At 41.4% G+C, this 60,948-nt stretch overlaps 1 protein-coding gene across 1 annotated transcript; it reads right to left on the bottom strand.

Annotated features, from left to right (window-relative positions):
• Nucleotides 1–4,670: 4,670 nt before the first annotated feature.
• Nucleotides 4,671–43,084, bottom strand: ZBTB10 (zinc finger and BTB domain containing 10). Its single transcript, XM_063130883.1, has 5 exons — nt 42,093–43,084; nt 29,377–30,268; nt 18,566–18,703; nt 10,037–10,209; nt 4,671–7,266 (listed from the first exon to the last, which is right to left on the bottom strand). The coding sequence occupies exons 1-5, from the start codon at nt 43,080–43,082 to the stop codon at nt 6,961–6,963; spliced, it is 2,499 nt and encodes an 832-aa protein (XP_062986953.1). The 5' UTR covers nt 43,083–43,084; the 3' UTR covers nt 4,671–6,960.
• Between the last annotated feature and the right edge of the window lie 17,864 nt (nt 43,085–60,948).

The following is a 60,948-nucleotide window of genomic DNA, read 5'->3' as shown; positions in this document are numbered from 1 at the left end:
GGGCCCCTAAGGAATCTGGTTCTTATGGTTGGGACCTTATTGTACAGATCTCTACCATGACATAAGTGACCTGAAACATCTCATGTTAAGAAACAGGTTTTAGATTGTTAGACAACATTTTCTTCTGCATGGCATCTAGCATGCTTCTAGTAGTAACTGCAGAGAGCTCATTTAAAGAGTGCAGAAGCAGCATGAAAAGTGTAGAAAATCACATGTTCCCCAAAACAAGATTCAGACCACACTCAATTATTCAAAAGCAATTAAGGCTGCAATCCTATACACACTTACCTGGGAGTGAGTCCCATTGAAAGCGGGTTTTACTTCTGAGTAGATAGGTGCAGTGCAGACCAATATATATCCAGTCACTCATTGGTTTTACACAATTAAAACTATATACTCAGAAACTAAGAGGAAAGTCACTCTCTTATATTGTGAACAGCTGCAGTTCTTGAGCTTAAAAAAACAGCAAGAGTTAATACATTTTTCAGTAAACTGATTTTAAATACATTCAAAAGCAGCTTTTGGTTCCTGCTGTCTGAAATAATCCCTGAGTGCTAAGAGGTTGGCAATATAGTAATAGTTATGAGTGTACCTGATCACTTCTGAATGAGCTTGTTTATTCCCACGGAACCACAAGGAGTCTTTATCTGGAGAAATTTTAAAATGAGATCAATGCCTTGACAGTAATAAATGCTAATTGGAGCCATTGGTAATAGGTGCTTCGTATACAGCAAGAAAAGAAGTCTGTGGATCAAAATGGGAAGTTGCTTCAATCACAACTAACAGGTTTAGAAGAGAGAGATGCCAAAGTTCAACTGGAAAATTCCAAGCTGAGAACAGAAAAAACTGTTTTGGTAGAACATATTTCCCAATTACATAAACAGGTATCCATATACTTCTCAAGCAGTTGGTTTTTGTTGTTGTTTCGCCTGTTGCATGATAAATCTTTTTTTTCCCCTTCATGATGCATCTTATTCTTAATGAAGCACATATTTAATGTATTGTTTTCACTAACACAAAATGTGGTGATATCTGCTTAGGACCAATGCTACTGTATGTGCGTGATCGCATTGTGTGCGAGTGAAAGAAATGGCAGCTGCACTGGTTGGGGTCTGATCAGGATTGGGACCATGATGCAAAGGGAAAGATTTAATGCTTCCCCTTACCACATTCATGATAAAAATCTGTAAATTGCTATTTGGGAGGGAAGCTGAAATTAGCATCATTAGGAGTGCAGCACAGTGACTGGGTGGAGTGAGAAGTGTTTAACCCTTCTGCCACACTGCTCTAGTGGCTACTTAATAGATAGGGGAAATGAGAGCAAGTATTTCACACATCGAGTTTTTGCCCTAAAATGGCTTTAAAAGGAGATTGGACAAATCTATGAAGGGTAGGTCTACAATAGGTACATGGAACCTTCATGTTCATAGGCAGTATGCCACTGAATACCACCGGGAGAGGCTTTCAGGTGGCCTTCCCAGAGGCATCTGGCTGGCTTCTGAGTGGAAAAGGATGCTGAAATACATGGAGATGCAATAGTATTCTTATGTTCTATTGTAATATAATTGCCAAGCTGCAGTGAAATCCATTACAATGACCCCCAGAAATAGAATCTGTTTTGTTTTAATTAATTTGGTGGAAACAGACTTATGAAAGTCTTTGGATCGTGGTTTGTGTCACCAACAAGAACCCAAAGACTCCCACCCAGCAGTAGTGCTAAATATGCCAGCTGTGCCCCTTCCTAGAGTTAGAAGACCTAAAGATGGTAGTGCATGCGCTGGTAACTTTGAGGCTCGACTTCTGCAATGCGCTCTACATAGGGCTACCTTTGTACCTAGTCCAGAAACTTCAACTAGCTCAAAATATGGCAGCCAGGTTGGTCACCAGTATACCTAGGGGTGAGCATATTACACCAGCTCTAAAATCACTTCACTGGCTGCCAATTAGTTTACATGTGAAGTATAAAGTGTTGGTTATTATCTTTAAAGCTCTACATGGTTTGGGTCCAGGTTACTTGTGGGATCACCTTCTCCTGTACAATCCGCCCCGCACACTTAGGTCCTCTGGGAAGAATTTACTAGTCAGCCAAAACTAGGCTGACAACTGTCACTCCCAGACTGTGGAATGGCCTGCCGGGAGAGATTCATCAACTTAATAGTCTTTTTGAATTCAAGGCAGCTATAAAGACTGATCTCTTCCAGCAGGCCTACCCAGTCGAATTTTAAGATATTTCACTGTTATTTAAATACTGAATTAGTTTTATATGTTTTATTCAGTTTTATGTATTTTATGGTATTTGTATCTAATGTAGTTCCCTGCCTCAATCCATAAGGAGAGGCGGGTAAGGAATTAATTTATTAATAATAATAATGAGGGCAAAGTACTAAGCAGGGCGCTGACCCCCCACCCCCACCCCATTGTAAACACTTTCAGAAGTATCATAGCAGCCTAGAAGGCTAGAAATTTACTCTTTAAAAAAAAGTATCTCAGGATGCTGAAGATACACACAATACTGAGTAGTGGCTAATCATTCAACTAATCATGGCTGTAGAGGATACCACTCATGAGAGTATACATTTCCTAATCTTGTAGATCAGAAGCACTGCATCTGTTATTGATACAAACCTTTCAACAAATGAGTCAAATGCCCAACCATTTTACATATGTTTATATTCAGACAGTCAAATATGAAGACTCTAATTTTCTTTGTAGTATAATTTTATTGCAGTATTCAGAATTAACATGTGTTTTCCCATTACCCAGATCGCTGAAAAGGAAAAAGAAATCAACTTTGTGCACAGCCATGTTAACAGCTTGTCCTGTGACCTCAACAATTTGAAGTCTCAAGTCGATATGGCATCGCTTCTGCAGAAAGAAAAATGGAAAGAGTTCTCTAGTATATTAACAGAAAACCGTGCATCAACAAGCTAACTTTGGAAAGCATTTTTTTATATATATATGCTGGCCTTCTATAAGAATGTATGTAATGCTTCTAAAGGTTTCCTCAAATTGAGAAGTTACATTTAGTAAATGATACAATTCTTCTTGGATAAATTATTTAAAGAATATTTGGAGATGAATAAAACTAGGTTTTTTGTTTAGTCACAGCCCAAAATGAAAAGAGACCTTGGTGTCTCCTCAGCTTATTAGAGATTGGCTTCAAGTGATGTTTAAACCTTTTGGGTTATTCATGGACCAGCATTCACCAAGTGGAAAGGAAGCATCACATATTCATCACTCCTACATTGTGGCTTGCATAGCATCCCTGATGACAGTAAGAACTTTCATCATCGTTGTGAAATCAATAACCCTCTCCCATCCTCCAAATTTTGGTTCCACACTGAATAACCTCAGCAAATGGACAACTACTGCTAAATTAACAGCACTCTGAATTCCATCGAGAGAATAAATAAAAGTCAGAAATTCATTTCACAATCTGCTCCCAGAAAAGCATGCAAGACAGGGAAGAGAAGAGGACTTGCAACTCTTGAGGCACACTAATTCTTTATAAAATCACACATTGCTAGTGTCATTTCAGACTCCACTGAACCCAGGGAAATTAATATGCAGAATCACAGTTGTTTCACTTATTTTCTAGAAAAATTAAAGAGGATGAGATTTAACCAGGCATTTGGTATGTGCAATCTTACAGCAGCACTAAAGGAAGGGAAGCATGGAAGGTATGCTTTATCCAAGCTGCTGCTACAGCTCATTCTACACTGCTCTTTCTTCAGCACAAGCAGTAACTGGATAGCGGTATCTACTATTTAGTGTCATGAGTATTCTTCACCTTGTCTAATGGACTAAAGAAATACAAGACCTATTAATGAAGTGTGAAAGCATGGGCATACTAAGGCTTGCAAGGTAGACTTATCTTCCAAAAGTGAGATAATGTATATGATTGAAATCTGTTCAGATAAACAAGACAGTTCACTCTATAAATAATCAAAGCAGATATATTTGGAAGATTGTATCATATCCTATCAGGCGCAAAAGCAATGTACAACTAATTTCTAGAAAGCAAACTTAAATTTGACTTGCTTTAAGAAAAATAAAGCGCTATAGTGTGTGGAAAAGAATTGCTGCCTTGGAATGGAATCCTGGATTGCATGAGCAGAAATCCGCTCATGGTGGACTTTTTCCTTTTCCTTTCCCCTTCCCTTTGCAGCCCCTGAAAGTCTGTTCTGGAGGATTCTTCCAGAGTAGATTTTGAGGTGCACGATGGACCCTCAAAATGCAGCAAGAAGGAGAAATTGTGCCTCTCCCTTTACTGAACAATTTAATTGGATTCCACACTTCATTTATAAAATAAGTAATGGAGCTATTTTTGAAACTAGAATGATCAGAATGTCTTCTAGTAGACTTCTTTTCAAATGTTTTACTTGGCCAAGAGAAAGACAGTTTTACAGAACACTAACATAGAGGTCTCAGCTATTCAAGATTCTGGTGTCTACTCAAATAAATCAATCGTAACATTGCTTACAGGTGGCATGTTTTTGAAACAAGCAACAACCACCAGAAGACAACACTTGATAAAGACTACTTCTTTAAAAAATCAAATCAGCCCAGATACCAAATGCGTTCTTCTTCTTCAAAGACCAACAGGAGGTTTGAACGTATCTACTAGAATTTTCGCCAAAATAATGGAACCCAAACAAAAAGCACAACAATTCTGTAGTGTACCAAGTGTATATTTCAATTTACTGTATGCAATCTAACAACAAATTTGGTCATAATTTACCAGATATACATAAATGATTTAAGTAGCAAAAGGAGATTCGGTTTCAAGAGAATAAGTAAAATACATTAAGAATGTAAAGCCAGGTCCAGTTTAAGCATTAAGCGAGTAGTATGCTCTAATAAAGCAGATTTAGGTGGATTTCATATATATATATATATATATATATATATATATATATATATATATATCAGATCTACCAATTGTAAACTATTTTAAGGGGAATAAATGGGATGGAAGAATCTTTATACTATAACTTACATATTCACAGAGCAGAACATTTACTTAACGTTTAAAATACTTCCCATTCATATTATCTTTGCCCACTATTTTCTACTTTGGACCCCACCAGAATTACACATCAGTCTAGAACGAGAATAAGATGTATTCAGATTTTTTAAAAGCAAAAGCCAAGAACTACCCATCTGTCAGGTTTACAGTGATGTGGAATCTACCAATGAAAGATTTGGATAGAAAAGGTTATACAATTTAATACCCATATAATTCGATCTCTGTTTCATCCTGCAGAAACAGTGTCTAACATTAATCCATTGTTTACTGAAGTAAGGGATAATAAAGCTGTCTCTTTAAATATATTTATATATATATCAACTTTGATCAGATGGAGCACCATTAAGATTCTATCTGTCAAAGTAATTAAGTTTACCACACAACTACCATAATTTAGTTCTCAGATATAAAATAGGAAAATATACTCATTTTAAAGTTAACAAACTCAAATATGGTGACCCCTCAACTTATAATACAGTACTATCACACTGGCCTAGCTATGTGTTATGGTAAATGCTGTGCATATTTTATTCATTGTGACATAGTAATATATTGAATGCAGTGTCTAAAATTCAGGTAGCTCACTTGCATTCAGGCTAGATGAAGCTGAGAATTCTAAGCATAAAAAGGTGCAATACCCTCCCTTCCCTCAGAAAAAAGGCCTGAAATCATTGGTACAATATAACAAGTTTAGAAAAGATTTATGGCTACAAAAATTCAAGTTTCAACATCTCATCCAAAAACAGAAGCAAAGAGCATTGGGGATAAATAGCTCTAGCAGTTATACGAACAAATATTTTTTAAAAAACGTTCCAGCAAATTAAGCTGCCAGGTTAAATGTAGTTTGTTTGGTATATAAAAGAACCCCCAAAATAGGAGAGAAGCAAAGGTTCATTTTGTGTTCACTTTAATGAAGAGCAACGGGGCACAAAAAAAAAAGGAGGGGGAAAAAAGGACAGCCTTGTGTCTAATTTTCCACATAACAAAACTAGACAAAAGCAGACAAACTGGGTTAAACTAAACGCCCCCCCAAAAAAGCCAATTACATTTATTTCTATTACACTCCTCCTCAGATTCTAGAACTCTAAGCTTTGTAATGGACTGAGGTATACAGTAGTGAATAAAAATGATAGCCAATAGGAATAGTGCTAACAAAACATAAATTAAAACATTGGCAGCCATGCCAGAAAGTGTCTAATATAAAGTTCTTTAAGTGACAAGGAGAAAATTACTTGCATTCCAATCACAATCCTCCTTGCAGTTTTAAGTCATTATTGTGTATTTGGTGAAAGTAGTAGCTATTTGCAAACTCAAGATATCAAAACCCAAGAAGTCAGTAAATTAAATATAAATGATTAAGTTCTCCAGGACTTGTCAGCTAAAGCTTATCCTGACAAAACTAAGTGATTTAGATCCAGGACATCACGATGCTGATATTTAAACCATTGAGGGGAAGGCAAGGGAGTTGTGGCAAAGTCCCCTTTCAGGAAACATGAGCCACTAGCCCAAATTAGCCACATTTGTTCACAAACTATGATTGGAATCAAGGGAGCCATCTCCAAAGATTGCAATTTGCTTCATTCATGTTAAAGAACACATGAATGTCTAACCCAAGCATAGTTATTACTATGCTTGATTAGGACCCAGATAGCTATATCCTATAAATAATAAAAAATACATTTTCTTTTGATAATTGACTGTAGATGTGAGGACTCTATAATTCAACCAAATGGCTGTATGCTGTACAGTCCTGTGCAAATATCTTTAAAAAATTAATAATCCTTTTTTGCTATAAGGCTTTGACCCTACAATTTTCACAGCAACATAACTTCCATCCAGCCTGTACCATATTTTCCAAGCTTTCAGTCCAAAAATTCAAGATGGTCAAGTCCATATGACATCTAAATAAAGCATCTAAAAGATCAAGCCCATCAGTCTTCTAAAGGCACACAGACTTCCCCAGATTCATCCCATCGAGTCTGATCATTCTGTTCTTCCACATCATCAGGCAGCTCTTCATCAGCCTCCCCCACTTCATTTTCTTCAAACTCTTCATCTCTAGGAAAATCTGTGTCCTGTACCTGGTCTACTCCCTCTTGCCCTCCTGGTTGAGATTTATCTGCACAGTCAACACAAACACCATAACGTCGAGATCCATGTCTTATTCCAACGCTTGCTGCTAGCATGAAAATCTTCTTACACACCATACATTTATACTTCTTATCCTTTTTGTGAACCTGCACAAGAGGAGATAGTGTCAACAACTCAGTGTGTTTCACATAAATCACTTAATACATTTCCTATAATCCAAAACACAGTTACACACAAAGTAAATGTTATGTATTAAAATATTCAAAAGCTTCAAACTGCAGTGTCCAGTCCGGAATGCTGGATTTTACCAAATATAGTATTCCTGTCTTGGGAACTAAATGGTTTTTATCCCTTATTTGGACCAGTCCTTTGATGTATGTTAAACTATATGGTATTCTTGGACCATGATATAGAGCAAGGGTGTTAAACCTCGGCCCATGGGCCAAATCCAGCCATCTGGGGTCCTAATCTGGCCTTCTGGAGTTCTTCAGTTTTCCATTCCCACTTCCCCTTTTGCCTTTGGTGTGGCCACTGTGAGCTTCTCTGAAACTAACTTTGGCTTTAAGGTAATGTCAAACCCAGCAAGCAACCTTTTGGAAATCCAAGAGTCATTGATAGAACACAGTGGGTTGGGTCTAAATTAATTAAGCTGAATTCAGTTCCTACTGAAATCAAAGGGATCTAAGTTCAACTATCTTTGCCTGGATTTTATTACAAACGAGAGCCACTTAGTAGTGTTACTGACAGGGTATGATCATCTTAACTGCCAAAGCAATTGCTCAGCCATCCTGTGCTGAGTGACTCAAGCCTGAGGCTTCCTCCCAAACCTGGAGCTGAAGAAAGGAATTAACCTCTGCCACAAAGTTGGGAAGAAACCTACCATTCTTTACTTATCAGGTGCAAGTGGGAAGCCAAAAAAACCTCTAGCTCTCCTTTCTGGCTCTGAGCTGTAGGGGGAAGCCAGGATGCATTGGCCTGTCTCTGTGTACATTGGGAGCAGAGACAGAGCAAGTTAGCACACCTTCACTACCTCTGACCACATGTCCAGAAAGCACAGAGCCAAAGCAATCTGCCCTTCACCAGCTCCAAGCTGAATGGGGATAGAAATATGCTTATATTCATACTGGGTAGAATCACCCATCCACCTCTCAAGTTCCAAGCTAGAGTGAAACAGGACTGTCCCAGCCTTGTGCTATGTTTCTGAGCTATGACATGAGGTCAGATGACTCAGTCCCTTGAGTGAGGCACATTTCCTGGCAACCACAAAAATTTGGTTGCTTACTAAGGCACCAAGATTTGCTGGCTCCTGATTACAGATATTAGCTTAAGTTACCTTGTCCTAATAGTATATTAGTAGAATAGAAGGGAGAAGTATGGCACATCATTAGTAAAAGGTTCTTAGACTCCAGATGTACTAAACTACAACTCCCATAAATCCTCAGCCGAAACAGCAATATTGGGCCCGGGTTGGGGAATGCTGTTTGGGACAGACGAGATCTTAAGCATGTGAAGTACGACAATGGAATCAGTTGCCTGGTGAGGTTGTGGCCTCTCCCACACTAGAGGCCTTCAAGAGGCAGCTTGGACAACCATCTGTCAGGCATGCTTTAGGGTGGATTCCTGCATTGAACAGTGGGTTGGACGCAATGGCCTTGTAGGCCCCTTCCAACTCTGCTATTCTATGATTCTATGATTCTAAGTGCTTATTAAACTCTCATAATACAGGAATATGTTTTCAGCATTGACGATCATATCAATACATGGAAGATAATGGTTACTAGTCATGATGGCTATATATTGCCTCCAGTATCAGAAGCAGACTGTCTCTGTATACCAGTTGATAGGGGAACATGAGTAGCAGGATGCTACTCCATTCATGTCCTACTTGTGGACTTCTCAAAGGCATCTAGTTGGCCATTGTGTGGACAGAATACTGTATTAGATATGGCTTTGGTCTGATCCAGCACAGCTCTTCTTATATATATTGTGAATTAGAATCCCCCAGGCATTTTAGATGTGTTTATAAACAACCAGCATACTGTTTGCATGAACAATGAGATATAACAGGGACATGTTGCAGCTCTATAATATTCTTAATTTGAAATTCCTATCCTCAAAATCTTAAGCCTGTGCATGCTAACAAATTAGGATGTTATTTGCCTACTTTTTTCTAGGCGACTGGTATTTGGGCCCATTTTTAAATCTCTCTGAAATCTTGAGATCTAGAAACATTTTCTAGAAGCCAGGAATTTAAAATACATACTGCTGTCACAGAAAACTGTCTCTCCCCATGGTATTTTGCAAATACCTGATTTGAATTTGTAGTAAGCTAAATGGATTAAGGTGTCACCCAGATTTGCAGCTTCTATTTATCTAGACATCACTTTCCATGAAAAGCAGTGTCCAATTTTAGAAACCTTTTCTTCTAAGAAATGTAGTTCTTAAGTCAAGGATGCAATTAATTCGAAGTGCTACTATTAAGACGGCACAATAATTTGGTGTGGAGCCCTTCACACATATACTACAGTTTATTGAGGCTGCAATCCTACACACACTTATCTGGTAGTAAACCCCACTGAATTAAATGGACTACTGAATAGACATGTATAGGACTGCATTGTGAATAAACCTGTTTGAATATTCAGCAGGATTCCTTCTAGTATTAAATACAGTTGTCAAACTGCTTATCCAATGTGTGATGAGGCCCCAACAATTAAGTCACATTCAAGCTTGAAGCAGGAAACTGTCTTTCAAGTGTCATTAAAAATGAAAGTTGTAACTATGCACAAATTTACCATCAATTTGCAACTTAATCATATTCGAGAATGAAAGTTGGCATACAAGGATAGTTTATTATCCATCACATACCAAGTTCTCTTCTACTGAACTTCTACAGTAATTAAAAATGTTACATACCAAGGAATGTCTCTTTACATGCTCTCTACGAGTAAACAGCTTTCCACAAATGTCACAGCTAAAAGATCTCACTCCAGTATGAATGAGCAAATGTCTCTTTAGTGTTCTTCTGTATTTGGCTACGTAGTTACAGTGTGGACACTTCAGTTTGTTCATGATTAAAGAAGAGTCACCTAAAAACCCAAAGACAAGCAGTTTAATGAGTTAACACACAGCATATTTTACAAATATTGTTGCTATTTATATAAATATAACACTTTCACTACTCAGTACAGAGCTAATATATTTAAATAGCCATTAAAAGGGCACACTGCCTTTATTTTCACCCAGCCTATATATTTCCTTTTATCTTCCTGCACTTTCATTCCTGATAAAGAGGTAAGCACTAGCTGAGTAGTGAAGACCAGGGTAGGCAGAAAGTATTCAATTTACTGGTGGCTCAGCAAAGGTTTCTGGTACCCAATGGTTTACCAATAGCAACAAATAAAAGGCCCCTGCCCCTCCCTCTTTAAATTAGAGTGCTCTAACAAAGAAAACATGAGGGAAATCTAGGCATACATCCGTGCGCTAAAGGATTGTGAGCTATGTTCTGGTAATGAAAACAAGTTATTGGCCTGAACATGTGCTCTGAAATACCTTGATCCTTAATTCTAAGTGTACAGAAGCACCCATAAAGCAATTTGTATCTGACTCTGGATCTCAAGGTTCTAACCAACAAAACAAAGTAGATCCACCAAGCCTAAAGTCTACCCACCCCGGCGCAGACCATGGAAGAGTGGCCCTAGTTTTAAAAACCCTTATTTGAAGGATAGACAGGTTGCTTACCTGTAACTGTAGTTCTTCGAGTGGTCATCTGTGCAGTCACACATATGGGCTCTGCGCCTGCGCAGGGCCAGCTTCGGAAACTTCTATAGCTGAATACGTTTTAGGCGGGAACCCCTCCCCCACCGTCCACTGAGCATGCTCAGGGGTTCCCACCTAATCCCTTCAGTTCCTGAAACCGCCTAAACAGTCTCACTGAGGAGAACCACCAGGTGATCAAGAATTAATGACACCATAGTGGGGATGGTGGGAGGGTTGTGTGACTGCACAGATGACCACTCGAAGAACTACAGTTACAGGTAATCAACCTGTCTTTCTTCTTCGTGGTCTCTGTGCATCACACATATGGGCGATTTACAAGCTGACTTACCGGAGGTGGGTGGTGTCAGGTCATAGATGAATGTCATAGAATAGCTGATAAGACGGCACGCCCAAAAGCGCAGTCTCTACGCGATCTGACGTCCAGACGGTAGTGACTGGCAAAAGTCAGTGGAGTCGACCAGGTAGCCGCTTTACAGAGGTCTGGTAGAGCGATCCCCTTTTCAAAGGCTGTAGAGGTGGCCACTCCTCTCGTGGAATGGGAACGCACCTTACCCTCCAACGGGAGGCCAGCGAGTTCATAGGCTAGCTTAATAGTCTGAACCACCCAAGCAGATATTCTCTGCGGAGATGCCTGGAGTCCCTTTTGCTTGCCCCCATAACAAACAAAGAGTCTTTGGGATCTCCGGAGGGTGGCAGTTCTGGACTGGTAGAAGGCAAGAGCCCGTCTTACGTCCAGGGTATGTAGAGCAGACTCAATAAGGGACGTCGGCGAAGGGAAGAAACTTGGGAGCGTAATGTCCTGCCCAAGATGAAAGGAAGATACAACTTTCGGCAGAAAAGCTGGGTCTGGCCTAAGGACCACCTTGTCAGCGTGAAACACCGTGTATGGTGAGTCTATGCGGAGTGCTGCTAGTTCAGAGGCACGCCTAGCAGATGTGACTGCAACAAGGAATGCCACTTTGAAAGTTAGTAATCGCAAGTCTGTCCTTGCTAAAGGTTCAAAGGGCTTGGCAGACAGTGCCTTGAGCACCACCGAGAGGCTCCATTGAGGGACAAAGGAGCGAATTGGTGGAATGGTGTTTTTCATGCCTTTCATGAACCGCTTTGTCAAAGGGTGCGTGAAGACCGAGCAGCCCTGAATCCAGTGGTGTGAGGCAGAGATAGCTGCTAAATAAACTCTAAGTGACGAGAACTTGAGTCCTTTTTTAAATAAAGAAAAAAGAAAGGAAAGCACTGTTGCTATCGGTGCTGAAAACGGGTTCTCGTTTCTACTGAGGGCAAAGGCAGAAAATGCTGTCCATTTTTTTGCGTATGATTTCCTAGTAGCTGGTTTCCTGGCTGCTAGGATAATGCTCCATACATCAGTAGGCAGTGGTTGGTTGTCTAGCGATGCCTTATCCTCCAAGCTGTTAGGTTTAGGGACTTGACATCCGGATGGAAGATGAGTCCCTTCTCCTTGGAGATGAGGTTGTGACATTGAGGCAGTCTGATATACTCCGCTGAGGACAGTTTGAGTAGCGGAGTGAACCATGGCTGCCTTGGCCACCAAGGTGCTACTAAGATGGCGTTGGCGTTGTCGCTGCGCAGCTTTACGATGACTCTTGAGAGGAGTGGTATGGGGGGAAACAGGTATAGAAGCTGTTCTGTCCACGTCCTCTCGAAGGCGTCTCCCAGAGATGCTGCCCCGTGGCCTGCCCACGTGCAGTATCGGTTGCAGACGGCGTTCTCTGGTGACGCGAATAAGTCTATTACAGGCTGTCCCCATGCCTGAAAAATCATGTCCAACACAGAATCTTTCATCCGCCACTCGTGCGTGTCCACAAAGGTGCGGCTGAGGTCGTCTGCCAGGATATTGTCCTGGCCTGCGATATGAATGGCAGACAAAGTCATGTCGTGGGCAATTGCCCAATGCCAAATGTCCAGAGTGAGGGAGATCAGGTCCATAGACCTCGTCCCACCTTGCTTGTTTATATGCCAGACAGCAGCCATATTGTCTGTATGGATCTGGATTACATGACCCAATAAGGTCTGCTGAAAGGCATACAGAGCTTTTTGGATAGCCATCAACTCCAAGACGTTGATGTGTCTTGTCCTGTCCAGGGAGCTCCAACGCTCTTGAATGGTTAGATCCCCGCAGTGGGCTCCCCAGCCCAATAGGGTGGCGTCTGTTATGAGGTGCTGAGATGGCAGAGGGGGTTTGAAATCTAAGCCCTGTGCGATATTGGGCAAATTTGTCCACCAAAGGAGTGTATCCTTTATCTTGGTAGGGAGCGACAATTTCACTCTGTGAGCGTCCAATGTGTTGTCGTACTCCCACAGAAGCCACAATTGTAGAGGTCTCATGTGCAGACGCGCCCAAGGGACGACGTTGACAGTCGCTGCCATGAAACCCAATAACCTTTGCACCTGGAAGGCAGAGGTGATTTTAGAGTGGAAGAGTTTAGTTGCAAGTTTTATTAATGTATTAGCTCTATCCTCTGGAAGGAAAGCCCTGGAGCGGGTTGAGTCCAGAATTGCTCCAAGAAATTTAATTTTTTGACTTGGTTGAAAATTTGATTTTTCTTTGTTGATGCAAAGGCCTAATTCGTTAAGGAGGTTGATGGTAAGGTGGGTACTACGGGCGGCTTCTTGCTCCGTATTAGCCACTATCAGCCAATCGTCCAAGTAGGGGTAAATTTCTACCCCTCGAGTCCTCAGAAAGGCGCAAACTGGTGCCATACACTTTGTGAAGACTCGGGGAGCAGTAGACAGACCAAAAGGAAGCACTTTAAATTGGAAAATGTCTTCCCCTACTATGAACCTGAGGTACTGGTGATGATCAGGATAAATTGATACATGAAAGTATGCATCCTTAAGGTCAATAGACATGAACCAGTCCCCTTGGGAGAGGAAAGGTAGGATGCTCGCTAAAGAGTTCATCCGGAATTTTTTAGGGTTGATGAACTTGTTTAGCTCTCTAAGGTCCAAAATAGGTCTCAGCCCCCCATCCCGTTTCGGAACCGTAAAGTAACGGGAATAGAACCCGCCTAGTGTGCAAGTTGATAATCGCTCTATGGCGCCCTTCTCTAGGAGAGAGGTAGTTTCCTGCAACAGAGCGTCTGTAGGTGGTGAGAACCTTGCGGTTCCAAGGGGAGGGGGGGTGGAGAATTCTATTTTGTAGCCCCGAGAAACGATGTTAAGGACCCATGTATCAGATGTAATAGTGGTCCAATTGTTGAAAAAAGGGGCAAGAATGTCACCAAACTTAGGTGTTAAGCGGTTTGGTGTATAGCAGTCAAAGACGTCGTCTTTGATTCGGATCAGGCTTGTTCTTGTTCTGCTTGAAGCGTCCTGGGTATTGCTGTCTCCTGTACTGACCTTGAGGTTGGTACGTAGTGGGACGGTCTTGTAATTGAAATTGCTGTTGCCTTGGTTGGAACTGCTGCTGCGTTCTCGGCCAGCGTCTCTGGCGGAATGGTCTCTGCTGCTGTTGTTGACCAATCCCCATCCTTTTAGCAGTGTTCTTTGCTTTCTGGATGCTCTCCATGGATTCATCCGTAGAAGAGTGGAAGAGTCCTTCCCCATCAAATGGGAGGTCCTCAATGCATGTACGTGCTTCTTGAGATAGTCCTGCGGACCTAAGCCACGCATGCCGTCTCAATGCAATGGAGGCTACCATCGCTTTTGAGGCACAGTCTGTGGCGTGCCTCGCAGTATTAAGTTGTTGGCGTGACAGCCTCATAGCCTCCGTGTAGAAGACATTTGCCAGTTCTCTTTGATCGTCTGGCAAATAACCAGAGAGAGTTGCCATTTTTTCCCATAGAAAGGACTGATATTTTGCCATGGTGGCTTGGTAGTTATGTACACGGAGTGACAGTGATGTAGAAGAATAAATTCTCCTCCCTATACCATCCAGTCTACGTCCTTCTTTGTCGACTGGGGTATTGTGTTTCCTTTGAGTACGCCCTTGGGATGCCTCAACGATAATTGAATTGGGTTTGGGGTGGGTAAAGAGGAAAGGAGCTGACTTTTCTTGAATTTTGTAAATGTTGTCTAACTTCCTCGACGTTGGTGGCACGAGGAGGGCATTTTCCACGACTGTTGCGCTGTGCGTAGAAGCACAGGTAGATATGGAATTGCTGCTGGGGTAGATGACTCACAGTATAAGTCATCATACACCGGGTCGTTTAGCTTTTCTATAGGCTGGGACATTTCGATCCCAAGGGATCTTGCCATCTTTTGCACTTGGTCTGTGAAATGTGCCAAGTCTTCAGAGGGAGAGACTACATCTGTTGCTATCACTAAGTCATCCGGTGAAGGGATGGATGGCGGCGGTGATCGTTCTTGAGAAGAGTCCGATTGATAATCGTCATCGGACAGCTCAGGGGGCAGCACATCTCGGTATCAATGTATGTCGGTATCGAAGTCTCGGTATCGATGTGTGTCAGTATCGATGGTTGGCTCTTGTCGGTACCGATGTCCATCGGTATCCCAAGACAGTTGTTGGCTTTGGCAGTATCGAGGGGAGGCAGAAACCTCTTCCGCCAGCGTCGGGTCTTGTGAGGAACCTCTGATCTCTCCTTCAGAGATCGATGCTCTTGCACTTGTCTCCTCGGTCGGTATCGTTATAATATTGAATGGAGGAGGGACTGAGGAAGCCAGTATTTGCTCCGTACGGGTTGGCGTTAACGCCGGCGGTGAAGACGGAGTTGTGCGTCTCGGTATCGAGAAGGCCCTCGGTACCGATAGTGTCGGTATCGGGCTTGCCGGTATTGGAGGCGTTGTTTGTAATGACAGCCTCGATATCGGGCTCTTCGGTGCCGTGGGACGCTTCGGTATCGAAGGCGTCGGTACCGGGATCTTCGGTATCAAAGGGTTTGACTTTGCCGATTTTTTCTTCCCCTCCTTCGATTTAAGTTTGCTCTTTTTCTTTTGGGGTTCTTCAGACCCAACATGCTCTCTCCCTCTCTTAGATATTTTCCTGGCCGCTTTTGAGGAAGCGGATAGAGAGGAGGAAGGGGGTGAACCGGTAAGGCATCACTCCGCGAAGGAGGAGGTTGGGGCATCGACTACATGGTATTGGGAGATTTTGAGCGTCGAGACGTACTCGGTTTCTCCACTGCCTCCAACGCCTTTTCCCACAGTAACGCCCGAAGGCGATCTGATCGGTTCTTCCTGGTTTGCCTGGAGAATTTTAGGCAAAAACAACAGGATTCGACGACATGCGTCTCCCCCAAGCACAGCAAACACTGGGAATGACCGTCCGTTTGAGAGATTTTCTGCCCGCAGGAGGAGCACTTTTTGAATAGGCCTTGTAGTGCCATAGGCACCAAGGCTGAGGAAAACAAACAACGAATATATCATATATAATATATATATAAAAAAGATAGAAAACTGGAGAAGTAAGAGAAGAGTGAAGAATAGAATATTTTCAGCTGAGGTAACAATACCAATAGAGAAGTCTCCAAAAACGCTGTTGACCCTACAGGCGGGTTGAAGAGAACTGAGGGGATTAGGCGGGAACCCCTGAGTATGCTCAGTGGACGGTGGGGGAGGGGTTCCCGCCTAAAACGTATTCAGCTATAGAAGTTTCTGAAGCTGGCCCTGCGCAGGCGCAGAGCCCATATGTGTGATGCACAGAGACCACGAAGAAGAATCTGTTCATTACTAAATTTAAACCCCACAAAATAGGGATCACATATAGCAAAGTAAATATGACCACAGTGCAAACATCAACTGAGATATTGGGGAAGGGGGATTAAACTAACACTTCTGAAATGGATATTCTATACTATTTACGCCCGCCACAAGAGAAGATCTTTATGCAAGAATCTGCAAGTGCTATAATATAAGGCTGGAGATTCTTTTTCGGCCTGAGGGCTGCATTTCCTAGAGTGCAGGACCAGGACCACCTCTGTACACATAAACTTTATGCACTTACAACTCACTAATTAAGGCTTTAAAAGAGCTTAGCTGCTGCACAGGGGGAGGGGGAGCAAGAAGGGGGCTGCACACTAATTGGGGAAACCCACATGCTGATGTTTTCCACCCCCGCCATAAGGAAAGCAACCTCCAACCTGTTTCACATGTCATGGTGACAATTCCTAGGTTAAACTGCAGAATTGCTAGGGATGAGCAAAGCAACAAGTGCAATGCTTCCTGCACACTCATCATTTTTGCTCTCAATATGGGGGATTCCCTCTTCCTAGCATTGCCACCACCTATGGGGGAACTGCTCCTTCACAGGGCAATCCCACCTATGGGGCTTCTTATTTGTGTAAAATACTTGTATTTCAGGACCTAAGGAACTCTCTGCCACTATAATACAAGAGTTCCACAAGCTGACCCTTTTTTGCAGCCACTAATTCTCTTAGAATACTTTAGAACCTCCTAGTAGGGGATATTCCTGGGTTGTTAATTAAAAGCAGAAATAACAAAGATGCAGCTCACACTTGAACAACCCAGGAACTGCTGTTGTGACATGCAAACTGGGTCAGTGATTTAAATAAGGCCTACCAGTTGCTTATTGTCCATAACTCTACAGTATACCATTCAACCAAATATTTCCCAGAGATGCTTGATACAGCAAGAAGAAATGTTGTAGATATCCTCCTATATATTTTCCAAGGCTTCAAGAATCTGTATTTATATTGATAAACAGTTAACTGTAACAGGACAAGTAAATACTTGCGATTTAGATGGCCAACCTCTATATCTGATTTACAATGTGCTCTCTTCGTAAAAGCTCAGGGAAGGTAATACACTAATATACAGTGGTGGCCAAAATTGGACACTTTTTGAAATTTTCATGTTTTGCAACTTTGCTCATTATAGAAAATGTTCTGTTTCACGAAATTCAAATGTTTATATATCTACTGAAAGACCTGATTCACGTAATACAACAATCCTGCTTCTTTTCCTGGGTGTCCAATCAACTCTTTTCTTTGGTGCCATTGCTCTATTTATGATGTACGTATGTACACTTTTAATTTGAGAAATATTTCAAATATTCACACAATCTCCAATTGCGTTTCAGTTACACAACAAACAGAAAATCTGACTTTCCCCAACTTGAAACATGATGTATCACAGCTACTGTCATGTGATTGGTCCCCAGAACAAGGACTGTGATTGGCCAGTAGGGTTTGCAATTCCAATCCACTTCTTCACTCAATCACACCCCTTTGTTTTTAGACTAAAGTAAGCATAACTTCTTTTGTACTGCAGATATTTGCATTGTTTTTTGTATTGAATTCAACATTAAATTCTCTTTCAATTGATAAACAAACATTTGAATTTCGCGAAACAACATTTTCTATAAGCATGCAAAGTTGCAAAACATGAAAATTTCAAAACGTGTCCACAATTTTGGCCACCACTGTAGATATCACAAATAAAATCAGTAGAAGAATAGCCATCTATGACTATTTTCAAAATACAGCTAAACTGGAACTATGGCTACAATATACATTAACCACTTTGAGGATATCTTATATGGTAATTAAAACAAACCCAAACTTAAACACCCAAAGCCAACTACAGTTGATCTACAATAAAAATAATTTTAAAAGGAATTTAACCTCTCCATTGTTCTATAATGGCAAGAGAGAGATAATTCTTGCTGAAAGCACAAGTCAGAAGTCCCAAGTATGAACAAAGCATTCATAAATACTTAATTTTACTTGCCATTTTCCCAGTTTTCTTTCGGCCAGGATTCAGGTAACAAGCCGTATTTGAAATCATTTGAAGTACCTGGCAATAATCCAAACTTGAAATCACTTGAGATACCAGGAAACATTCCAAACTTGAAATCACTTGAGGTACCTGTTACAAGATTTTATGGGGAAAGTATGTGTAAAATATTATTGAAGTCAAACAAGTGACACCATCTTTGCACATATGAGATACACAATTAGAAACTAGTATGTAGTTAAAGCGAAGGAATATAGTTATTAGATATTGAGTAATCACCCAGAGCACTTCAACTATTGGTATTATAAAATGTAATAAAGAGAACTTTGCAAAAATTAACATTTCTAGGACATGTCGGACAATTCCCCAGTGGAGATTTGAAGACCTGGAACAAAACAGAAATATTAGGGGGGTGAGGGAGTTCCTAAGGACCATTTTTGTTTTTTCCAAAAAATTAAACACCCTTAGATTATGAAATGTTTTCTTTAAGAATTTAAGGTGAAGTATTTATGTATTGTTACCCAGCCTTTACTCTCCCCCTCAAATGATTTCTAAAAACTATGTAATAACACTTTTATAGGCCTGGTTCAGACAACACACTAAACCATCCATGCTGCTTAACCACAAAATGGTTAATGGAATGCATTAAGATCAATGCATTCCGTTAACCCTTTTGTGGTTAAGCAGCATGGTTTAGTGTGTTGTCTGAAGCAGGCCAAAGAAAGATGAGAGATGTAAAATGTCTGGAAATAATGAAACCATGTGGAAATGTGTGTTTTTTAATCCTTGCTGTAAGATTACCAGCACAGTTATTTCTTTCATTCGTCATTAAAAATATTGATCTAAAATATATTTACTGATGATAGACATTATGCTCAGTTTCACAACATGTGAGTGGAATATTGTGCATTCATGACAATAAATGTGCATTCTTGAAAGTTTGGGTTTTGTTCTATAGCTCTGTGTATCTGATGCGGTAGTAGTTAATAAAATGTAGTTCTAATCAATTGAGATAATTACAAATTAACTAATTTACTTTTTAAAGTTTTAAAACATAATGCTAATTTTATGGCCACTAAGTTACACATAAAATAACTTTAGGAACAGAAAGGCGGCTTTATGTTCCTAAAGCAGCTATCCCCAATTTGATGTCTTTCAGATGTTTTGGACTACAGTGCCCACCATTCCTGACCATTGGCCACGTTGCCTGAGGTTAATGGGACTTAAAGCCTCAAATTTCTGTAGGACACCAGGTTGGGGAATGCTGTCGTATACCAGTAACATGCCTTTAGATCTGTAAAGAGTGCTATTTTTTTAAAAAAAATGTTGCTTATTTTTCACCCAATTTTTTCAACCCCACCCCTGGAAAAAAAATAACTTTATTTTTCTCGTGATCTCAAAATTTCCAGAAATGTTACATCCCTATTCCCAGGTCTTTGGAAGTATTGCTGAATCATTAAGATCCTCATTCTGTCTTTGGTACAATCTAATGAAAAGTGGACCGAGTTGTACATAAGCCCCATTTGACACTGAGGTCGCTCAAGCACATTCTACAGCACTGTCATGGAACAGCGCTGCTTTCCCCACCTAACTGAGGATAAAAGGGGGAGAGCAAAGCTCTGGTGCTATAAACCTTTATTTTTATTCTTAAATCAATTCTTCAATGTATTCAACACGTTTTGGACATTGTCCTTCATCAGGAGCTACATATGAAATAAGTAAAACTGCCAATTAGACAATTTCCTCTGTTTGGTGGTGCTTCTTTCCCTCGCTTTTGCACCCTTTCCCCACCTAAACCATTCAGCAATCTAAGTTTGTCCCCTGATATTAATTCCTGTAATTTATTTTCCTTTCATTCTTAAAGCATCAGGTAAATGTAATCAGGTACATGCACGCTGAGGGGTTACCATATGGTGCTGGGATTGATCACAGAGAGACTGTCAATTGTGGTTACACTAGGGTGCAGTCTAATAGCTCCCTTCAATGATGAACAAAGTGGGAGAAGAAATGTAAGACACCTTCTGTTTAAAGTAACAGTCTGTAGCCATGTTCAAATGTCACGCTAAGACATGATGGTTAAGAGTTTTGAGCTAACCATGATGGCTCAGCATGTCATATGTAGGGTGTTTTTCCTAACCATGGTGGCTACATAACCAACCATGGTTTACTCATCCTCACTAACCAAGCACTGCAAAAGGGTTAACAGCTTAGCATGTCATCTGTCAGGGCCCCGTACAGATGAGCTCCACTGCCATAGAGCTCATTTGCAAAAGCAGCTGAAAGCGGTGCTGCCACTCATGCTACTGCGCAAGATCTCCATGATGCAGCTCGAGAATTGCATGGAGCACAAAGACGTAGGGATGGTGGGATTGTTGAACTCACAATTTCCCACCTTGCCCCGTTTCTTTCAAGTTTCAGTTTTTCGTTTTTTTCAAGTTTCTGAATTTGCACAAATGCTTATTTTTTTCTTTTTCAGGGGTGAGAGCTAGTGGGGGCTGCCCCAGGGATGGTGGGGGTTGCATGCAGCTCACTGGATGGCCATAACTCAGTGGTAGAGCACATGCTTTCCATGGAAAAGATCCATGGATCGATCTCCAGTTCTCCAGATAAGAGCAGGAAAAACTCCTAGAGAGCTGCTGACAGTCAGTAGTGACAATACTGGGCTAGATCCAACTCATATAAGACAGCTTCCTATGTGCTGCCGACCCCTAAGTTAAAGAAACCATGAATTAACATTATGTGCAAACCAGGTGACTGTCTATAACTAGATTCAGATCATTTAGCAAGTCTGGAAGACAGTCTAAAATCAATATGAAATGGGTCTACACAACTCAGTGCCTTCTAAGAATGTCTTGAGTTTGGTAGCTATTACCAATAATCATCCTGCTCAAAAAGATGGCTTTAAGACTTGCCTAGTTATTCATATCACCCAAATGCAATTGTTTTCAGAAGTTTTCATGCTACTACTTCCTTTAACACAGAATTGTAATTTAACTGAATTGTAATCAAGTAAATCTGCATATGGCAAACAATTCTTTTCTAAAGCAAAAAGCATACCCTCTTTTTAGATGATACACATGTGGTGTAGCAGCCATCATCTTATAGGTGGCATTTGTTCCATCTTATATAAGGGCCAAACTAGATGTGATGCTAATTGTATGAATGTAATTAATGTTCCGTTTTTTAAAATGCAAATGGAAACTCTAAATAAACCTGAGCAGCATCAGGACTGCAGAGGATGAAAAGTTTATCCCATCCCCCGCTATTGTTGTCCCAGAAGTCTCCCTCCTACCCCCAATGGAGGTTTCTCTCTCAAACTCGTTAGCAACTTCAGAGAGGTAATTTTCGTTGTTATAGGTTAAAGCTCTCTATCCTCACGCCCTGCAGCCCTAATATTGCTAGCCTATGGCTATGTAATTTTTTAGAAAATGTGCATGTTAATGTGCATTCATTCAACATCCTATCTAATTTGCCCTGAGAAGGAGCAGGGTGGTGGAGGCAGCTCTAATCATCTGTAGCTTTTAGAAGTACTTATATTTAAAAATTGTTTTTTTTTAAAAAAAAATGTATCTGCTGCCTGATTAATCAAGAGCATCTTTTTCATCAATTAAAAGTTTCTGAAAATGATTAATCTAACCAATTAATTGACTGAACAATGCAATAATAGATTACATCCAAACAGCACAAGTCAAACGTCCAGGATAAATGCAAAAATTCTTTAATAATTAGAAGAACTCCTATATAGCAGAAAAAAATTCTTCATGATTACTGCTGCCAAACATAGGTCTTCAAAACTGGCCCTCAAGTGTTTGGTCAGAGTTAAACTATTTTCTGGAACTTCCACTCTTGTTATCAATTATGTTAAGTAAGTACCTTGTAGGCTGCCTAGATTTGCAACTGTGAGAGAGGGCATTTTGGCAGAATCACATGAACATCACACAGGAGTTCACTATTCCAAAGATTGACCATGTGAGCTTCAAGACCATTAATGGTAAAATCTCCTGAAAAGTCTTGGTTCAATAAGTCTTCAAGGTACAATGATTTTAAATTAAACCACAACCCTTGGGGCCTGTGATCTAAGCCCTGGCCATATCTATAACAAGACATCATTTCTGCATCCTCCTCTCCTCAGTAACCCTCTGTTGGTGATGTACAACAAATCCAGTGTAAGCTCAGCAATATGCATTGGGTCCACTACCACAGTGGTTTGTTTGGGCAATCATTAAATCTCAAGCTTCAACTGCAGCATAGATATCAAAATCCTCTAGAATCAGTAGCCTCAGGGGTCTTAACATCAAGAAGAAATTACCTTAGGAAAACATAGCTAGAAAGCCTGTTAGACAGCAAGTTGAACAGTTCAATAATATAATTCTCAGAACTAATAAATTCATTTGAAACCAATGACCATCTGTACAACTTTGCCAACAAGATGTTATCACAGCAATCACCATCCCAATCTCCAGGCTGGCACTGAATACCCAACTCAAGCTAGCCAATATAGATCACTGGCCTTAGGCAGCAAATCCATACTAGGTAAGCAGCATTATCCATTACTAGCCAGTGACACGATATAAGCTACTGGCAGATAAAGCAAAAGGGAACCTCTGGCCCAATAACCAGTTTTCCATGACTGAAAGTCTTCCAACCCTTCCCTTTCCTTCAACATCAATGCCATACAAGCTTGTAGTCTATATATTGTTCAACTCCCCACCCCACAGCTTCCAAGACTCTCTAAAAGCAAGATTCAACCAGTTCAGAAACCCTCATCTTAACAGGGAATTCATCTAGTCCAACCACCACAACCAATTTAGGAAGCCGTATATTTGGTGTTGAACTAATCTCTAAGCGATTGAATGCAAAGCTGACAGATTTTTCAAGTTAACTACATTGAAAGTGACTTTAAATGCCCATCATCCTCATGTTTCTCAGAGTCCTAAAAACCTTATCATTATAAAATAATCTTATGAGTATGTATGGACTTTTGAAAATGAAGTACAGATTTAAATGCACAGAACACTAAAGGCAAGGCTGCATGTGCAGAATTTCACAATTTTTGACAAAGAAAAATCAAGTTCTGCAACTAGCATAAATCATACTTGATTTTAAAGGAAGCAAAAGCTAAGTGTAGCCATATACTCAGAACTATGATAAGTAAGGTCCCATGGCAAGTGGCCCTAATAAAAGGAATCCAAGATGGGTGGGAGTTTTTAAAGGCACAATTACAAACAATTCCAACAAGGAAAAAAAAGTTAGAAGACAACAGAAGAAACCAGTGTGGCGCCACAAAAAGCTTAGAGATGAACTGAAAACCAAAAAAGGAAACATACAGGAAGTAGAAGGAAGGCCAGGCTACAAAAGAGGAGTACAGACAGGTAGCACAGAAGTGCAGGAATGGCATCAGAAGGGTAAAGCGGAGAATGAGCGGATGCTAGCAAGGAATGCTAAAAGCAACAAAAAAAGCTTTCTTCAGGTATGTGCGTAGTAAAACAGAGGAAAGAAATGGTGGTTCAACTGCTTAATGGGGGTGGCAAATTGATAACAGATGGCAAAGAAAAGGCCGAAGTGCTGAATTCCTACTTTGGCTCAGTTTTCTCCCAAAAACAGGTCTATGACTCCCCTGGAAAAAGTGAAGTACAAGCTGAAGGGGAAGGATTGCAGTCTGAGATTGATAAACAAATGGTCAAGGAACACCTAATTTCTTTGAATGAGTTCAAATTTCCAGGGCCCAATGCACTGCATCCTACAGTAATAAAGGAGCTGGCAGAAGAACTCTCAGAACCACTGTATATTATCTTTGCAAAATCATGGAAGACGGGTGAGGTGCCAGACGACTGGAGGAGGGCTAACATTGTCCCTATCTTCAAAAAGGGCAAAAAGGAGGAACTTGGGAGCTACAGATGTTAGTCTGACATCTATCCCTGAGAAAATGTTGGAGCAGAGTATACAGAAGTCAATCTATAAGCACCTTGAAAACAATGCAGTGATTACTAGAAACCAGCATGGATTTGTCAAAAATAAATCCTGCCAGACTAATCTGATCTCATTCTTTGATCAGGTAACCTCCCTTGTGGACTGTGGGAATGCTGTGGACATAATATATCTTGACTTCAGCAGAGCTTTTGACAAAGTACTCCATGACATTCTGATCAGCAAACTAGCTACAAGTGGGCTAGAAGGAACAACTATTAAGTGGATCCACAGCTGGCTACAGAATCGGACTCAAAGAGTGCTTATCAATGGTACCTTCTCAAACTAGGGGGAGATAATGAGCGGGGCACCACAGGGCTCAGTCCTGGGCTCAGTGCTCTTCAACATTTTTATTAATGACTTGGATAAGATGGTGCAGGGAATGCTAATCAAATTTGCAGATGACACAAAATTGGATGGGACAGCTAACACCCTATTTATTTTATTGTATTACATTTATATACTGCCCCACAGCTGAAGCTCTCTGGGTGGTTCACAAAAGTTATAACAGTAAACATTAAAAAGTATACAAAATTTAAAAAACAGAAGACAGAAACTTCAAAGTGATCTTGATAGGCTGGAGTGCTGGGCTGAAAACAACAGAATGAAATTTAATAGAGATAAATGCCAAGTTCTACACCTAGGAAAAAGAAACCAAACGCACAGTTACAAGATCGGGGATACTTGGCTCAGCAATACTACATGCGAGAAGGATTTTGGAAATGGTGTAGATCCCAAGCTGAATATGAGCCAACAGTGTGATGTGGCTGCAAATAAAGCAAATGCTATTTTGGGCTGCATTAATGGAAGTATAACTTCCAAATCGCATGAAGTGCTGGTTCCCCTCTATTCAGCACTGGTTAGGCCTCATCTTGAGTATTGTGTCCATTTCTGGGCACCACACTTCAAGAAGGATGCAGACAAACTGCAGGGAGGAAGGCAACGAGGATTATCAGGGGTCTGGAAACAAGCCCTATGAGGAGAGACTGAAAGAACTGGGCATGTTTAGCCTGGAGAAAACTGAGGGAAGACATGATAGCACTCTTCAAATACTTGAAAGGTTGTCACACAGAGGAGGGCCATGTTCTCTTCTTGACCATCCCAGAGTGCAGGACACAAAATAATGAGCTCAAGTTACAGGAAGCCAGATTCAGTCTGGACATCAGGAAAAACCTCTTTACTGTTAGAGCAGTATGACAATAGAAGCAATTGCCTAGGGAAGTTGCGGGCTCTCTCACACTAGAGACATACAAGAAGCAGCTGGACAGCCTTCCTTAAGGTGGATTCCTGCACTGAGCAGGGGGTTGGACTCGATAGCCTTATAGGCCCCTTCCAACTCTACTATTCTATGACTAAACAATTTAGAAAACATTTAGTCAAAATAGATTATTCAGCTTCTACAAGGGGCAATGAGGTAGCCAAGGCACTGAAGTCCTGTCTCCTACAAATCCTAATTGCTTTTGGCTTTCAAGATTTCGTAAGAGCAGCCATGCAGATCAAAGGCCTATGTAGTCCAGAATTCTGTTGATATATTGGCCAATGACCTACCTGTGGGAACCCCATAAGTAGGATATGAGTGCAATACCACCCTCCTGTTCATTTTCCCCAGCAACTGGTAAACAGAGGGATATTTCCCCACGTGTCCCCAAGGACTTTCATGTACCTCCTTCCCCCACCCTGTGATCCATTTGGATACTGGCTCGAGGGGATGGAAGGAGGATCTCCTTAGTGTAGGCATGTAAAATTTCTGGAAATTTTGAAACCATGGGGTGGGGGAACAGGTTTATGGGGAGGACTATGGGGGGGAGTTGATGAAATTTGGGGTGAAAAAATGTGGAATACTTATTTTGTTATTGCTCTTTACAGATCTAAAGTCACTTTAGGAACATAAATGTATCATATAGAACTGGATTTGCTCACAGAAGTATCATGAAAATGTTGTATTTCAAAGAAAACTTTGTACATTTATTGTCTAAATAACATACAATTTTAAATTTAATATACCATCATGATGATTTTATGAGCAAACTGATTTATACAGAATATATTTTAAGTTCCTACTTTATGTCTGATTAGAAAAAACTTCAGCAAGGAATTCCTGAAACATCTGAATCATCCCAGAAGTGAAAAGAAGGAAGAACTGGAGGCAGAGGAAGACTGGTGTACAGAACTGGCTCCTGTTCATGAGGGGCTGGGATGGAGTTTAGGGAAATCTGGTCTGAAGAAAAACCTAATGAGAATATATTTAAACTCTTGCCTATTACAAATGGTAACCAAGCATACTTAAGTACATTTAAGCAATCTCAATCTATTTTGACATGCTATTCCCTCTTGTAAGCATTTCCCCTTAATATCTATCTTAACTTTTGTTCATTTTTAAAGATTGTCCCTGGTGGTGTCAATCCCATGCCTACAGCACAGAAACCAGGCTACTGAGTTTCTATTAGGCTACTAAGTTTCTTTTAGGAATAGAGGGTTTAGTTTGGTGAATGCAGTTAAATTTTCTATAGCTGAGGCAGCATTTCCCAATGGTGAGGTCTATTAGGGAACTTTATTAAAATTGTGGCAGCAAACCAGCATTTGCACAACGTAAGTACTGCTTGCTAAGTCAATGACAAATTACTGCTTTTTCCCATTACCCTACGAAGAGCTAATTACATTGCACAAGCATTGTTTTATGCTAGTGCAATGCTGTTAGTGCTGGGGCACAGTTGGATACAACCCACTAGCTCACTAAACCTAGTATTGAATGGAAGAAATAACTATGTGGGGAATCTTAAAGAGAAGATCAAAACAATTTTTCCCCCACAACCTCAAAATTCCCAGAACTTTTTCATCTCTAGTTTTACATAAAAGTCTTCCTACTATGTAGTATTTAGAAATTATTTTGATGGAGTAAAGACCTGTATCAGTAAATGAAAACCTTGTCTTTAACATTTCAGTCATTCCCAAAGAAAATATTTCATAATTTATTTATTGCATTTATATCACAGTTTTCTTCCAAAGAGCCCAAGGCAGTGTACATGATCATCCTCATCTCCACTATATTCTTACAACAACCCTGTGAGGTAGGTTAGGCTGAGAGTCTTTTTTCCCCCAATTTTTCCAGGAAGGCGGGGTGTCCTTGGAAAACGGGAAAAACATGTTTTTCCTGATTTATTTCCAGGCCTCCACATCTCTGCAGTGTCAGAAAGCCACACCATCATTGCTCTCCCAACAACAGAGTTACAATGGCAGTGGGGTCACAAATGGGGCATATTGGGGGCAGGCGTGGAACCACAAGATCTTATGCCCCTGCTCTTGGCATGCTCGTGGAGATGTTATAGCTCATTCCTTCTCACTGATGGCAATGGGTGTATGTGTTAATGGTTCTGCCACAGATCTCTCCCACACCCAGGTAGGTAGCACCAGTCTGCTCAAAACAAACGTCCTTTTGTTTACAATAGTGTTGATGATTTCAACTGTCCACTTTTATTATATTTCTATTTCATTCTTCCCCCTCCCCATTTTCCCAATTGACAAACCTAAGATATGCTTCGATACCTTCAGATGCAGATGGATGTTCTCTGTCTATTACTGGACATGTAATTGTTTTATTTACAAGTAGTTATACTTTTAAGTTCCACAAATATCCAAACAGTACAACTGTAAATGCCAAGTTATACATATGCATTTTCTGATACTAAAATAGTTAAATTTAGATCAGATAATAAAATATTCACTTTCTCCACATTTCATAATATTCAGGATCGGGGAGATAGAAAATAAACTAGTTTCTCATGGCTTCAACATTTTCGATCTTTAAAGATATTTGAACATGGGCAACACCTGCTGAAATTTTCTAGTCAAACAAACTAAGGGTAAGCCAGTGAGACTCACTGCTGAACAACGGGAAGCTAGCATTTAGTAAAGCAACCAGAAATGAGATAAAACACTTGTTTCCATAGTGCAACATGTCAGCAGAGCTCACAGAAGGGGTCTCCACTGCCCTGTCCAGATCCAGAAACTAACATATCAACTCATTTCTAGGGTTGTTCTGGGAAGTAATTGCTTCCTGTTGGACCACCGGTCATCCTGCAGGTGCAGCACAATCAAGTGGAGGCACAGGATTAGATACTGCCCCAGATCTAATGGAAGCACTTGGAAGAAAAGTCAAAGGAGGGCTTAGGAATAAAAGGGTCTTTGGTGGAAAGTGAATGCTATTAATAATTTTACCAAGAACCAACACAATGCACCTTTTTGAATATGCTACTATTTGAACACTTAAAACAACTGAAAGGTGTGAGCATTTAGAACTGTTGGTTCTGCAATCCTGGATCTTCACTATTGTGGTCATTTAAGCACAAACACTCTTTAAGAAGCCCGTCCAGCCTTTTCATCATAAATATATGATTTTAGTCCAGTCTCTCTCCCTTGTTTACACCTTCTGTGATATGCAAATAAAAGCAAGAATGCCCCCACCATCTCCCTTTATGGTAAGGATTATTTAATTTTAAGTCACATTTTAAAGCCAACTCTCCATCCCATCTTTTTTTCAATCATAAAAAGCTCAATGGACTGAAAGCTGCAAAGCAAACGAAGCATCATGTTCATATGATAAATTTAAGACAGGCAAGGAAGTCTGATACAGAAAAATAAATGTGATTTTGTAATTAACTATGATTTGGATTGTGGGGGGAGGGAAGACACTGTTGGAGGATGTTTTATAATGGCAAAGGAGTGACATCTGGTTTCCACTTTTTACCCTTGTGAGAGGTTGGTTGTGTAAAGAATTTTATGTCAAGTCATTGACTATAATAAACATTGACTCTTAAGATGCTTATGGTACCAATATTTACCTGCTTCTTCTTTGATAAACTGCAAGTCTTCCTCTGGGTATTGGACCGACGTTTGGGTAGCTGAGCATTCTTCTAATGTTTCTTCATTATTGGGTGGTATATTGTAAACAAACCTTTTTGCAGTTTGGTTTTTCCTTCTTCCTTTTCCAGGTTCTTGAACTGATTGTCCCTGTGAGCTCATGTCATTCCATACAAAGACCTTTCCCTCACCTTGAGATTCATTTTCAGCCATTTCAGGTGAGCTGTCCTGGACCCAATCATTCATTTGGTAGTTTTCAGATTGGCTCTCATCCATGCAATAGCCATCATTTTCAGTTTTTATACTGCTTGCCAAGTTAGTAAGATTTCGTGTGGCCCAAAAACTAGCAACTTTCTGATCCCTTGAAGTTAATCCATCTCTACTAATAGATCTTCTATTGTAATCCACAACTACAGCTTCTGGGGCTTCTGATTTTATGCTTATATTTAAGGCATCTTTGATAAAATTGCGACAGGATTGAACAACTTCTGTCATTTGAAGGTAGCTGGCCACTGACATCACTTCAATTGCATTCTGACTTGTAAGCACAAGGTTACCAGAATATAGGAAGTCCAAGATGACAGAGAAGCCCTGAACAGCAACAACATCTAAATAGGTAACAGTGGTTTGGTTACGGCTTTCTTTGTTTGTAAAGCAATACAGAGTCTTGAAGAAACGGCTGCCTGCAACCAGGATGTTTTTGTGAGCTCTGAAGACCCTTCCACTCACCACAATATTGACATCACAAAGAATGCCCTTTTTTCTCTGCTCATTTAATTCTTGTAATAGTTGATAGCAGTAAGAGTTCTCATTTGGCCTAATGTTGTAATCACAATCTCTCTCATTAGCCAATTCCGATGTTATTTCCGATTCCTGTAATTAAAAGGGAGGGGGAGAAGTTAGCTTATAGGTACTGATTTGTTTAGTTTTAAGCACCAAGTGAATATTTGTATTTCTTAATCCCAATTCAAAAAAGGTATTTCTAATAGTTTAGCCCACAGCCAGACTACCTTTCATTTCAATAAAACATGCATTAATAAAATCGTGGGCATGCACCAAACACATACCAAGGGCATTCAACGATGTTGCAACTAATTTTTTCTTGACATTACAGTAAAGTTTGCTACCAACGGGATTATAGCAGCCTTTTCCCTGCCAAGTAGGCATGCTATCATAAAGATACAACCTTACATGGTTTCTAGGCAATGATAAATAGCCACAGTCCCCTTACAACTCCACTACTACAACAAAAAGCTACCACTCCTCTACAGAAATGCAACTCAGCTATGCAAACAACATTTCAAGGAGTGGCCAACCAACCCCTGATCTGCTCCAAGTCACTTTCCCAGCACAATTCCATAGCTCTTCCTTGATTCCTCTTCTCATATCCTCACACCAAAAAATCACAAGAAGAAAACAGGTATGGCTTCAAGCTAGCAGCTACTGTGGTGTAGTGTCTTTAATATTCTGTTGGGTGTAGAAAGAGAGGTGTTCTTTCCAGCTTAAAGACTATGTTTGCAGGTTTACTCCTCCCTGCTTTTTAGAACTATGGGTAGCATAGCCATCCTATGCTACTTCCAAAATTAAGCTATTCTTATGTTCTCTTTCTTTGCACCCTCTTCAAACGGTTTTCACTTGGAGGTTGCTGCTGCATCGAGCCCTCTCCTTCACTACTTCTTCCCTTGGAACTGCTGATTTTCAAGCCCCCCCCCCTTCTCAATCACCTTCAATTATTGCAGTTAGGAAAAGGCTCTGAGGGAATATTCTAGATCAGAGGCAGGACTCCTGCATCAATAGCTGGCTTCTCCATAGAGACATGAAGGTCCGGAAAAAACCCGGAAAATTCGGGGGGGGGGGATGTGTGTGTTTTTTCATTTTTTCCAAAGCCTTTTCTGTTCCCCCCCCCCCCCCGAAAAATTGGGAAAAAATTAAAAATGAAGAAAAAACAGATTACAGGATGTTTTATTTTAGCATGATGAACACAATGTTTCAGACAAGGTGTTCAGATATTTACTTCTCCAAATGATTTCTAAAAATTGTACAGTATCAGATTATTACAATTTCTGTGCAGCAAGGACAAGCAAGTCCTAGGTTGCAAACTGAGACTACAACTCTCAAATGCAATAGCAAGATGCATTTCTGCCTCTAGGGGGCACTGCTATTGAAGCAGAGACTGAAACTAATAGTGATAGCTATAGATCAGAAAATTTAATGATTAAATTTCATGCATATTCATTGAATCTTGTTTCCCCCCCTCTTTTTCTCAGTTCTTTTTAAGGGAATGGGTGCTTTATGTCTTGACACTGGAGGACTAGCAGAGACATAAATAATTGTCTTTGTTACTAATGTTGGTGGTTTCTTCTGTTGTTGTTTTAAATTGTTTTTTGCCTGCTCCTCATAAACTGGCAGAACCAAAGAAGTTCCTTACAGTTCAGGTGTTCCTAACAGTTCAGGAGCTTTTAACTCCATTTGTTAACCCCCCCAAAAAATTTTTTTTTAAAAAATAAAAAAGTAAATTAAATTTGTAATAATTGTTTGAATACACTGTACTTCTAATATACCAAATGTAATAATTTTATGCCAAACCAACTTGGACATAATTACATTTTATGTTCCTAAAGTAACAAAGTGACTTTCAATCTAAAAAAGTGCTAATATTGCATTATTTCAATTTTTCCAAAAAAATTGTTTTTTCCTGAAAAAAATGAGGAAAAGCCATTTTTCCCCCCATAGCTTAAAAATTTCCGGAAATTTTACATCTCTACTTCTCCATCAGTTTTCAGCCTCCTACTCTCCCCACCCATAATCAGCATAATGAAACAGAATTTATTCCCTCTTTTTTCTGTGCCAAAGTTTTTCAGAGCCTTTCCCAAACAAAAGTATGGATCATCACCTAGGTGTTATCAGATATGCAAATAAAAGGGAAAGTAAGCTGGTTTTAAGATGTCTTTTACTTGGCCATTTCACTTGCTTATTAAGTCAATATACCTTCTCTCCTCCTCACAAACTGAAAGCCACCATTTCTCCTCCTTATTCAAGCTACACACCCAGAAAAGTGCACTCTTCAATAAAACTAGACAAACTATCGTTCCACTGTCTTTGCCTGCACAGAACCAACAATCTCAGCTACCCTTCACTGTATCGGCTATACACTTCTCAATTCACAGTCCCACAAAGGGACTGAGACTAAACTCATTCAGTTGGATCCAATGCTGGGCATCTGCTAGCAGTGATCAATAGCAGAATGGATTTCCTATCCCCTCTATATTACCCCACGCACCTCCCCCAAATGTGCTCTTGAAGGTTGGGGATTTTTCAAAACAGATCTGGGGAACCCATGGAGAATGTACGGGGAGTAAAGGATGGGGAAGTTCCATTGTGCCAACAAAAATCACTTGTGCAACTGTTGGATCCAACCCATTAACTTTGTATCCTATGTAGCAGGACAACAGGAAACAAGAAGAAACAATGAGACACACATGTTCACCTGAAGGCCACTGTTAAGCTGCCACAGGCTACTTTAAAATGCTACATCAGTTTCACGTTTGTCATGCACACTTTTAGCCTTATCTCTCCTGTGCAACAGTTCTGCACACCACATTAGGTGTTAGTGACTGCTTTAGCAGCACAAATCCATGCTGCTACATAGATGTAAAGCAAGACGCTGGGATGTTGCAGTGCTTCAACAACTACTGTATCAATGTAATAACTTGATATAGCTGGTAATAGGATCCTGCTCAATTTTATTTTATTTTACAATGTAAGCAGCTTATTTGCTAAATGGAGAACACCCAATTAACGCTTCATACTGATTTTGGCTTTGGCCCAAAGTACCCCTTACATGAACAGAAAATGGTTCTTTGAGGAGGTGCACTGATTTCCTGCAGATGCAGTACCCCATATCACACTCCATTAAGGAGGGTCCCCCAACCCTCAGGAGTGACTTTTCAGAGGACATAAAGGCTGCAGCAGGTGGACAGGAAAGTTCTGTTGTGCACACAGACCACATGTGGATTCAGGCCTCTTGGATTTAGGGCTATTATAAAGGTTAGGTTATTCATTTATTATTCAAGTAAAATGTTTTATAGAATGACCATCTTTCTTTACAATTATCTCAATGGCCTTATTTGCACAAAACAACAAACCATAAATCCAGAGAATCCTGTCTTATTGTTCACTACCAGCAGGAGTGCTAAACAAAACAGGAAATCACTAGCAAGAAAATCCTTATTATGTCCAAACCTGATTCCTGGCTTTTGGCTCCCAAAAAATCCAGGAATCATAAACCAATAACAAACCCCAGTTTGCAATTTCAGCTTGTTCAGGAAGTGACAAATTAGGAATCCCAGCTGTGCTGTAACATTAAAGCTTTTTATTACTGGTGAGGTCTTCTGCTTAGCCACTCCTGCTGAAGGGAGAGGCCAAGCAGGAGCCATCAAGCAGTATGCACTAACACACTGCTCATGAATGAAAATCCAGGATTCTTTGGAATTCCAGCTTATTACTTTGGGGGAATGCAGCCATCAGGCTTTACAGAACAGGCTACAAAAACACAATGATGGCCCGTTGTCACTGTCCAAGGAGGGTCTAGGACTAAAAGGGTCTTTGGTGGTAATTTAAGAAGTGCCAATTTATAACAAGTGATTCTAAAATTATACCATGATAAAAATTCTTATTTATATATTCAGGCACCTAAGATGAACTTAATCACAGATTCATCCTACCTTACAAATTGGTAGAGCACCAACTAGAAGCGCTATGGTTCAGGAACCTTTAAAAGCTAACTGCTGTACATGAAACACAGGTTCCCTTGTACAAAGGCAAATGAGAGACAATCAGAAGAAAATCATAAAGTTACCATTTCTTTCCAGACTAAATTCAATAGATCTTTATGCTTTGGGAGGAAAACAAACTATGGGTCTAACTATTACTCAGAAGAGCACTGCCTAGTTTCCAAACTAAGATCAGAAATGGTTTTAAAATCCAACTATATTTAAAAGTAATTACTGTTATGTCAGTGCAGATCTAAAGCTGCACCATACTTAAAACTAACCAGGGAAGGAGTATGCAAGCCTGAGGGCAAGGAATACAATAGAACTCACGGTATTCCATCTTGCCAACTCATGGTCTTGTGATTGGTCAAGCTCAGTTATAAGGCTGCCCAATACCAGAATTCTCTACAAGAATCCTAGCAAGTACTGGGCACTAGGTAGACCAGAAACTGATCTATCATCTTCGGCTTAATCCTATAGTACTGGGAAGGTTTTAATTTGTTCATTGCTTAAACAATTTTTTAAAACTTTTGTTGAAAGGCAATATGCAAGCCTATAAATCTATCTTGGTAGAGGATTAGTTATTGCATAGAAAAATATTAAGTATGACCTTCACTTCTACCCCTTCCAAGCCAGTGGAGTTCAGGCCTTTTTGCAAACCTGAACATATTGGTTGTGGTCAGTTATCCTGTGATTTTTCATCTCTCCCTTATCAATTTAAAAACAAAACAAATTTTACTTACTAAGCTAACAGTGGTCTGATTTACCATACTGAAATGCATGGAGAAAGTGAAATGACCAAACACCTAAGCTAACTGGGATCCATTCTATCTCCAGCATATTCTCAAAATTAGAGAATATCTTCAAAACTTTTACTGTATCCCAAACTCCAATTTTTATAGTCATACCTCTTTAAAAGCACTGGAATAGATTTCTTGTTTTTTTGGTGTGTGTTTTTAAAAAAATGCCTATTCATACAAAACAATTACAAAGTATTGCAGGGGTTCACTGGGTCCAAGGAGACAATTTTACCCTAGGGCAGGTAGGCAATGTGGTGCGCACAGGCACCTCTGGACATCTTTCTTAGTGTCCACCAAGATGCCCTACCCCTCCCACTTAAAAAAACCCAAAAAAACAAATTTTCTTTCCGACAGCTGGGATCACTTCAAAGCAAAGACAGGGCCTCAAGCCAACGCCATCTTCATTTCCCATTAATGCCTCTGGCCGACACGTGGGCCTCATACACATTCTTACAAAATGAAGATGGCAGACTGCTGCAGTGTTTTCCTTTGTAGTGTACCCAGCTACTTTTCCCTTCTGTCTGGTAAGCTGGGGATTATTATTATAATTTATTTATATAGCACCATCAATGTGGGTGCTATATGGGGCTAAAGAGAGAGGTGGGGGCTAGGAAGGGCAGCGCTAAGCCAGCTGGGGGAATTAGGGAAGCCAGCAGGAAGTCAGTGGAGAGCAAGTGAGGTGGGGGGATGTTGGGGAAGGTTGTATGCTTGCATGTGTGTGAGAGAGACAGAAAGCTTTGGGAGGGACACTGAAAAAACAGTGAGCGTAGGTTTTGCGGGCTGGCAGTGATGAGAATTTTTCAAAACCAGTTATAACTAAGTATACAAAGAATTTCTTTTTGCTAAAATCACTGGAATTTCTTCTTTATGAAGTTACTATTACTATTTGTTGTTGCAATGTACTGTTGACCATTATAGTATAAATAACAGCCAACAAATAATAAACTCAATTTTATATGGGGCACAGCTATTTAGCATTTCATCTAAACAGCATGGCTACATCCCACACCTCTCCAGAGGGACTTGGGATGTTCAGACAACAAAATCCAGACAAAATCCCAAAGAAACTATTAATTAAATGTAAATGCACAATTATATTGGAACCGTGATAGTTATCAGTATGCTAAGCTTCTGTTGTTGTTTTACAACCACTAACACCAGGGATAAATGGCAGGAATGTGTCACACACTTGGACAATTACACAAGTATTTTGGAGCTTCACTCATTTTTGTTTCTGATGTTTGTAGTGATTTACAATATAGCACAGAAGGAGGGGGAGTCTGCTATTTAAAGTAAAACTGGCTTAACCTGTTTGGCACATGTAAAGCAGTTCTTCCAACTGTGCAGTCCAATCTATTGCATGTTTACTCATTAGTAAATCCCATTGCATTCATGGAGGTTACTCCCAAGTGCACAAAGTATTGGAGTCTTAGGCCTTAGCTAGACCTACCTTTTAATCCACGACAGAGGAGGGAAGATCCCGCGATGGAGAGGCATCGCACCCGCCATTTTTTTTAAAGCAACAGGAGCGCACGAGCACTAAAAGTTAAGTTTTTTTTAAAAAAAATACTTTAATTTCCCCGCTCCCCCCACCCTGCCCCCGATGGGCACAGCTCCTGGCTCCATGCGATTCCTCCCGTGGAGCTGGGTCAACCCGCAGCAAGGGGCCACACGTTCTATGGTCTCGGGCTGAGCCTGGAAAAACCAGGCCCAAAGTGGATGGCTCTATCCCGGGACAAGGGAGGGATCATCCCTCCCTAATCCCAGGATCCCCTCTCCCTGATTCTGGGATCCCCTGTGAGTCATGTGGACGCACAAGGACGATCCCGGGGTTCACCACGGGATAAAGCCCTGTCTAGCTAAGGCCTTAGTCTAAGATGTCACAAGACTGAGTAAGCAAGACTACTGTTCTGTTAGCTGCATCAACTTATGACTGGGGGAAATGTAGTTCAAAAATACATTTTTAGATGTCAGCAAGTACTTGCTCTTATGGAATTCATCTCACCACCACTATTATCACCACAGAGCGAAATAGTGTTCTGAATCTCATGCATTGACACTGAACCTGAAGTATTAACTCTTAAGCAAAAACTAGTTCTAGAACTCAAATTGGTAGCCATTTAATTTCTAAGTTAGTTTCCTTGCATGAAACTACATATTCAGGCATAAGTGTGCCACATGTTTTTCTACATGCTACATTATAACTGAAGGGTTTAAAACTTTAAACTTGAAGAAAACAGCAATCCTGTTTGAATCGTTTAGTGTTTATAACCCAGAACCACAATTGTTTTGTTTATTTATTTGACAAACATTGTAACTTTCCCCCCTGTATCTTTGTATGTGGTACTTCAATATCCCCCTTTTCAGACACATCTGATATTCTGGGTTTTTACCTATTCATGTGATGGAAAGGTAACAAAAATTAACAAAAATAATAAATTACACAAGAAAATACAAACTGCTGTTTTGTAGTGAAGATGTAGAACTGCTCCCTCCAAATGTCTGAAATATAAGATGTACAAATGGAAGGATTTTAATTAGCTTAACTACCTAATCCCCAAACCCATCTTCAGACACAAGCCCATGAGATTGGAGACACCCTACATCTATTTTAGGGATCCTTGAACTGAAAAGTGAAATTAGCTTTCTGTGTCTGTTTAAAATATTATAACCCACATGTTCAGCTCCATGAATCTGAACTATTTTAATGTACTATAAAGGAACTTTACACACCAGCAGCATTTTACTTCATTTACTATGGCACAATGGGAGCAACTACTATACTAATAGCAGTTAAACACTTTTTTTGAGAAAAGATATATACTTTAGGCTACCCAGGTATGCGGTCTATAATAGAAAAAAATGTTAAACTACTAGATATATGCGAGAGATGAATTTAGTTGAGAGATCTGCAAAGTGTTATGTAACGGAAATATACAGAAGCCATTTAAAAGCCAAGCAGGGCAAAGCAACGGAGATAATACATGATATTCATATCATGTATGACACTTTTGCAAAGTAACTTGAAAACACTGTTGCCGCCACCACCACATGCAGCTACCTTAGTGCTGAAATGCAACAGCCTTGAAATACCGTAACAAAATGAGAACAGCTTCTCCAGTTATCTAAACATTAATGCTTAGAGACATACTTTGCATGACACATTACTTTTATTAGTGTCCAACACTCAAATTATTATTATTAGTCTCTAACACACATGCACAAACACACATTATTAAACTTAGGCCTTAGCTAGACCTAAGGTTTATCCCAGGATCGTCCCGGGGTCATCCCTGCCTGCTCCCTGGATCCCTTGTGTGTCATTTACATGAACAGGGATGACCCCGGGACAATCCCAGGATAAACCTTAGGTCTAGCTAAGGCCATAAGTTGTGCTACAGGTCAGGTCAGAAAGACAAAGTTTTAATTTCTCAGCAAGTTAATGTGAATATAGTCACAAGTGAGTCATAAAGAGCTGTTTCAGGCTGAAGGATGTAAAATGTATGCAGTTCATAGAAAGCAACTTAAATTAGCCTGTGTCTGGGACAAATTGTTATCACTAAAGTACAGTTTGACTTACAAGCAGGAAAACCTAGAATATAAAATGGAACACACAGATACAGAATACAGATCAATACAAAGTGTTGACAATTTTTTGACTGGTCTTTGAAGCCAACCAAAAATCCGTGGTCAACATGACCTTGCTCGTATTTGTCATAGTGAAACTAGATAAGCACCTTCACAAAACAGCACAAATAGTGAAAATATCCCATCATATTCTCCATCTCCAAGCTCAAGAAAGCAGGATCGTGTGCATTGTATTGTACTTAAGAGATGCTTTCTGAAGCACAGTACTACAAAGAATTCTCTACCCTTCTCCTGAGTTTGGAGCTGTAGAGGGGCTGAAATGCTACTTCTCCTCAGACTCCTATACCTCTCCATCCAACTGGGACAGCAGACAATAGAGCCATCTCCACCTTTTTGAGCACTACTACCACTTCCCAGCTCTGACTAGCCCAGGCTGGAAGAAACAAGGCTATACTGCTGGAAGGCAGTAGGAGCTCATGTGCTCAAAACCAGATGGTTTTGCTCTGAGACTAGCATGTAGGCCTCAGTGACTCCTTGATTTTGCATGGGAGAAATGGAAGTCCCTCTGCAGAGAAGAACTCCTTTGCAGAGTCAGTATGAATGATGCAGAATTTGTGAGTATACAGATATTCTTGTTTCTTCTCTCAAACCATCAAAACCTAAGCTGACTTTTCAGCACTGGCTTGAGTCTAGTTGCTAGGCCTAGGATTATGGTCTTTCTTGAGAAGGGAGAAGAGTCCAACACAGGTTATTGGGAGAGTGTTTGTCTGTGTTTGTCTTAGCAAAGATCTTGTTCTCCAGAAGTCTGCCAGACTTGTGAGTATATTCTTTTAATTTGCTTTGCTGAATGGAGGTCCCTGTGTCTGTTTAACTTTCTTAAATTGTTATAATAAATGTTTTAAAGCTATAAGTTTCATTGAGTTTGTAAGTCTGAGTGAAGTCAGTCATTCTGATACTTATCTCTAGAGGTTTCATCTACTATTGTGGGGGGCAATCTTGAGGGGTATTGATGAAAGGTATTGCAGGAATCTCTACTTCCAGGCAGCCTGTGTTCAGTACCTCTCAAGTAAAAGGCTATCAATATTTTTCCCTACAACACACAATTCAGTGGATCTTGAAAGGGGGGCACTGAAGGTTGCACTGATTTATATCACGTTTCCCACTGATACTTCATGTATTTCCTAATGATCCAAATCTCACCACTAAAGTACATTAATTTACAACTATATAGAGTATTATTTGAGCCATGGGTGTGCAACTTGTGATCCTCCAAACGTTTTGGCTTACAATTCCAATCAGCCCTAGCCAGCATAGCCAATGGTGATGGATCATGAAAGTTGTTGGCCAAAACTTCTGAAGGGCCAAATGTTGCTTACCCCTAATTTACAATGTCCTCGTTCAGAAGACACTTTAAACCATGGCTTTAACCACATTTATTAAGGCTTTTTACCCTCATTCTTACAACCAGGCCTTGCATTTCCGTCACACTGTACACATTCTGCATGTTTCCCTGTTGTTTTACCTAGATGGAATGGCTTTTGAAAGGCCTCTTTCAGTCAGCATGCATAACAATTTGTTAAGTTAACTATGGAAATATACGAACCTACTAGACATTTTTTTTATCTTTGCTTCTAATTTCCAATGTTGCTCCTTTAGTCCAACCCACCCTCATAAAAACAAAGTAGCCAACAAAAGTGAAGTACCCATGACTGAGTCTGATAGTTACTGAGCAGACTAAAAGTTTATTTTAATCAAGTGAAAATGAAATACATGTGTTTGATAAATAGAGTGCAAGTATTCATCTTTCAGGAATAATCAAGTCGAGTCCTCATCTACATAACAAAAAACCCTCCTTTCTCTCAACAAATCTGGTAGAAGGCTTGATTCAGTTTTGAAAAACAAGCAAACAAATATATCAAATTATTTTTTAAAACTGGTATATTTCTTTAAATACAATCTTTTTTTAATCCACTGACTCACTATGCTCACAGAAGGAGGGGACACTCGCTATAGCAGTGTATGTGAACCCCTGAGCAAGGAAGTCTATGGCACAGTCAGGCCTACACTCCTACCTTTCTAGTGCTGTACTACTGCCCTACTCTGATAAGAACCAAACATACCAAGGTATTGTTGTTTTGTGGGGGGTTGGGGGAGAAGTGTGCCAAGATGTATATGTTCTGTAATATGCAGTAAAATGGTGCACTCTCATAACACTAGACTAAACGTGCCACATATAACAAGAAGATTGGCCTCCACTATGGTAAAATGTTACATTTAGATATGGGGGGCCAATTTCAGTTCCCCACATCTACAAAAATCCTTAGGCCAGGTCATTGACTATAAGCCAGCTCTAGTCACCATGTTTAACACAGCCTCAGCTGGGGATGTACATCACTGGCTGCATCAGATACAACCATCAAGCAGCTGCATTCATATATCCTTTGCTGGATTCTCAGCTAACCTACCTCAAAGGGTTGCTGTTTACCTAGAAACACTAGTCTGAGTTTCTTGAAATGTTACAAGTTCTAACACACATCTATTTTAATCAGTGGTTAACAGAAGTGTAATCATCTATATCCAGGTTTCAGATGTGGAAGTGACATGTTTAGCTAGTTTCAGTATCAGTTTTATTTCTGCAGCGCTGATTATAGTGCTTAATAAACTATTTACTACAACCAGAAAAAGCCACATGCCACACAAAAGCCACAACTTAGGATTCTTGATAACACAACAGGAATTTCTGATGTTTTGAAAGTATCTATGTCTACAGAATCTTCCTGAGTTTTAGAAGACAAATTGAGTTCTGTAATACTGCAAACATTTATAAAAGTTTCCAGAAAATAACTCATTTAGCTTCACCAATTAAAGTAGCTTGAAGCTTCCTAAGTCACTTCAACAGTTTATTAAGGAGCTGTTATCATTGGAGGTGGGGTAGTAACTTTGAAAAACTTGCCAATAACTTTAGTTCACCTTAACGCCATTTACAGATTTTTTCCTTGTAGTCATGCATAGGTCTTCCAAGCGTAGGTTGTACTATGTGAATGTGTCATAGATTTCAGTGACATCACCATCACCCAAGTGTAAGATGATTGCAGACCAAGGGAGCACATATGCACTTTACATTTCCATAGGGATCAACTGCCTGCCTGCATGGAGACTTTTTACTTGTACCCTATCCATCATTTACATAAGAGAAACATAACCATTCAAGAACCAAGGATACTATAATGTAACCATTATGAAAGCTCAAACTGTTAAAAGGTTAAGTGGCTGCTGGTAAAGCTTCCAGACAGAACTATCAAACAAGTCAGCCTGAAAACAGAAGGCAGAATAATCTGCTTACTGGAGACAGAAGGTGAACCAGGAGCATAATGTGCCCTCAGAACCGGGCAATGAGAAAGAAGAATCCATTTAAAGCAGCTCACACACGTGGGCATGCTGTCTGGTCAGACTCTCCCCTAGGGAGGGAACTTGGCACCCGCCCTGACTGCTTCCCCTAGCCCCTCCATCGCCCATATTGCCCCCAATTCGACTGACCTGCTCAGCAGTGACGGGTTCGTTGAGTCGGTGCTCTGCCGAGAGATGGTGCCTGAGTAGTAGGGCGCGTTTGTAGTTGCGGGTGCCCTTGCAGAGCTCGTCGTGGCCGCCGCCACTGTTGTTGCCGCCGTCCGTGGAGGAGGTCGCCGAGGCGGCGGCGGCGCACCAGGCACAGGACACTAGCCCTGTCTGCTGGCAGTATTGCAGCCATGGGAACTCCTTGAGCCAGGAGCTCTGGAAGGAGACGTGCAGCTTCTGCAGGAGGGACTTGGGCCGGGCCGCCAGCGGGAAATGTTGAATGCTCTCCCCCTCCCCCGCGCCCACGCTGTTGACCTCCGCCTCGTCCCCCCCGGACCGCCTGCTGCTGCTGCAGCTGCCGCCCTCGGCGCCGCTGCCATCGCCCAGGCTGCCCCCCTCGCCGTCCTCCTCGTCCTCGCTACTGTCGCTCAGCGACCCCCCGTCCTGCACCAGCTCTTTCCCCTCGAGCAAGCCCTCCAGCTCCAGCTCCTCCTCCTCGCCGCCCCCGCCCCGCCCGTTCAACGGCCGCCGCGGCCAGGCCGCCCCCGCCGCCTCGCAGCCATTGTTCGCCGCCGCCGCCGCCGCCGCCGAGCCCCCGCCGCGGAAGGCCAAGGTCCGGCGGTTCCTCTCCGCGAACATAGGGCCAACCCGGGCAGCAGTGACGGCAGCGGCGCCCACCGAGTCCGGAGGAGTGGTCGGCAAGAGCAAGAGCTCCTTCCCCACGGCGTCCGTGGCCTCCAGCTCGGCCACCTCCAGCTCCACGGTCTCCAGCTCCACTTCCTCCTCCACCCCCTGGCCGTTCAGCTGCTCGGCCTCCTGACGGACCCAGGCCTCGCCCGGGCCGCCGCCGCCGCTGCCACCACCCCCGCTGTTGCCGTTAGCCGTCGGGGCCCCTCCTCCCACTGCGGCGGTGGCGCTGACCAGGCCGCCCCCCCGGAACGCCAAGGTCCTGCGGTTCATCTCGGCGAACATGGCGGGCGAGCGCGCGCGCCCCCCGCCCGCCCAACTCCCTCCCTCCCTCGCCCCCCCTTCCTGCCTCGCGCTCAACTGTCCCCCTTCCCCCCCCGACCAACAGCTATGACGGGTAAAGGTGGAGGCAGGAAAACCAACCCACCCACCCACCCGGGCCGGGCAGTTTCAGTCCGTCCGTCAGTTCAGCCGGCCTAGACGAAAATTAAAATAAGGGGGAGTGCAATCTTATCCCCGTGTTCTAGCCTGTATCGCCGCCGCTTCCTCGAGTTCTCCCCCACAATAGATCCGGCTCAGCCAGCAGCAGCCCTTCCGTCCCACCAGGCCCCGGCCCAGGTCGAATGGCAAATGAACAACGGACTGCGCCCACAATGCACTGGGGCAGCAGCAGCCGCCGACGCCGCGGGGGAGGGGAGGGAAGGGGAGAGGGAAAAGGAGGGGACCAGGAGGAGCCCGAACAGCTGGCGAGTGTCAGGTTTTAGTGCGCGCTCACGTCACGCGCGTCCATTGGGCTAGACCGCCTCGCCACCACTTGGCAGGACTTTCCGTGTGTGTGCGTGTGTGTGCGCGCGCTTCTCTCTCCCCCCCCCACGCCACTTTGTCGTCCCCAAAGACACGACACGATTTTTCCCCGCCCCTCATTAAGGAGGCGGTGGCACTCCACCCTCCTGAGGCGTAGATAGTAATCCCCACCCCTTTGACATCATCACCCTAGAGCGCTTAGAAGTGGACATCTTGCGTCCCTCTTCAACACGACTCTCTTTATGCGCGCGCGCGCGCCCCCCGCACCGTCACGGAACACCACACCTCGTTTCTCAGCCCCCTGTCTCTCCTCCACCAGCCCGCCTCTGAGAAAAACGAAACCTTTAATAGTATGGCTCGTGAAAGCCCTTCCACCCCCCGCCCTGCCTGATAGACAAATGCCCCCTGGTCACACAACACACGCCCTCCACGCAAAGTACTGACAACACCACCCCCCGCCTTGCGCCACGCAGAGCAGGCGCTACTAATCTCCTTCCCCTCAGTCAGAACACACACACACCACGTGGCTCCTCCGTCCGTGGGGGAGCCTCGTGGTGTCCTTGAACTGCGGTGCCCCATATTCCACCCCGCCTGCCACTGCCCCGCCGGGCGGTACATTCAGAAAAGCTGCCTGTGGGCTAAGGCAGCGACGCGCTGGCCGCCTCCGCTTATGAGCCGCGCGGTGCCAGGCCCCAGTAATTACTCGGGAAAATGCACTGCCCCGAGTGCCTTTATTACTCTTCTTGTGAAAGTGGAATTTAAATATAAAGGTCACGCACGTGCTGCTGCGCCGAGGAGGGTTGTGTTCTATTGACACGGCAGTTGCATCACTCGCAGCCAACTGCAAGACCTCGGGACGTGTTGCTACCTGCGCGCAGCAGCCCTCGAAACTAGGAGTTCAGTTTACACACTCCCAACGACCTAAAAGGTTGCGCGGAGGTTGCTAAGCGAGTTGCTGGGGTGAGGGGCGGGGGACGGTAGAGAGGGAAGAAGCAGAAATGTACAAGTCGAGCCCGTGAGGAACTGCGAACGCCTGAAAGCCCGACGAAATTAAAAATAAGAATAACTTGGAATGAATAGGTTTTAGGAGCGTCTAATTATGCATTAGATAAGGCTGCAAGAAGCCCGACAGGCGCTCTGAGAAAGTTTTAATACAGCTCCGTAATGAAAAACTTCTGAGAATCTTTGCTATCCATTTTCAAAGACACCCCCCGCAAAAAAGGGGAGCGTTCAATAACCAACCCATCCTCCTACTGATTATCCTAATGTGAAGATTATCCTAATAACATGGAAACAATCCTTTTCCGTCGTTCTTTTCTCTGAGGAAAGCTTTTGTTGAGTGAAACATACATTTTTATATATAGTACTTACACTTCTTTTAAAAAAGGTTCCTATCCCAGCAATACATTTGTTTTCAATTTGTAGTATTTTTAGTATCAAAAATATAATTTAGGTTAGTTAAATATACATACCAATGTAACTTGACAAAAGTAACAAGGTGCTGCCTACAATTTTTTCAAAATTTTTCCATGGAGAGCGGTATATAAATATTCTAAATAAATAAATAATAATAAAGATGATGATTTTTTTAAAAAAAACACTCATTTATCAAGAATACTTTATTAGTTGATGGGAAACATTTTAATAAATTATTCTAACTGATGAACTGAGTAAACATTGCAGCATTATTTATTACATTTTAAATCCACCCAATATCAGCCTTCTCTGGGCAGATTACAAAAACCAAAAGAATGAAATAGAATACAAAGCAATAAACACAGGAATAAACAAATTATGAAAACAGCCTTAAAATATAAAAACTATAAAATTGTAGACTATAGGTACAGCACCATGTACATTGATGGTGCTATATAAATAAATAATAATAATAATATGTCCCATTATAAACTGCTAGCATGGACACACCTTTACAACCTGATCCTACGATGCTTACTGTCTTAGCATAATGGGGTTCAGTCCCCTGCAGCAATTCAACTTCATACTGTTCATATTTACCTGAATTCAGTAGGATTCACTCCAAAATGTGCATAAGATTTTGGCCATTTTGTTGTTGTTTTCAAAAAATGATTTAAAGTACAGCTCCTGTGTTCATGGTTTCTTGCTCTTATGCCAAAGAAGAAGTGCAAGATCCATACAAAGGGGAAACATTGGGACATTTGTACGGCATCATAGTATAATTCTTGCCATGCACATTGCACCACCTATACATTGCTCATAATAGCTGTTGGCTGTGGCATGGGCACAAATCAAAAGGATTTGTAAGAAAACCTGAGAAGCTAGCTATTAAGATACATATCCATATAGCTCAAAGCAACAATAATAGGTTCACCCTAACTGGTTTGTGTGGGCATGAGCATCAAGGGGAAAAAATCTACTTCATGAGAAATGTACTTCATGAGAAATGTACTTCATGAGAAAAGATCACAAAAAATGTGCACGCTTTCAAGATCTCCAGATCACATAATCAGGTGTTACCAAAAAACCCAGGATGGGTCAGGATAGGAGTGTGAACTGGGGAGGGTCTAAGCTAACTAGATGTCATAGTCTGGATGTCTGCATAGTCAGAGTCTTAAGATAATATGGAGGAGGAGTTACAGACTCTGCCAGGTGATGTGATAGTTTCAGGTTTCAAGAGCTCCTAGGCCCACTGGGAAAAAGGAAGTAGCAGACAATTGTTGATCTATTTTTGAAAATATAAAATCCATTAACACAAAACTGTCTCCATCCTGGACAAAACAGACAATCAATTTTTTTTAATATATCTGACTTTGTACAAGATGCCCTATGCTTATATATTAAAAAAAACCCTAGGATTTGGGCTGAGATATCTAGCAGCATTGCATAATCAGTTAATGGGCAGATATATAATTTAAACTTCTGTTTTGCTGGTGGTTTCAACTACAATTGTGAACAAATGGTCTAAAGTCAGCTGATTTTGTGTACTCTTATCTGTAGCCTGGAAAAAATGGCTGGTATATTAATTATAATGGAATGTTAGGCCTCCTACACAACAGCTATTAAAATGTAAACATTCCTATTTCTTTACTGGTCATTTTGAGAAGAAATGTACCTCATTCACTTATTCCAAATTGCCATCCATGCCTTCCCAGGTGTTAGAAGCCTCAACTGAATTCTAACTAGCTGCTAAAACCAGCTTCCTCTCTTAAATACTACATTGAGCTTTAACACCATAACTTTATAACAATTTACAGTATCTGGGATTAAAATTTTAGTCTAAGAATTTACAGTACAGTCCTATACATCAAGGGTAGGAAACCTCTGGCCCTCCAGATGTTGTTGGATTCCAACTCCCATGAGCCCTAGCCAATATGGCCAATGATCAGGGATGCTGGGAGTTGTAGTCAAACAACATCTAGAAGGCCAGAGGTTGCCCACCTCTGCTATATATGCCTGCTCACAACTAAACTCAATTGAGTTCATTCGGGCTTACTCCCAGATAAGAGAGCCAGTGTGGTGTAGTGGCTAGAGTGTTGGACTGGGAGTTGGGAGATCCAGTTTCTAGTCTTCACTTGGCCATGGAATCCCACTGGGTGACTTTGGGCCAGTCACAGACTCTCAGCCCAACCCACCACACAGGGTTGTTGTGAAGATAAAGTGGAGAGGAGGTTTATGTACGCCACCTTGGGTTCCTTGGAGGAAAAAAGGTGGGATATAAATGCAATAATAAATAAATAAATAAATAAATAAATAAATAAATAAATAAATAAAATAAATAAATAAAATATGTGAGTATCCTTATGCACACTTTCTCTGGAGTAAAGCCCACTGAATTTAAAGTGTCTTCTTACTTCATAGTAAACATACATAGAATTCTGCTGTTAGTCTAGCAAGCAAATGAACAGATGTTTATAATTGCTTCCCTTTATATGACTACTCATGAGGGAGAAATTAAAAATTAAAAAATGATTGAAGATGAGTTTTAGTTTATAAGTACATAAATACTTATTTTCCAGTCTAATAATACATAGTATTTATATACCACTTTCAAGCTTTCAAAGCATTTCACATGCATTATCTGGCTCTAATCCTTACAAAACCCTATGAGCTTTATATATGTCTATTCAGTAGACTGCAGCACTTTCAAACAGCATCTAAAATATCAAGCCTCTGCATGTCTACTTACAAGTAAGCAGGTGAAGCCTTTACATGCCTGATCAGAAGAAAACAGGACTGAAACCCTAAACAATTTCCTTCCCTAATCCCAGCCTCTGCCCACAGGGAAAAGCTCTTGTTGTCTGACTCATGATATGGCCCTCGCTGTAATATGGCCTTCTAATATAGCCTTCACTATAAAGCCAATGGTTCACCTTCCTTAAACTGGAAGATTCTTGAGCTACCTTATCAAAGAGCAACTACTTCCCCCCCCCCATCTTTTTCTAATCTAATTGCCACACTAGAATTTACTCGAGGAGGAAATATTTTTTTCCTTTTCCAAACAGATTCATACAGTTAATGCTTCCTTGTGATAATCTTTTTATTGTTATTAAACATGATTTCACAAATACATTTTTGTTCTGTATCTTCGCTTATTGTGATTTGATTTCAACATTATCAGAACTTTTAAAATGAATTCCTTGCTTTTTATTTTTTATTTTATCCATTTATAGCCCACTTTTCAACTTTAAAATGTTTCCTGAATGGCTAATAATTTAAATCAACAATCTCAAACAACAATTTTCCCATTTAAACCATAAAATCACAGGATGTTACAGAGCGTGAGCAACAGCAGTGATGATTGGATTTTTTTTAAAAAAGAAACTCATACTAGAAAGTTAAAACAATATTAAAACATCTAAAAGGCCTGGGCAAATAAGGTCTTCACCCAATCTCAAGAAGTTGAAAGAGTCAGTGGTAGTTGAGCCTTTCTGGGAAGAGAATTCCAAAGATGGATTCCACCACAAAAAAGCCCTATTTTGGGTCACTTACCTGCCTTATAGGTAGTGGGACCCTTAAAAGGACCTCAGAAATGATTTCAGGCTCTAACCAAGAAGTGCTTGGTACACTTGTCCAAAATCATATACAGCTTTAGAGCTCAAAACCAGCACTTATAATTGCTCTGGGCAGCAGACCAGAAGTCAGTGCAGTCACTACAAGGATGGTAGGATGTGGGTTGAATGACAAGTTTCCCAATTTGGAAGTGTCCCAAAGTGAATTAGCACTGGATCCATTCACCTTTGCTTAGAAGGATGGGTTTAATGCAGGTTGATTAATAAATTTATATCAAACTATCATGAAAAGTTATTTTGAAATAAAGTTAGCAAAATAAATTATTCAAGAGACAAATGTTATATAGAAATGCATTAGATACATTACATTTAATCCTATTAGTCTTTGCATTTGATGGGATTATGACTGTGTTGTTTTTGCTGAGCATATCTAATGAAGGCTTCCGTTTCTGTTGTTATGTTAATATGTACCTTTTTTGCAGTGATGGATGGATGTGCTGCCATGTTAATTCTTACATTAATTCACCTTTAAAAACAACAAAGAATTGTGTGGTGCCTTAGTGGCCAACATATTTATTCTGGCATATGCTTTTGGGGACTATAGTCCACTTCATCAGATGCATGGGGTTTTGTGTACAGAACATATGGGGGGTGGGGAATTGTAAATTGTGAGGTCAGAAGAAAATTCAATGCAGGAAGTACTGATTGTGACAATCACATGATTAACAGTGGCCATTTACAAGGCAGTGATAACAAACATCCTGGTACTAGTTAAACCAATTAACACATCTAGTGTGATAAAAAAAAAACAATTATGTTGATCCAAACCTCCGGCAATAGAATTAAACCTTTGAATACTAAACCATCCATCTCTCACTCTAATATCCCTTTGAAGTTCCTTTGCTCCACAATGGCACTTATTTATTTATTTATTACATTTTAATACCACCCAATAGCCAAAGCTCTCTGGGCGGTTCACAAAAATTAAAACCGTAATAAAACAACAGGTTAAAAACACAAATACAAAATACAGTATAAAAAGCACAACCAGGATAAAACCACGCAACAAAATTGATGTAAGATTAAAATACAGAGTTAGAACAGTAAAATTTAAATTTAAGTTAAAATTAAGTGTTAAAATACTGAGAAAACAAAAAGGTCTTCAGCTGGCGACAAAAAGAGTACAGTGTAGGCGCCGGACGGACCTCTCTGGGGAGTTCATTCCACAGCCGGGGTGCCACAGCAGAGAAAGCCCTCCTCCTAGTAGCCACCTGCCTCACTTCCTTTGGCAGGGGCTCACGGAGAAGGGCCCCTGTAGATGATCTTAAGGTCCGGGCAGGTACATATGGGAGGAGGGCACCAGGTTGGGGAAGGGCTGCTCGAAACAAAAAAAGAAGTAGGTGGCTCTGTTGTTCGTCATCAATCAATCAATCAATAAATAAATTAGTGAGTAGCTGAGATTTGTTTTGTTGTTGTTGTTACATTTATATCCTGCCTTTCCTCCAAGGAGCCTAAGGCAATGTACATGATCCTCCTCTCCATTATACCCTCACAACAACCCTGTAAGGTAGGTTAGGCTGACAGTCAGTGATTGGCCCAAACTTACCCAGTGTGCTTCATGGGTTAGTCAGGACTAGAACCTGGATCTTCCAATTCCTAGTCCAACACTCTAACCACTACACCACATTGGCTCTTAGGTTGGGGTGGTGAGTGTCCATGAGCAAGGACAGCCTATGAGAGGGGAGTGCCATCTTCTTTCTGCATTCTACACTGCTGTGATAGAGGAACAAGGCTACCCTCTGGAAATTGCAGTAATTAATGTTCTCCCATGTTAACTGTTACGTTTATTCACTTGCCTGTAGCTTGCTTACTAGACCACCTTGCAGAAATGATGAGTTCTGTTTTTCTCTGCTTTTCACCATGAGCACTCTCAGCCCTGGAAAAGTGGTAGGCCCCTTTCTTGTGGGTGTGTTGGCTATCAGGAAGAGGACTAGCCATAAACTTTGGTCAGAGTAACAAAATAAATTGATCCATATTACAGGACTGTTTACATTGGCTTCCTAGCACAGAAGTACTCCAGGACAACTAAATTCTGCTAGAAGATTCTAATTCAGAACCCTTTCATCACACCATTAGAATGAGATGACACAGGCAAATTTTCTGTTCCAAAACAGAATTAAAAGAAAATTTTAAACCTATTATGGATGTAAATTGTTCTGGGTTAAAGCTTTTTATCTATAGCCCTCCTTTACCTTCCTTCACCATTATAGGAAACTTCTTCCATTTTATTTGTGCCCAAATCTGCCCACAAATAACATTTTCAGATGACTTCAAATTGAACTGCAAGCCATTAAACCCTTTCATAGTATCCTACCCAGAAAATTAAAGATACCTTTTCAGCAGTTACCATCATAAATGAGTAGTGTTATGAGCCATGAAACAGGTTTTTGGTTGACATTGTAGGTTTTAATGTAGAAGAGTAGCTCCCAACATTCCAGTTCCATCATATACCACTCTATATACAGCAACAGCATATGCTTGCATTGCTGTTAGGTTTTATTCAGGCTGTACTTTTATGTTGTAGGTTTAAGCTTTTATATTGTTTTAGGCTGTACCTTGAGATTTTAATTTTTGTGAACTTTGGCTATGGGTCACTAAAGAAATGTAATAAATAAATAAATAAATATATAACCACTTACAACTTTACAATGATTAAATGTATAGCTGTATAACACACTAAGGCCTAATCTACTCCTGCCATTTATCCCAGGGTTAGCTCATGGTCGTCCCTTTGAGTCCAAATGATGCACAGGGGATCCTGGGATCAGCTGGGGATGACCTCTCAGTTGTCCCAGGATAACCAGGACCGTGGTTACCCTGATTTTCCCCACATTCCCGGGACGACCCTGAGGACCAAGAGTGGTATGGCACAGGTTCCCGGGTCCTCCCTCCTCCCCACAAGTAGCGGAGCACTTCAAACAGGCACAGAGCTGTGCAGGGGGGGAGCTCTGAGCCTATCGGGGTGGGGGGCAGCATTTTTGTCATCCCTGGGATGGCTGTTGACATTTTCCAGCAATTAATTGTTCCATTTTTTAAAAAAAAAAAATCACTGAGGCGCTGGATCAGGGACCTGCAATTGTGCGAATGTCTCCCTGCAAAACAAACAAAACAACAACAACGCCATGCCAGGAATGTCCCTCTTCATTTCTGAGATGACGTGCTGGTGTTTAGATGCAGGGAGACGATCCTGGAAGCAGGTAAACCCAGGATCCTCCCACCACCACCGTCCCAGAAGGCCTCTAGGTGTAGATGAGGCCTAGGTCAAAATGAAATGTTCTCTCAAAAGGGCCTTTTGTAATCTTGTAAATTGAGTTACAGTTTGGGATTTTATTAAACCATGAGTGGGCAAACTCAGCCTAATTTCAAAAGCCCTCTGCATGTAATCAGTTCAAATCTCTATCAAGAACAAACTGTTCCTTTCCTGGCAGCCTACTGCATGGGAAGGAAGGAAAAAGAGAAAAGGGGATGGCAGAGAAAGAGAAATTTCTCCGCTGTGGCACCCCGGTTGTGGAATGAGCTCCCCAGAGAGGTCCGCCTGGCGCCTACACTGTACTCCTTTCGTCGCCAGCTGAAGACCTTTTTATTCACTCAGTATTTTAACACTTAATTTTAACTTAAATTTAAATTATACTGTTTTAACTCTGTATTTTAACCTTATATCAATTTTGCTGCGTGGTTTTATCCTGGTTGTGCTTTTTATATTGTATTTTGTATTTGTATTTTTAAGTTGTTGGTTGTTTTATGATGATTTTAATTTTTGTGAACCGCCCAGAGAGCTTCAGCTATTGGGCGGTATAAAAATGTAATTAATAAATAAATAAATAAATAAATAAATAAATAAATAATAAAAGAGGTGACCCACCCACTTGTGGCTCTGGCCATGCTCACCACTGGTTTTGGCCCCATCCATTGTCAACATGTGTAGTGTGATATTGGCAAGGTCCCATCACCACCAATTCCTTTCCTAATTATGCCTAACATGGAATTTGCCTTTTTCATAGCTGCACACTGAGTCAACATTTTCACTGAGCTGTCCATTACAACCCCAAGTTCCCTTTCTTGGGCTGAGATCAGACGACACACTAATCCATGGGAGGGGTGTGTGTGTGATAGTAACAGAATGTGAAACAACTGTTGATTAGCATGTTGTCCGAACTCAGCCTTGGTCAGTCACTGCTAGCTCAGATCCTATTAGTGTATGACATTAGGATTTTATTTTATTTTGCCTCAGTGAGCCTTTTAATGAGTGTGGCATATTGGATTGGTATGGTATGTGTATGATAGAGGAGAAATCTCTTAACAAGTGCTCCAGAACAGGGTGGGTGCTAACGTATGAGGGAGTGGCTGGCCAGATGTAATTAAGCAGAGAAACTGATAGAGCACAATAGAGAGTGAAGGCTCTTTTGGAGGATTAACATTGCAATCCTATATGTCTACTCAGAAGCAACCTCACTGAGTTCAATGGGATTTACTCACAGGAAACAACATACAGGTTTGCAACCTTAAAAAAAAGACACCTTAGATTTTCTTCCTTAGTGCTGTGCTGTACTTTTTCTAGCCCTGGTATAACAATAATAAATTATTTCCTGTCTCCATATAGTAATGTGAGGTTGCTAATTCCTTCCCAGTTCCTTATTCATATGGCCAAAGCTTATTTTGGGGTGCAAGAGCATATAAACTGCAATTCCTTTTTGAATTTTCCTATTGAGCTCTGTTACAAATTTGTGGTTCAAATAAGACACTTTTAAGCAACTTTAGCTGTCGGTAGCAGTGCTGTTTGGGTGAAAATTTTGCTGTTCTGAATCCCTACTTGGATTCAGTCTTTTTTGAAAAATCAGTAGGTGTGTACAGTCCTAAAGGGGAAATACACAGCTGTCAACTATTAAAATCAAAGCAATGCTTTAAAAAGCAAAATCCTATACAAGATCCTGCAATCCTGTGAGTAAGCCCCATGGAACTCAGTGGAGATTGGTGGCTCTGAGTTCAGTGGGGTGGTGCATCCACTTCTTGGCTAGCTCTAATTGAAACCCAGCACAGATTCACTATCCCATTGACATCAGAGCTACCAGCCTCCACTGATGGAACTGAGTGGGGCATACTTCGGAGTAGACACTGCAAATGGTGGATATTGCTGCAGAGGAAGAATTAGCCTTGCTGGTACAAATTGTTTTTTAAATGGTCGGACTGCCTGCATAATCTCTAAAGGTTTTGGGGATTGCTTTTGTTTTTGTTTTACTTTAAAAGGTCACCAAGTGCTGTGGGCATTGTGGGGAGAGAATAGTAGTTTGTCATTAATAAATGTTCCATGACATGAGTTTAACTGTATTTTACACAGCATATGCAATTGTAATGACTATGCTGGTAGAAAATATATACTATTTTCTCAGTCACAAAATAATGCAGCTGCATACTACGAAATTCAGATCTATTTTTCTCTACCACCCATCCCACACCCCCTACACAGTGTCAGTGTATATTTGACACATTTGCTGTGGACTTTTCCTCTTCCATGTTCAAAGTGAATGTTCTCTTGATTAACTCTACTGCCCCATCTAGAGACAAACGGTAATATTACTTACACTTTACCTTAAAAAATATTTCCACGTGTATGCCTTTCAAAAGGGTAAAGAAATCAAACATTGCAACCATGTTTCTGATATGTATAATGGATTAACATGAATCACTTCTGCACCAAAACTACAACAGGCTTAAATAACTCTTTATAAAGGATGTGATTCGTTTTCTTCTAAATCCTAAATGCAAAGCTTGGTAGCAATTTAGAAGTGGGAAGGCGGAGTGAAAGATCTTATGCAAGAGTTTGTAGAGCAGCATTCAATACTTACTCAGCAAGTTGGATGGATATTACCCTCGATTCTCCTCTCATTGGTCACTGCACTACCTTTATTACAGAGGACGAGATAAACCTATGCAGCTGGCATGTGGCCCATACAATAAGACATGAATTTATCCTATGGACTACCATACCAAAGCACCTCTCACCGCCTGAGGAGTTGTGTCAGGGAATGGTTAAAATTGCATGGTGAGCTACTGATGAAAGCATCTTATCGCTCAAGCCTACAGACAGTCAGAATCCTTCCAATGCCAGTCCTTTTCCAGCTTCATTGGCTGCCAGTCCAGGTCCGGGCCCAATTCAAAGTGTTGGTATTAACATTTAAAGCCCTAAACGGCTTGGGGCCAGGTTATCTGAAGGAACGCCTCCTCCCGTATGTACCTGCCTGGACCCTAAGGTTATCCCCAGTGGTCCTTCTTCGCAAGCCCCTGCCAAAGGAACTGAGGCAGGTGGCTACCAGGAGGAGGGCCTTCTCTGCTGTGGCACCCCGGCTGTGGAATGAGCTCCCTAAGGAGGTTCGCTTGACACCTACATTATATGCTTTTAGACACCAGGTGAAGACCTTTTTATTCTCCCAGCATTTTAACAGTCTATAAATAAATTTTAACTTGGTGTTTTAAATTTGTAATTTTGCATTGCTGCTGTTTTTATCTGGTTGAGCTTTTATATTGTATTTTATATTATGGTTTTATACTGTTTTATACTTTGAATGTTTTTAATTTTTGTGAACCGCCCAGAGAGCTCCAGCTATTGGGTGGTATAGAAATGTAATAAATAAATAAATGTCATGGAGACCAGCATCCCTGCAGTTCTGTTTAATGCAGCCCAGAAACTCATCAGTGAAAAATATATGTTTTAAATACTATTTTTTCATCTCAAAAAAATGACACCTGTGTTGACCTCACTGTATTGCTATGAAATCATTAATGGTTTCAATTATTATGGTTTAATAGAGATGATAATCATAAAATATTAGATCCAAAATTAAAATAGCAAGGAGCTGTAAACTTTCCTTCGGTGCTTTGCTATCAGGATTTGAACTAGCACAATTCATATGAATGCTAAGCCTTGCTGATTTTAAGTCTTCTTGATTTCAGCGAAGGAGAAGGAAAGAGATCCATGGGACTTATATTGTTTAATTGTGGGTTGAACTTGCCCTACCAATTTTGTGTCAAGCATGCAAATCTAATGAAAGCCAGAGCTAATTATTAGAGTTTGGGTCTATTAATGTTTCAGGCCTCTACTTGATAGGAGTTAAATATTAAACAGCTGAGAGACATGAATGCAAATTGCTTGATCCATTTAGTTAAAAAGTATAGGTGAATCTTCTCTCAATCTGCAGGACAATGGGTTGGTTCCCGATTTGATCATACTTAAGAGTAGACCCATTGAAAGCAATGAGACTTAATGACTAACTTAAGTCTCCCTAATTTCTATAGGTTTACTCTAAATGTTACTAAATGGAGAACCAACCCAATGGGTTGGGGAACCATTGTATTCAAAATAACGCCTAAGATTGGATTTTTGTTGGAAAGTATTTGTGATTAGGGCCAAACCAAATTCCCATGAGGATCAATGATTACATAAATATTTTCTCTTTTGACAAGGCAGAATTTGTACTCAAGTCAGCAGCTGTGTTAGTATGTAGTAACTCTTCCCTCTCCACAACACATACACACAAATTCCTTGGCATTGATTCACACAGCCACTTATCTATGAGGATTATCCCTCCCCCCCCCCATGCTTGGGTTAAATTTGTGGTCCAAAGCAGATACTTTTACTCTAGAGTTGGCACAGGGGCCCTAATCCTGATCCTTTTCATATTTACTTGAAAGTAAGATCTTCTTAACTCAGTGGGACTTGCTCCCAGTGGGCCTACTCCCAATTAACTTCCATAGGATTGCAACTTCCCTCTCCCACCCCACCCCCATTGGAATACTGGGATGAATCTAACATTCAACAGAGATAAATGTAAAGTCTTGCATTTAGGTATAAAAAATTCAAGACACAAGTATAGTATTGAGGAGACCTGGCTTAGCAGCAGTACATGTGAAAATAACCTAGGTGTCAGGGAGTGCAATCCTATGACCCTTAGACAGCCTCTGGGGGACATAGGATTGTTCACTTTCTTGGCTCAGAGGTCAGAGACAGGGCTCCAACCTTGGAGACAGGAAATCGTGCTCCCCTGCCCCTTGCAGAAGGTGTGAAGAGAACAACACCAGCTGCTGCTATGAGTTTGCAAATACAAGCTCATACACGGGTAAAAGGTGTGCCAGTGGGTAGAGAGGGGAGGAGACTGGGGGTGCAGGGATTTGAGCTATTCCCAGAATCGTTCTCTCCCCTCTCTGAAGCCTCCATTAGCTAAAATGAAGAGAGAGAGGTGCACTGAATAAGCCCCTGAACTGGGAGGCTTACAAATATCCAAGGTAGATCCCATAGGCCTGAGCCCATAATGAATCATATGCTGAATATGAGCCCACAGTGTGATGAAGCAGCTAAGAAAGGGAAGTATAGCGTTCAGATCACAGGAACTAATAGTTCTTCTCTATTCTATGCTAGGGTGCATTTAGAGTACTGTGTCCATTTCTAGGTGCCCCGTTTTAAAAAGGACATTGACGAGTTGTAGCAGCTGGGATGGTGAAGGGTCTGGAAACGAAGTCCTATGAGGAACGGTTGAAAGAGTTGGCTATGGTTAGCCTGGAGAAGATAAGATTAAAGGGAGAGTAGTCAGCAGTCTCCTACTATCTGAAGGCTGTTGTGCAAAGGATGGAGCAGATTTGTTCTCTGTTGCACCTGAGGGCAGGGCTAGAACCAACAGGAAGAAACTGCAGGGGGTTGGACTCAATGGCCTTATAGGCCCCTTCTGACTCTACTATTCTATGATTCTATGGAAACAGATCTTGGCTTAACATAAAGAGAAATATCCTAACTGTGTGAACTGTTCAGCAGTGGAACTGACTACCTGGGGAAGTGGTGAGTTCTCCTTCTCTGGAAATATTTAAACAGAGGCTGGATGTCCAATATCTACCCTTCAGTGCAAAGCCTGCATTAAGCAAGGGGTTGGACTAGATGGTATCTAAGGACACTTCCAACTCTATTTTTCCTTCTGCCACCTTATAAAGGAAGGAGAAAAACATTCAGGAATCTTCCACTCACGTGCACTGCACCCGCATTGATTGCACTTCCTCTCTGTATGTGTGTTTTTAAGCAGGTACGTTAATCTCTGGGCTCAGACTTCAGTGGTATGCATCTATTAACTTTCCTAACTACCTGTGCTCCGTTTTTCAGAGGAGATGTACTGGATTTCAAGTGTGCCTTTAATTACATTCTGTTCTCCCAAAGCCATTCCTCTTAACCCCAGATGCTGGTTGTGGGTCCTCAATGGTAGGGGTGTGCACGGACCCCCCGCTCCGCCCTGCGGGCGATCCGAAAATTTCAGGTCGGCCCGCTCCGCCCCGCCCATACTCCGCTCCTCTTCGCCGCGGAGCTCTGGCTCCGAATCGGAGCTCCACAGCGGAGGGGAGTGGCACCAGGTAAGGCCGGGAGAGGAGGGCGGGAGGTTTACCGGGCCCTGCCGCCGTCGCCGCCCGTGCGGCGACGGCGGCAGAGCCCGGTAAGGGACCAGGGGGGAGGGGGGCCTTACCTGCCTCCGTCCGCGGTCCGTCGGCGTCTTCAATTGAGCCCGCGGTTCAACCAGGAAGTCTGGGCCGCAGTGGCCCAGACTTCCTGGTTGAACCGCGGGCTCAATTGAAGACGCCGACGGACCGCGGACGGAGGCAGGTAAGGGAGAGGAGGGTGGAGGGGGGGGTTACCGGGCCCTGCCGCTGTTGCCGCATGGGCGACAGCGACAGTGGCAGGGCCCGGTAAATCTCACTTACCTTTCCGGCAGAGCTCCGGATCGAGGCGAAGGATCTGCCTTCACCTCGATCCTCTTCGCCACGCTCCCCCGGCCCCCCAATCCTCTTCGCCTCCGCCTTAAGGGCAGGCGAAGCCCCCCACTCCGCTTCTAATGCGCCGGTCCGATTAGAAGCGGAGCACATCCCTACTCAATGGTGATGAAGAAAAAGCACTCTGTACATGTTCAAAGATACCGATTTTTCAAAAATTGCTGTAGTTGTTCCAGGCCTCACAAGGTCTAGGCACTGAGAACTAGTTCCAGACTTTGGGATGGTGAATCTTGGCATATTGCATAAAGAATCTGCCTCCCAGGGCCCTCTCTCCACTGCCCCCTTCAGCTTAAATTCCACAAAAGTGTTCCTGAACTTTAAGAAATGAAGTTAGTCATCATCAACACATCCTCTTTATCCAGTTTGACAAGTACAACACAGCCATTGCCTCCAATTTTGTTTTCTAACATGTCAGTCTTCATTTTCTACAGTCTCTTTTCATTGTTTATACCTTCCACCGCATGTCAGTTGCCTGTCACCATACTTTCCCTGGAGATGCTTCTTTCCCTAATTGGCATTCATTTACATTTCTGAGTTCATTAACAGGTTCTATCAAGCAACAAAAGCATTGTAAGCTAATCAGCACCTTCCCCTGGGGAGAAAAAGAGTCATAGATACAATCATCCTTCCTTCCCAACCCTGAGACACAATGGATCACTCTTCTTTGAGATCAAAAATCGCAAACCAGGCCAACAATATGCAGTGTGGGCAGGCAAGGTCCCAGGGTATTTATCCTCCTCTTCTTCCACAATACTTATAGCTTGTCTGAGTGCCTATCCTTATGTAGCCAAAATGGCACCACCCATACACAAGCTGAAATTATCTGCAGGCCTGGAAGAACCCCAAGAAGAAGAGAAACATCTTTAGTGTGTGTGGGGAGACCCTTGCTCCCTTTCTGCCCATGGAAAACCCCAGATCTCTTCAGCCTCCCCTTTCCTCTGCCTTTTACATTTAGCTTTCCAGCCATGTCCATTTCCTAGTTCCCTTGCCTTAATCATAACAAGGCACTTATTGATTACATTTTTTATCCTTCCTTACCTCAAAGAAGCTCTGAGTCACACATACAGTCCTGTCCCTCTCCCCCATTTTACCCTCACAACAACCACCCTGTCAGGTAGGCTGAACTGGGAGCTAGAGACTGGCCCAAATTCATTCACTGAGCTTCATGGCTAAGTGGATATTTGACAGGTTTTACCAAGTCCTAACCACTATACCACACTGTAAGCCTTTACTTGGGAGGAGGCCTCTCGCACACACCATCGTGGTTCGTGTAAGTGAACGTTTTGGCAAGGTGGAGAGTTCAGGACAAATCACACTGAACTTTGTAACAGAACATTATTGTTCTAACAGAGTAAGCAAATGTTGAATATCTATATCTCTATATCTTAATTTGATTAAAAAGTGGACAAGCTAATAAAATAGCAACATCTACGATTTATAGCTTTGTTGAAGAATAGATATGGAAGGTGAGGGGGGCAGTTCCAAGTCATATTTGTTTTCTGGCTGGTTCCAAATAACTGTCAGTAGAAGGAAAAACTGTGTTATTAGTGCTGCTCTTGCATGAAAGCTTACTTTTTCCTTGAACTATGTCGTTTCGCCCATTAAAAAGAAAACCTGGTGAATGCCTCCATGTTTGGCCAAGTTCTAGCAGTGGAGAGCCAAATGCCTCCTGTCTTAAAATGCTCCCTCCTGGCCATGTGATCCTCTACCTGTTTCATTTGGCATACAATTCAGCAAAACAAAATTGGAAAAACAATGATCAGATACCCAGATCTTCAGAAGCAACCTCAAGAAAGATCTCCTCTTACGGGTTTGTATACACCTTACCACATGCTTGTTTCTTTGGATTTGGACTTGATGACTCATTTGCTCAAATATTCTTAGCAGTCTCCATCCTCTAATATCAGTATTGTTGTCCTTTTTCTAGAAAATTGACATTTTGTCCACTTGTGTATTTATATCCTTTGTTTGTATAGGTTTGCCTCCATACATATGTCAGAAAGTGGGGTTACTTCAATTAGCAAATGCGATGAAGTAAGGATATCAGCCATGCTAAACCTCTGGGTTTTGCTTTCGTCAATAACACTAAAAGCTTTACTTTGCTCACCAGGCAAGTATCTGTGAGGGTAAAATGGAAACAGGGCGATGATGATTGATGGTGACTTCACCCTATTGCAGCTAAGGATGCAAAGGACTGGGAAAGCAAACCAGTGACCTGGAAAACAAGCTCAGATTAAGAAATGTCAGGTCAGTAGGCAATAGCAAAGGAGCACATATAGGTATAACAAAGATACTTTTGTCACACTGGATTATGATGGTGTGGGGGAATGGGAAGATAATTTTCAGCTCCCTCCTCATTGTGATTAGGGATATGTGTCTGTGTGAGAAGGAAACGAGGCAGCCCATAAAGAGGTTTTGTTTCCCCCTACATAGCCATTTCTCATGACCTTCAGACAATTTATTCAGACAGCATGGTCAGGTATGTGAATTCAAGTATCTGA

The sequence above is a fragment of the Elgaria multicarinata genome, chromosome 7, assembly GCF_023053635.1.
Source record: "Elgaria multicarinata webbii isolate HBS135686 ecotype San Diego chromosome 7, rElgMul1.1.pri, whole genome shotgun sequence".
NCBI lineage: Eukaryota > Metazoa > Chordata > Lepidosauria > Squamata > Anguidae > Elgaria > Elgaria multicarinata.
Note: the sequence above shows the minus strand (reverse complement) of the source record. Positions and strands in the feature narration are given on the sequence as shown.

Excerpts from the sequence above, each read along its gene's own strand:
- ZBTB10 (XM_063130883.1), bottom strand. The coding sequence starts at position 43,082 with ATGTTCGCCGAGATGAACCGCAGGACCTTGGCGTTCCGGGGGGGCGGC. Across the intron at positions 30,269-42,092 it reads AACCCGTCACTGCTGAGCAG|GAATCGGAAATAACATCGGA; the intron begins GTCAGTCGAATT and ends TTTTAATTACAG. Across the intron at positions 18,704-29,376 it reads GTTTATCAAAGAAGAAGCAG|GTACCTCAAGTGATTTCAAG; the intron begins GTAAATATTGGT and ends ATCTTGTAACAG.